General features: G+C 44.1%; 2 protein-coding genes and 1 pseudogene across 2 annotated transcripts; 1 reads left to right on the top strand and 2 right to left on the bottom strand.

Annotated features, from left to right (window-relative positions):
* Positions 1-10,510: 10,510 nt before the first annotated feature.
* Positions 10,511-13,417, top strand: LOC106701398 (TBC1 domain family member 12 pseudogene; annotated as a pseudogene).
* A 26,351-nt stretch (positions 13,418-39,768) lies between these two features.
* Positions 39,769-50,497, bottom strand: CCKBR (cholecystokinin B receptor). Its single transcript, XM_005907124.2, has 5 exons — positions 50,299-50,497; positions 42,116-42,367; positions 41,715-41,964; positions 41,260-41,432; positions 39,769-41,135 (listed from the first exon to the last, which is right to left on the bottom strand). The coding sequence occupies exons 1-5, from the start codon at positions 50,447-50,449 to the stop codon at positions 40,597-40,599; spliced, it is 1,365 nt and encodes a 454-aa protein (XP_005907186.2). The 5' UTR covers positions 50,450-50,497; the 3' UTR covers positions 39,769-40,596.
* A 15,409-nt stretch (positions 50,498-65,906) lies between these two features.
* CNGA4 (cyclic nucleotide gated channel subunit alpha 4) lies at positions 65,907-71,310 on the bottom strand. Its single transcript, XM_005907126.2, has 6 exons — positions 71,056-71,310; positions 70,823-70,924; positions 70,514-70,620; positions 69,566-70,211; positions 68,447-68,796; positions 65,907-66,727 (listed from the first exon to the last, which is right to left on the bottom strand). The coding sequence occupies exons 1-6, from the start codon at positions 71,115-71,117 to the stop codon at positions 66,267-66,269; spliced, it is 1,728 nt and encodes a 575-aa protein (XP_005907188.2). The 5' UTR covers positions 71,118-71,310; the 3' UTR covers positions 65,907-66,266.
* Positions 71,311-71,536: the final 226 nt, after the last annotated feature.

The following is a 71,536-nucleotide window of genomic DNA, read 5'->3' as shown; positions in this document are numbered from 1 at the left end:
GGGGATTAAAAAGTATAGACTTAAATTTCTCGTAGAGTCACAACTTTTTTCACACACACACAGAAATTTTCAAATATTTAAATATTTACCTTAGTTGAATTCCAGTTTCTAGGCAGACCTTTGGAGACTTCTCTGTCGATGTCTTTGTTGTTGTTGCTTAGTTGCTGAGTTGTGTACGACCAAGTTGTGACCCCTAGACTGTAGCCTGCCAGGCTCCTCTGTTTATGGGATTTCCCAGGCAAGAATACTGGAGTGGGTTGCCATTTCCTTCTCCAGGGGCTCTTCCCCACCCAGGGATCGAACACTTATCTCCTGAGTCTCCTGCATTGCAGGTGGATTCTTTACAGCTGAGCCATCAGGGAAGCTCATTGATATCTATACTCACATACTTGTGAACACACACGCACACACACTTGCATATTACATATATATACACAAATACATATGCAAACGTACACATATATTTCTACTTCAGTGTTACATTTTGTAAGTTTCCAAAAACCAGTTAGTAATGTCAAGTTAGAACTAAATTAATTTAACATTAAATCACAATCAAATCATACTAAAAATAAAATTACATTTCTGGAAGCATAAATGAGAAAGTTTGTATAGAATAATATCTGGATTTCCAGCTAATTTTCACAAAATCAGTTTACAAAGATATTAATATTTCTGCTTTTATCCAATATTATCATTTATATTTAGTTCTCCAAATATCAGGGCATGAGACATTATGACTTTTTTATTTAAAAGCAAATAGAGAACATTTAGAAAACTTTTGTCATTAGCAACTTCAGTCATTTCAGCTTTAGTGAAATAACCGACTCTTTGCATAGATTAAAATATACCATTTCCACATCCCTCAAATACATTTAACTATAGTAATTTTCTTGATTTTGACAGAGGTAAAACATATGATCATCTTTAAGATGATTTGTGTGCATGCTCAGTCATGTCCAACTCTGCGAACCCAAGGACTGTAGCCAGCCAGGCTCTTCTGTTCATAGAATTCATAAATGACTTATTCCTATTTTAATTAACAACATCAAATAAGGAAACGCCCAAATCAAGAGGTAATACATCTTACAGTTCTATTATTAATATACTATATACTTTTACTACTATATTTTTAGATTTAAAACAAATCACTGAGAATACTGAAAACTTAGAAATCATACAAATTAATTCAAGAAAACTCATATCGGAATTTTACTGAAATAGGAGTTGCAATAGATTCCCTCTCATTCCTGATTCTGAAGCAGCAGTTTCTAGGTAGAATTTTTGTTTGTTTTTTATTTATGGCTGTATGCCTCAAATGGGATATGAGTCCCGTAACCAGGGGTCAAATCCGTGTCCCCTGCAATGGAAGTGCAAAGAAGTTTTAACTAGCTGAAAAGACCTCATTCATCCTTGTCTCTCTCTGTGGAATTTATGTGTGGGAGAAACTTCTCAATAATTATTTGGGTATATGTTTTAAGTATCTTTATTTTTCTCCCTGATTTGTTGCTTGTTTCAGTCTATCAATATCATACTTATCCTGAAAGAGAAAATTCATGAAGAAACTATTCTGGACAAAAAAGTCATGGTTTTAGACATGATTTAACTGCTGATGGCATTTTTACTTTCCCTGAATAGAGTCCATCTTACTTCAGTATACTTGAGAACCATGGAATCATTTTGGAATCCACAAAGCTTATAGTATAAAAATGTTTCACAGGCAAATCACACATTTAAGAAGGACTGATAAAATTTACAATTTCTCAACTTCTCATACATATAACTCACACATTCATTCTGGTCAAAATATACTCTTCAAGAAATGTTTCAAAAAGGAGTTTCTCCTATTTATGAATGGAAATTTCATGTTCCCAATTAACTATTTCAAACATTTAGAGCAAACACATTTTGGAAATGTTCTCTCACAATTTCAAGGTCAGAATACCCTCTCCTGCCCCCAACTCCTGGATGACATTCCTTTCCTCAGACTCAACAGAGGTCACAGTGAAAACTGTGGCAGGCACAAAATACATTTGTGAAGAGTGAAAAATTGTTCTCTACAACCAAAGCATCCTCGTTTCTGCCCAGTAAACAGGTGATACATACTGAGCATATTAATGTAAAGGGCCTTTCATGTGTCTAGACAATGAAGTCCAGTATGATTGTTATTATTCAGTATTATTCTGAGAGTTCTACTTAATGTAATAAAAGAAGAAAAAATATCTAAATATGGAATATGCAACTATGTGGAAAGGTGTCATTAATGTTAAGTTGTAGAGCAAATGTAGAATAATACAAATTGTGTAATTCCATTAAAAAATTTAAGTACATAAAATGTATAACATATATGCAATAGAAAACTATTTTACTTTTTGATAGTGGAATGGAAAAACATAAACTTATATTTTTATATTCTATACTTTTCCAACTATTTGGATTTATAAATATGTATTAATTTTGTTGATAAGAAAGGAAAACTCTACCAAACTCAGAAGCCCTTAGCCTATAAATATAATAGCTTTCTTTTCTTTTAAACATATACATTAATACTTTTATACATATATACTTTTATATTTATATAAATGTCAAAATAACATTTTGTATTTCTTAATCAAACTGTATATATATATTTCACAGCAGAAGTATAAGCAAAAATCTTGAATTCAGAATCATGTAATTTTTTAGAAAATCCTAAAGATGCAATGGCACCCCACTCCAGTACTCTTGCCTGGCAAATCCCATGGATGGAGGAGCCTGGTGGGCTGCAGTTCACGGGGTCACTAACAGTAGGACACTACTGAGCGACTTCACTTTCACTTTTCACTTTCATGCATTGGAGAAGGAAATGGCAACCCACTCCAGTGTTCTTGCCTGGAGAATCCCAGGGACAGGGGAGCCTGGTGGGCTGCTGTCTATGGGGTCGCACAGAGTTGGATACAACTGAAGCGACTTAGCAGCAGCAAAGATGCCATCAGAAGACTGCTAGAGATAATCAATGTATTTGGTAAACTTGCAGATAAAAAATTAATCACAGAAATCACTTTCATTTCTATACAGTAATAACAACTGATCAGAAAGAGAATTTAAGGTAACAGTCCCATTTACCATTGCAACAAAAAGTATAAAATACATTGACTTTTGAACATTGAAAAATGAACAAAAAATTGGCGTTTTTTCTTGTGACTATAGGCATATATATAGCCCAGGAAATTTTTGTTATAAGGAGTTAAGCTCTCAGCATAGGAGATTTATACAAAGAAAAATATAACATCTACAATTATGAAAATTCAAGCAGGTATCAAAAATGATAAGATAATTTTAATTACGTAAGAAAATTCTCAAATTATAATAGTTAAAATATCAGAAAATGATACTATTTTAGCACAGTAGGATTCCAGCTATGTTTTATTTTTTAAATTTATTTTAAAAATATTTATTTATTTGGCTGCATCTTATCTTAGTTGCACCACCCAGTTATGTTTTAAAATTAAAATATGCATAAGAAGAAAAAGCCTAGGCTAAAATGTTAATAGTGATTGAGAGGATAGTTCCATATTTTCTTCTTTAACCTTTTTTCTTAGTTACCTAATCAAGTAATTTTTGCAATAAGCACATATTACTTCAGCAAATAGAAAAAAGTAAAAATTTAAAATGTTAAACAACAGTACAATGAAGTTGCAAGTAAATAAAACCTGTCAGAAATGAGAAAGAAATTTATGAGTGTAGAGTTGAGGTAGGAAGACTGAAACAGTTCCATGCTGACATGTGGAGAATTCAGAGAAGAGTTAAAGAGACTCAGTTAAGTGAGTGCCTCATTTGATTTATAGGGAATGGTGTCTTGAGACTGTAAACTTATTTTTCCAGCATCCAAATAAGGTATTTTCAGATTGTGCTGAGAAGCCAAGGGGAAAAAAATAAGATAGACAATCTCTGGTTAGAGCTCAAGTGTCTGCAGGCAGTCCTTGCTCCCTTGACAGAGCTTTAATAATGGAGCACTCCTACATTCCAGCTGGGCAGGCTCCTCTCCATCTCATCAGCACAGAGAGGAGAATTAAACTGCAAGCGTCGAATTACTCATAGGGAGCTAAAGCTAAATAAAGAGGTGACATTGGGGAGGTGGGTGGCGATGGCATGGATCCTAAGAACTGGCTTTCAAGGCATAAATACTTATGTTGCACAGAGTATCTACAAACCAAGGATATGGCTGAACAGACAGAATGAAAAGACAGAAGTCTCCTCTGGGGAAAAATCAGACAAGATGGCCACACTGTATATAATCACTAACCTTTGTATATGGTGTTTAAACAGCATCTCAGAAAGTACGCTTGCCATCTTCCACCTCATTTCCTTTGCCCCCCCTTACTTCTGTCAACTGTATTTCCATTCCCAATTCCCAATGCTCAGTTTGTCTCCTCCCTTTCAATAATCTCCCATATGTATATTAGTTAAATCTTGAAGAAGCTAGTTATGCAACATTTCATAATTCTAGTCCCTCATTTCCGTTTCATTGCTATTATCCTCATTTATAGTCCCATTGCCTCTGATTTGAGCCCCTGAAATCATCTCTTAAATGTTCCTACTTCAATCTATTTGATATACTTGGTAGGTCAAAACACTATCTTGATTTTCCCCAAAACTCATGACCTCCTCTTCCTCTTAGCCAAGGTAGCATTCTTGTATATTTGCTATCGTCTATTTGTGTAATTATTCCCTTCCCCACTGCACTGTAAGTTCCTTGAGGGCAGGGGTGTACTGAATTTATCTTTTGGTCCTTCACAATACTACTCGTCCACTTAGAAGTCATAAAAACACTTGCTATGTACTTAGTTGCTTAGTCATTTCTGACTCTGCGAACCCATGAACTGTAGCCTGCTAGTCTCTGTCCATGGGGATTCTCCAGGCAAGAATACTGGAGTGGGTTGCCATGCCCTCATCCAGGGATAAATGCTTGGGGCCTTGGTATATAATTATTTGCTTAGTTTCCCTCTCTTCTTACCCTGTGCCAAGAAACTTCCCAAGAGCATGCTTTAGGTCAGAGAAATGAGACTGATGCTTCCTTGCTGAACCATAAAGACTTATTTCCTGAGCACTTGCTTCCTCCTATATCACCAATCAGTGATGGAAATAGATTACCACAAGCCCATTCAAAACAGACAGGGGTTGTCATCCCCTTTTCATAACTGCCTGTTTGTTGGTAGATATCTATGCTTCCATCTTAGTTGGAGTCTGATTCCTATGATGTATTTGTTACTAAGCACCAGTAGATATAGCTTTTGCACTTTGACAGACACAAGTTCTTTTTATTTTTTTAAATAGCAATTTCCTTTCCCTTTTAGGTTATTTTAAAAGATATTTGTTTATTTGGCTGCACCAGGTCATATGGGATCTAGTCCCCTGACTAGGGATCGAATTCAGGTTCCCCTGCATTGGGAGCACAGAGTCCTGCCATCAGACCACCAGGGAAGTCCCCCAACACAAGTTCTTAATTGCACACAACTCTGGGATGACTGCTGTTATACTGTTACTACCATATAGCTTCATCGGCTTACTTTCCTGGAACCTCTGCTCCTCAAGCCCTCTCCTATCCTGCCATCCATTGCCAATGCTCCATTATAAAGTTAAACCTTCTTGCTCTTGCTCCAACCAAGGTAAGGTTTCCTAAGAGTGAATCTTACTGCTCTCACATACCCATGGAAGCTCAGATCTTTCAACTATTCTTGTTTAGGAAGAAAGGTACTGTGTTACAGTGTTTCTCTTTGGTCCCACCAATAGTAAGTACAACTTTTCTCTCAAGGGAAGGAATGGGATCTTGATCTCCTCTCCAGGTCAGTGGTTTGGGGGACTTAACAGAATGTTTAAAATAGACACATGGTTGGTGATTTTTGACAAACTGTTAAATACACTAAACCTAGTGATGAGGGAGGGGGTTGCTCCTCTAAATCTGTGCTATTTAGCCACATATGTGGCCCTAGACTTCCAGGATATATAAGCAAGTAAGCTGAGGGTATTTGGTAATGATCATTGTGTCTCACTCTCTTTTTTTCCCCCAAGAGGACAGACACATTAAGACCCATGTGTTTGCCTGGAAGTTGACAGGTTGTACTAATAAGAGGAAATTGAATAGAAAAAATGGAATTCTGATCTAGATTAAAAAGCAGAGACATTACTTTGCCAACAAAGGTCCGTCTAGTCAAAGCTATGGTTTTTCCAGTAGTCATGTATGGATGTGAGAGTTGGACTCTAAAGAAAGCTGAGCGTGGAAGAATTGATGCTTTTGAACTGTGGTGTTGGAGAAGATTCTTGAGAGTGCCTTGGACTGCAAGGAGATCCAACCAGTCCATCCTAAAGGAGATCAGTCCTGAATATTCATTGGAAGGACTGATGGTGAAACTGAAACTCCAATACTTCAGCTACCTGATGCGAAGAGCTGACTCATTTGAAAAGACCCTGATGCTGGGAAAGATTAAAGGTGGAAGGAGAAGGGTATGACAGAGGGTGAGATGCTTGGATGGCATCACTGACCCAATGGACATGAGTTTGAGTAAACTCCGGGAGTTGGTGGTGCACAGGGAGGCCTGGTGTCCATGGGGTAGTGAAGAGTTGGACATGACTGAGCAACTGAACTGAACTGAATTGATCTAGATTAAACAAAAAGCAACTTAAGGCTTATTGAAAGATGGCAGAATACTAAAACTGCAAGGCTAACAGAAACACCTGAAAACAGAAGAATGCTTCCAAAACAAGAAATCTCATACCAACAGACAAAAGTGAAAAAAAAAAAGTTTAACTTCGTCAACAAAAAGCAAAGCCACAGAAGCCAAACTCTAGATGGAATCTCTGCAATGTGTTGGATGCTTAGTGGATGGATTTCCCAGCACCCCTTAAAGGAGCAGCCATAGAGATCCAGCTAGTTATGTGCTAATTTCCTGATCCCTGGCCCCTGGCCTCGGGCCAAAGCATTCTATCCAAATTAGGTAAATCACAGTCTTTTCTCTAGACCAGTGGTTCTCAACTGGAGGTGATTTTGCCCCCAGGGGACATTTGGCAATGGCTGGAAACATCTTTAAGTATCGCGACTGGCATCTAGTACACAGAGCTCAGTGATGCTGCCAAACATCTAACAAAGCACAGGACAGCTTCCCCAACCAAAGAATTATTAATAACTTGTTCAAAATATCAGTAGTGCTGAGGTTGCTAAACCTCACAGTTGATTGATCCCTACTGTTAATCTTACGTAGGCTGTTCTTTACTCAGTTAGCTACAATGAAGAAGTGGATGAAAAATATTCTCCTGGAACATGATGAAGTACGTAGAGGTGGACTTTAAGTTTATTACTGACTCCGAGAGAAGGCATTGCCTAGAATTCATAAAAACACTATAATGAGATAAATTTTAATTCAGATAAATTGTTTGGTAGAGGAAGACTTTTTTCCTTAGCTAGTAATTAACTTGCCTTATGGCCCTTTCTCCATAGCACTCAATATGAGACTGTGTTGAAGCATTAATTGAACAGTTTTTACTATCAGGTCAAAATGAACCTGTTACTCAACCTGACATCCAGTAATACAGAACCACCTCTGGCAGCAATGAAGACTCTATAATCTATATGTCTATGCCTATGGTGCATGATGGAAAAAGTTGCAAAGTAAATTTAGGGTAACCCCTTTTCCCCACCAAAGACATTACATTAAAAAAAAAAACAACAAAGGAACAACACAGGTGTGTGTGGAAGCATTTTCATAGGGACTTGGGGGAAATTTTGTTCTTTTACAGAAATACTAGCACCCATTATCAGGACATCTAGTTGTGCCTTTGTTACAATGTGACAGTCTTCTTGGATGTGTTAACATAAAGGCACCAAGATCAAACAGTATCAGAGCCACCAGCAGAGTGAAAGAAAAGTGAGCAAAACTATTTAAGATTTGTCAGATGTGATATTTAGTTCAAGAAAGAAAAGGACAAGAGTATGTTTATGTATGAGTATTTTTCATAGGCATTTAACAATTATTTTTAGATACTATTTTCTGATTGTGCTTTAGGTGTGTTGATACAGAAAGTGGAAAGAGAATCTGTGACTCTAGTGAAGCTACATGTCATCATCACAGCAGGAAGCTAAAACGGGACTTAATGATGTAGAAAAGGGTATTCAGGTCAATGGATGCTGACCAGGCTTGTCAGCAGTTTGCCTTAAAATAACAAGCAGAATTTTAAGACAGAGCTGCATTCCCACTTGAGAGTTATGCTTCCCACAACCATAGTCACTGTATCAAGGCTTCCTGCACAGCCTGTCAAGGCAGCCAAGTCACTGTCCATTGTGCTGGATTGTCCAGCTCAGTCAGGACCCAGTGGAGGGAACACAGAGAGCTTCTGAGAAAGGAAAATAGGGAAATGCATCTGGGACCCCAATGAAGGTTGTCTGGAGGCAGATCAATTTCTGGAAAGCAATATGTGCTGGAAAAATCTTATGGATCATATTGGGGCTACTGAATATTTCCTTGAATTTTGTTTTTAACATTCCCCAAAATGATCAGAAGGGTACCCAGAAACTCTAAAATAAAATTTGAAGTACATTTGGCTCTGGTGGGTTGGAGAGGGGTCAAACAAATAATTGTTCTCATGGTGGGGAGATGGCACCTGAACTTACCCAGCACATCAAGATATGAAAGTCAGTCAAAGCTTGTTGCAGATGTGTTGTCAACGTTATAGGGTCTGTTAGAAAGAATGGTGGTGAATGGAGGATAAATAAAATGTTTTTCCGGTCAGGTAACGAACCCAAACATATCCTGTGGACTTCAGTTGTCCAGGGCAGGGGTTGGGGGATGGCTAACATATGACCTAGCGTGGGAAGTTGTTAAGCATATAGGGCAAAACCTTAATCAGCCACTTTCTGGATTCTTTAACCTTCTTCGAAGCTGCCAGAAGCCAATGCCTTTCTAGTGAATAATGGGATACTGCTCATATTTTTTAACGTGGCTCTGAGTCAGCATATGTGGGTCCTTGGCCAGCTCTCCAGACAGACCTGAGCAGATGAGGAGAATAAAATAAGACACTCCTTTCAGTGGTTTTTCTGCTGTCCATCCTTATGGCTCTGTATAAGCTTTACTTCTCACCAGAAAAAGAGCTGCTTCTACCACCCGCTTCATTGCTGCTGCTCTTTATACAAAGATTGTGCTATTTAGCTCACAATTGAGGGGTTATCTAACAAGCCATGCCTGCCTGGAGGGCAAGGGTCTTGTCAGGCACTTCCTGGATGGTTTTGCCATGATCCAAAAAACTAGAGTGGTCTCTGAGTTCAGTGGTTGTTCTTTCCCACCCTGCTATGGCTGTACGAGGCCGCAACCCTGTGAAATGTCACCCTTGCGAAACATCACAGTGGAGCTTCGGTCAGATCTCACCATGTGGACAGCCTCTGATTTCCTGTATGTGGCTCATTTGGGTAGCCCAGTTACGAAAAAGAAGAACAAAAATTGCCAAGAAGGAATATCTCCTGCTTTGGGTATTTTTTGGGTACATCATTTATCCATTGCCTCTGGAGGCTTGGGTTGCTATTATGTTGGAGGGTAGTTATAAATATGCAGCTAACCCACACTTAATTTCATGGTCTGGGGAGAGGGTACGTTACCATCACGTCTTCACAAGTCAGTATCCTTTTGTGAGGGCTTCCCCTGTGGCTCAGCTGGTAAAGAATCTGCCTGCAATGCTGGAGACCTGGGTTTGATCCCTGGATTGGGAAGACCCCCTGGAGAAGGGAAAGGCTACCCTACCCATTTCCAGTATCCTGGCCTGGAGAATTCCATGGACTGTATAGTCCATGGGGTCGCAAAGAGTCGGACACGACTTTTTCAAGTGATTGACTTTCACTTCACATCCTCTTGTGAACAAGACCAAGCACTACTGTGTAGAGTACTGAAAATTGATCAACAAATCTATTTTCTAGAATCCATAGAAAGCTGATGTTCATGTGCTACTGCTCACTTATAGCTTATTGTAGAGAAAAAGTAACAGTCTTTAGCAGGTACCCACTGGAACTAGGGTGACCAACCTATCCTTATCTGCTCAGGACTGTCTCTGTTTTAATACCCAGTCTCCCATCTCAGGAAACCCTTCAGTTTCAGGTAATTTGGGACAGTTGGTCACCCTAAGGAGAACTGAAATTGGCTCTGATCAAAGGGTATGGGACTGATGAGATTTATGAGGTCCCGTGTTTTAAGGAAAGTTCCATACAGCTCTTAAGTGAATATGTTCATCTACATCGGTGTTATAAGGTTTCCAATATCTAAGCCAGAAAGGCCAATACAGAGGAGGAATGATTGTTAAACATAGGATATTGAATTAAACCACTGTAAAATTCATTAAATATTTAGTGTTTACTATGTTCCAAGCACATTTCTAGGTATCAGAAATTGAGAATTGAGCAAAATAAAGGCCTTAATTTCAGAGGACAAATTCTCAGGAATATAATCAGGAAAGTTGGCATGCTTCTTCTGGATGAACTGTGGGATAAAGGAGCACAATGGTCAAACCTTCCCAAAACCAAATTGGTGAGGACACGATGTAGCAAGATGTTTTCATGATGTATCCTACTATTTTCTAATCTTGATTGCACATCCTGGGAGGAAAAAGTTGGACATACAACCTCAGTATGTATTTGCAAATTATATGCATGTACTTCCCCGGTGGTGCTAGTGGTAAAGAACCCGCCTGCCAGTGTAGGAGATGTAAGAGATGTGGACTTGATCCCTGAGTTGGGAAGATCCCCTGGAGGAGGGGCATGACAGCCCACTCCAGTATTTTTGCCTGAAGAATTCAATGGACAGCGGAGGCTGGTGGGCTACAGTCCACGGGATCACAAAAAGTCGGACATGCCTGAAATGACTGAGCATGCGTGCACTTCTACTATGTGAAACACATACACAAAAATGGAAATTCAGAAAAGTTGCTCTCTAAGGCCCTCTGGGGCCGAAGCAAAAGCTCAGGGCACACATGGTCAACCATTGAAGGGTGGTTTAATTCCAAGTAGGCATTAAAGGATCATTTTTAAATGCAGGTAAAATCATGGCTCTCATACAGATATAAGAATAAAAATGAGTTTAAGATTTTATTTAACTAATTCATAAGAAAATAAAAGTGATACAATCAGGTCAAAGGAGATTACCAAGAACAGACACAGTTAAAAGTCAGGAATATGGAAATGTACAAATAGAGCAAAAACTGATTTTTTGACTGTTTCTCTCTAGAAACAGAATTTGTTTGCATGTCAATAGACAAAAATTATCTGGCATTGCTATCAGTTATCTACAGTTTACAGAATCAGAATCAGACAACTCAGGTGTGCTTTAGAATAAAAACTTATTTTTCCATTTATGTATATTTTTTCCTTACAGTCTCCCCACTTTTGATCAAAAAGAATCTCAAAGAATCCTGATCACAAAATGAATGTGGCCTTATTAGATATGGCCTGATTATCTACATAGGTACAGCAAGAATGTTACCACAGAGGTTAAGTTTACTCTGCTGGAGGTTTCTATAAGGAATCTCAGGTTGGAATTCTAAAAGCCTCTATTACTCGCTGTCCTGAGGCTAGGAAGCCATGCCCAAGAAACTATCCACCAAGTTTCATCTGCAGGACTTATGATACATTGTGGTGACTTCTCTCAAAGTCTTCAAAACATCTCTAGGCTCCTGTCATGGAAGTGACCTTCCTTACCAGCCAGACCCTGTAAGTGAGGTACCAGGAAAGCATTGTTGGCAATAAAGTCACCCATGAAGTCAACCTTAGTTCCCTGAGATCTTCTTCCTTTGTCCCTGGGGTTGTGCCCACTTGGAGTGGCCTGGTGACAAGGTCACTGCTAGCATGAGCAGCTAGTCTTCTGCAAAGGAGCTGCTTGGTGGCTGCAGACATCAAAAACCAAGGACCTGAAGCAGCTGGGAGTTAGAAGGTGTGATTCTCTTACTCTTCTTCCAAACAGTCCCTCTATCTGCCCCTGATTCTCTGAAACCTTTTCCAAATAGGATTAACAGGCGCTCAGATCAGCTGTCCACGATGCTCCTGGTTGGAAATTATTCGATAAAGTCCCTCCCAGAGAGACTCTTCAGAAAATCCAAAAGCCCTTCAGCAGGGACAAAGCACGAATGAACAGGGAGGACCTGTAAATCACTGGTTCAGTTTTTAAGACTAAGAAACCTGAATTCGAGTCACCTCCTACCTCCATCCTGATTCTCGAGTATGGGCCATCATATGACTGATACTGCTTTTGTGTCCCATTGAAATCTTTGGCTACTACAAGAAAATCTTCTTGCTAAATCTGTGGAAGAAACTTTAACCTCAGTGAAAAGAACATGGGACCTCTGAGCTGAGCCTTAAATTGAGAAAGTAAAGCAGCATGTTAAGAAAAAAGATTTAAGAAAAAGTATTTCAAATGCAATGGTAATTTGGACCAGTGAAATACTGCCAGGCTGGGAAGTAATTCATAGTTAAGAGAAAGGTTGGAGAATTAAGGTGCAGGGATTGCCCCCTAGTGTTCATGGTAAAGCTTGGAGTCTCCTTGTATTAAGTGAACTGAATATCACTCCTGAATTTATGCAATATTCCTCCCTAGAGGAAAGAGATGGTGGGAAAGCTTCAATGAAACAAGTTCTATCTAAATATATACTTTTCTAGGATAGAGAATGTATCTGTTGATGGTCCAGTTGCTGGTCTGGAATTAAGCTCAATTATTGTATGACTTCTCCAGTGTTCTTGCCTGGAGAATCCCAGGGACGGAGAGCCTGGTGGGCTGCCGTCTATGGGGTCGCACAGAGTCGGACACGACTGAAGCGACTTAGCGGCAGCATTGTATGCCTTTCCATCTTTCTACATCTTTCAGGTGGATGGTCCATATCACGATGTTTTATATAGTATCTTAGGAGGATATTCATACTGCAGACCTGATGTTGGTTATGTCCACGGGATGTCCTTCATGTTGGTAGTGTTCATTCTCAGTTTGGAAGCAGTAGATGCTTTCATTGGAAATCTCATGCATAAGTCATTCCAGTTGGCCTTTTTCTGTGTGGATTGCAGCCAGATGTTGATATATTTTGGAACATTTGAAGTATTCTTTGAGGGCAGTCTCTTTACTCTTTTTCTTCATATTAAGTAGTCTTATGGTCTCACTCTAGACATATACTTGACAGATTAGATCTTCACACAGTATCACAAATAACTGTTCTGCTTGATCTGGCCAGTCCAGTCCAGGATGTATTTTGCAGAGATGGGGAGGAATATTTATTTAGAAGTGGGATAAGAATCCTCCAGTAATATGAAGACATTTTCCTTCAGATAGACTTTATTCACATAACACAGTTTCTAAATAAACTGGCAGAGAATCTCACACTGGAAATCTCACACAGTGGCTGCTATATTGCAGCCACTCAGATGTAGAAAAGCATCAACTAATGGACTTAGGTTTTTGGGTCAGTGATAAAGGATATTGAAGAAGGAGACAAAATAACAGTACTGCTTTGAACAGCTAATCTTCACAATTAACAGACCAACTGAAACAAAAAGAAGCATTTTTTTATAACAGTATTTTGTTTCCCAAGTAAGCAGCATGGAGAAAGTTGGAGCAGTTCAAAAGAAGCGAGAGATGGAAAACTGCTGATTTTGAATTTTGTGTCTGAAGCAACAGAAGCTTGGGGCTAGTGCACTGGGACGACCCAGAGGGATGGTATGGGGAGGGAGGAGGGAGGAGGGTTCAGGATGGGGAACACATGTATACCTGTGGCGGATTCATTTTGATATTTGGCAAAACTAATACAATTATGTAAAGTTTAAAAATAAAATAAAATTAGAAAAAAATAAAAACAAAAAAAAAAAAGAAAACCTATTGACAATATTATTTTAAAAAGTTATTTTGTAGGGAGAGCCATTTTACAAAAGAGAAAGTGTAAATGGTTAGTTCATATTCCATAATTTGGGGTAACATTTGAATGCAATAATATTTTAAAATAGTTTTGGGGAAAAAAGACAATGGCTTGTCATACCCAACTAAATAAGCATCATTTTCAAATAGAACATTCCAGACAAAGCTTCTGTTATATAACCATTTTTCCAATTATATTTAGTAAAAAGGAGGGTAGATTCTTACTGAACCTTTGCAAATAACTATGTTATCATTTAAAAGTAAGAATATTTAATAAAAGTTTCTGAATTTGGAAGGGGAGTCAAGTAGGGAGAATAAAACATCATCTAAAGATGTTTCATTCAGTTTACAAAATCAAATTTTACTAAATTGTTATGGATTATAAATAAGTTAATAAGAAATGTATCTTATGTATTCAGAAAATTAGAACATTAAAACAATATCAACAATATTCCAAACAAATAGCTACAATCATCTCTCATTAGTTCATCCATTCTATGTAATCATTTCTTGTCCTGCTGGGTCTTGGGTTAGCAGTATCATGAACCCATCTACTTCTTACTAAAAAGAGTTCTGTAGATCCTAATTTAGACCATTAGCATGGTCTTTCCTCTTCAGGACAGTCTTAAAGTTGTTTAAATGATGACATCAGAAGCCTGTACCCAAGATCTATTATTCATTGAAGTGTCAGTAGTTTGAAGTAACTGGCACAGTCCTTTTCCTTGGACTCTGGGGACCATGCATCTTTGTCAAAGATGTGATCTGGCCCCTGCAGCTGATTGCAGAGCCTTCAGGGGAGCTTACAAGTAATACAAAAACTATCTGTAGATGTCAGACTTAAAATGACTGTGGTAATTGATGGAGAGAGTTCATATCAAGCAAGATGTAACTGACAAGGAAATTTGGTTGTTTCTGTGTCATGCAAAACAATGCTAATCCAAATAAACAAACATATAAAGCTATGACAAAATGTCTATGTACATAATGATTAAGGCTATTTTCAAAGAAGATATTGAACTTTACAACCAATTTATAAAAATGAATGAACATACTTGTTACAGAGGAAAAATTCTTGAGATATGCAAAATTCCCTACTCATTATATACATAATGCACTAAAATATACCAATAATATATCAAGAATATCGAGTTAAGAGATTCAGAGTAGGTTCTAAACATTTATATGTTAAAAAAACTCTACAGATAAGTCTCCATTGCCTGGAGAAGGAAATGGAAATCCACTCCAGTATTCTTGCCTGGGAAATTCCATGGACAGAAGAACATGGCGGGCTACAATCCACAGGGTCACAAAGAGTCAGACACAACTTAGCGACTAAACAAACAGCAACATAGATAAGTCTGATATTTATCCCCAAATGAAAACCACTGGCTTAGAAGACTCAGGTTTTGCATTAAAGGAGAAAGACTTAAACCAAGTAAACATTTTAAATAAGTAAAATTATTATTAGTAACACTATTTTGCTGTTGCCTAACATCAAGCAAAGCATCCTTGGGATGAAGATAAACAAACATCAACAAGTCTCAACATCATTCAAGTCCCAAGATAGTTACAGCAATAAAATTTTACTTATACAAATTTAACCTGGGGAAGGCTAAGCATTTTTTCTGATTTGACAAATCTTTCCATGAAACTCATAAATAGCAACATAAATAAAACCTAATTATTTAGAAACAACATCCCTCTTTCATAAGTTAAGGAAAAAATCTTTTGGAGTTCGAGAGGCCCACTTAGAAATATCAAAGATAGGTTTAGGGAGGCAAAAATCAAAAGTTGTCAGGAGATTTAAACTCTTAAGATAGGATTATGGGTGCCTCAGAAATTACTGTTGTTTTTCTTCAAATATTATGATTTGAAGGTGACAATAAAACATCTAAAGATAAGCACAAATGTAACACAATTGTAAAGAATCTTAGTTTTTTTCTAAGTAAGGAAATTTTGCTTTTTAAAAATAATCAAGAACATAATACAATTAATGTATTGTAAGACAGAATCTTTTGCTATCTAGGCAAAGTATATAGATAAAAAGAACTTTCCATATTGGAGGTGAAGGCAATGAGAAGTAACATGGAAACAAGACCATTAAAAATGAGCAAACTTTGGTGACATTTTAACACATTTCGTAACTTTTCAGACTCAGGTATTATAAACCAAGGCAAATAAAATTTAGTGATTGCCAAGGGTTGGGAGACGGTGAGGATGGGAAGTTAATTATTTAACAGGTATGAAGTTTCAGCTTGGGAATTTGAAAAATTTCTGGAGATGGATGGTGGTGACAGTTGCATGACAGTGTGAATATACCTTAATGTACACTTAAAACCGGTTAAAATGGTAGATTATTTACAAGCTTTGCCTTTTATTGTGTTCTTTTATATTTTGGAACAAACTGACACTTTACATTAGGACCCATATCTCAGGGCATCTATAATGTGAGAATGAATTTGAAATATGAAGATGTTATTAATATGTAAACAAGTCATTGCTGCTATTTTCAAATGACTCAATAAATAATAATTATAAACATTTCTAGTTCAGTTTCCAATATAGTAAACAATTACACAACCCCTAACCACCACCCCCACCGCCCCCAAACATCCTCAGTATGTTTCAACAGTGCCAAGGGGTTTTGGAGACAAAACAAATCATACATATAAACCCTTAAGACCCATTGTTTTAGGGTCTTTTTTTTTTTTTTCTTGATAAACAGGAGCACATACACAGTTGTATTTCTATTACTTCTCAATATAGTATCAACCACTAACATAAATTTTAAGTTTTAATCAAAGTAAACTTCCATTTCAAAGAAAACTGAGGTTGAGGGGGAGGGATGAGGTGGATAATTGGGAACTATGTCAAATACCAGCTTTTTATTTTATTTTTTGACTATATCACATGTGATATCTTAGGTCTTCAACCAGGAATTGAACCTGTGCCCCCTCCAGTGTAAGCATGGAGTCTTAACCACTGGACCACCAGGAAAGTCCCACCTACCAACATTTTGCCTTTAAATAGAGCAGCAGGGTTCATGGATACACATAATACAACTTTCCATAGCCACATATATCCCTTACAGTACAACTTATCCAAGTGGCAAAAATGAATATATTAATTTACAGTGGTCCTCAACCTTCTTGGCACCAGGGACCAGTTTCACAGAAGACAAATGTTTCCACGGCTGGGGGGTGGGGGATGGCTTTGGAATGATTCAAGCGCATTACACTGATTGTGCACTTTATTTCTATTATTATTATATCAGGTCCACCTCAGATAATCAGGCATTAGATCCCAGAGGCTGCATTAACAGACTCAAAGATACAGCCTGTTTACAGCATATAAATATAAGACACAAAAGTATTTAAACTTAAAATTATGCTTAGTAATCAATGTCCAGTATTCTATCTTACTTAAGAATGACCTTGGTATGCAGTAACTACCCATTACTTAACTTAATTTTAGTATCAGTCCAAGGTTTTAAGCTACCTAAAACTCTTGGAAATTATCTTCAAGCTGACATACCGCAAAACAGAATTACTGTTGAAATAAAAGTTATTTTCAGAATAATTACTGTGAAATAAAAGATTTTCAGAATAATGATTTGATTAGTGAAATACAACTTTTCATTTTTCATAATCTTAAACATTATGAGTTATGCTAACTAATCTGACTTAATAAACTTGTATAAGTTTAGAAAAAACATATCCAAGTAGAATACTGTTAGGAATTATACTTAACATTAATGAATTAGAGAAAATATAGCTGTTTTTCTTAAACCCCAAATGCTAAACTATGGATTTTCCAAAGATTTCCTTATATTCATAAACTGGAATTTTAAAGATATTATTGAGTGGGTTTTGTTAGTGCAACACATTTAAATATTTAGAAGTTCATTTTCACCACTTTCTGAAAATTAAAGGAATATTTGCCTAATTTAAGGTCTTATTTATCTCTATCCGTCTTCCCTGGTGGCTCATCTGGTAAAGAATCTGCCTGCAATGTGGGAGACCTGGGTTCAATCCCTGGGTTGGGAAGATCCCCTGGAGAAGGGAAAGGCAACCCACTTCAGTATTCTGGCCTGGAGAATTCTTGGACCGTATCGTCCATGGGGTCTCAAAGAGGTTGGACACGATTGAGTGACTTTTACTTTCACTTATCTCTATCAGCCAATCTGAAAAGAACTCAATTAACATGAGACTTTATAATCAAATTTATTAATACCCTCAGCAAGTGTGAAAATATTACACTTTCAGAATGAGGGATAAAGGTTTTTCTAAAAACTACAGACACACAGATAAAGAAGGCTTATAGCTTGCTTTCTAAAATTTCTGTCACAGGTCATGAGTAAAATCTCACCAAGCCTGGTATGAAGGAGTCGTTCTCCTTCTCAAAGGGCAAAGGGCTCAATAGAGTTGGGCTCAAAATAGGCAAACAAAAATGACTAGCAGTCCAAATTCTCTATCATCTTTCACCCAGCAGAGCATGGATCTCTATAACTCATTAGTCCATTTACAGAGATCACCAAATGGTCAAAGACCAAATTTTCAGTCACCGCTGCCACTAATGAGTATTGGCTATAAATGAACCAAAACCAAAACACAAAATTTGTAGAAAGGAAAATTAAATCAGAAAAATAGCAAAGATGCCTTGTCACTTTGGATTCCCCTCTGAGAGTCAAGGAGAGATGTGCCTGAGCATAACCACATCTTTGGTGATGAGGTTTACCTGACTCTGTCAGATGAATGCATTATGCATTTTAAAGGAGGACCCCCAAAACTGTTAAAAGGCCATTTCCAAAGTTGAAAAAGTATGATTCTAATACACACATAAATATGTATTAACAGGAGTTTTTTTAGCTTATTAATGAGAACCCAAAGAACAGGCAGCTTCATGGATTAGGAACATTAAAATGCATGTGCATATGGAACCCAAGCTGAGTTTTTTGTGGGCTGGGGTTTGGGGTAAGGGAGGTGTTTTGCATTGCTATTGTCTACAACTTCAAGGAGCAAGACAGCTTCAAGAGTGTCAGAATCAGATAATGGGAAGAGTGGACATAGACAATACATAGGTCTACTGAAGTTCATTTTTTTCCCTACATAAGGTTATCATTAAGGTTGAGATGCAGATGCCACTCCTTACAAAGCTATGAAGATATGGTCCTACTGGACTTGTCTGTAATCCAGTTACTCCCAAGGTTCCATCTTATTGCTCTGAGATTATGTTTACAACCCTTCTCCAAACCCAAATATCCCACAGCATTCAATCAGTTGAGACACTCCATATACCACTTGCAATATCACCACCCAGGCCACATACAGTGGAAAAAAAAAAAAATCAACCTTCTTTTCATGTTTCTAAAACCCTGATGTGAAAAACTAAAGGTTAAAATTGTTTTAAAAAAACCACACTTTAACTTGTTTAAAACTTCCCTAACTTCAGTTTCCAATATAAAAAGAAAACATCCAGAAATCTAAAAGCAGTTGCCTTAAACTGCTTTCAACAAGAAAAAAACAGCAGGCCTCCCCTCTGTAAAAATTCTTTTTGACTCAGTCATGGTGAATCACTTAATCTCATTTCTAAATTGTTAAAAAAAAAAGAGAGAAAAAAGAGAGAGAGAGTGAAAAAAGTACACTCCAAAAATATACTGTAAAAAACTGAAAAAAAAAACACCCCAAAAGAAAGAAGGGGGTAGTCTGTCACTCATACATCTAAAATAGTGCTCAAAAAAATGGTAGGAGATGCTTTCTCCTCTGAGGGCTCTAAAATGCAACTTCCCTGGGTGTAGTGGAGTTGGAAAACAGGACATCATGCTAAAATGGGTTCTCCTCTGCTCTGATGCAGCTGAGGCCCAAAAGCGAAAAAAAAAAAGGAGTAGGTGGCAAGTCCCCTTACTTCAAAGTGGGTTTTGAGATCACCTTCATGGACAGGCAAAGGAGGAGGTAGTTGGAGAGGACGGAGGATGCGATGGTTGGATGGCATCACTGACACAATGGACATGGGGTTGAGCAAGTTCCAGAAGATGGTGAATGACAGGGAAGTCTGGCATGCTGCAGTCCATCGGGTTGCAAAGAGTCAGATGTAACTGAAGCGACTGAACAATAGCTTTCAGTTTTGTGACCTTTAGAGAAACACTCACCCCTCAAGTCCTCAAGATTTGAGGTCAAAGAAAAGACATTTTGGAAAAAACAGTTGATGCCCTGTAGCATTCTCCCTCTTACCTCCTTCACTTATCCAAGGCTGTACACCTTTTTGTCTCAAATCTCGTGAGAAAGGGCTTTGAAAAATCAGTTCCCTTAAAACTGAGTGGACCGAAACAATTGGTGTCTGACCCATACCCGGGAGGACTAAAGGTGGATGGCTGTGGCTGGAGTCAGGTGCTAGGATGAGGAGGAGTGCATAAACCATTAAACTCAGAGCAGAAGTGCCTGCTTCGAGTGGACCAAATGAGGGAAGGGAGAGAATGAGCCTGAGGGTTGTTTCCAAGGAGACCCCACCTAAGTGGGCTTGCTACTAGGCAACAGAGATTTCAAATCAGATGCACAAGTCAGTGGAACAGGTGGCCAGCACACGAGGTCCAGTGTTTCAGCAGACCCATTTCCAAGGGCCGCATGAAACTGCCTAGTAAGAGGAGTCCATAGTGAATATCCATCAAAATCCTGGGCCGGCACCAGCACCACCAAGTGTTACAGTTTCCCTAAAGTAACGCCTTTCCTCCTTTCACTCCTCCCGCCTCCATCCCCAAGCCCTGTTGGACCCTAGTCCTAGAGGGAGTGGGTTTGGAGGAGCAGAAGCCTTAGGTGGGAAAACAAAGAAGACAGTTGTGCCTCCCCTGCCCCCATGGGCCCCTACCTCCCTCTCCTCACTTCATGCTTCCAGCCTGAATAAGCCTGGGCCGGGGAAGCAGAGAAATGGGAAATATTTGTCTTAAATCAAGTTCAGAGTTATATGGAACTGGACATTTCAATGACTGAAATGAAGCTATTTTATGTCTAAAATTGACTGGAGGGACTTAAATATTTTTCTATGAGTGTCTGGAAGAGCTACAGGGACCCACTTAAGATTTCATCCACAGACAAGGAAGAAATTAGCCAATGAGCAGAGGGGGCAGGAAAAAAATTAAAGTTGCTTTCAGAGCACATCCTATCAGATGCTACCCTTTCCACATAATGGTTGTACAAGTTTGCTCCAAAGAAGACAGCTTCTAATAAGCTGTCTTCTATAAGCTGTCTTCTGCGCTTTTTCCCAGCTTCTAATAAGCCAGCCACTATCCCCCTAAATTGCACTCATCTCACACGCTAGTAAAGTAATGCTCAAAATTCTCCAAGCCAGGCTTCAGCAATATGTGAACCATGAACTTCCTGATGTTCAAGCTGGTTTTAGAAAAGGCAGAGGAACCAGAGATCAAATTGCCAACATCCGCTGGATCATAGAAAAAGCAAGAGAGTTCCAGAAAAACATCTATTTCTGCTTGATTGACTATGCCAAAGCCTTTGACTGTGTGGATCACAATAAACTGTGGAAAATTCTGAAAGAGATGGAAATACCAGACTACCTGATCTGCCTCTTGAGAAATTTGTATGCAGGTCAGGAAGCAACAGTTAGAACTGGACATGGAACAACAGACTGGTTCCGAATAGGAAAAGGAGTTCGTCAAGGCTATATATTGTCACCCTGCTTATTTAACTTCTATGCAGAGTACATCATGAGAAACGCTGGACTGGAAAAAACACAAACTGGAATCACGATTGCCAGGAGAAATATCAATAACCTCAGATATGCAGATGACACCACCCTTATGGCAGAAAGTGAAGAGGAACTCAAAAGCCTCTTGATGAAAGTGAAAGTGGAGAGTGAAAAAGTTGGCTTAAAGTTCAACATTCAGAAAACGAAGGTCATGGCATCCGGTCCCATCACTTCATGGGAAAAAGATGGGGAAACAGTGGAAACAGTGTCAGACTTTTATTTTTCTGGGCTCCAAAATCACTACAGATGGTGACTGCAGCCATGAAATTAAAAGACGCTTACTCCTTGGAAGGAAAGTTATGACCAACTTAGATAGCATATTCAAAAGCAGAGACATTACTTTTCCAACAAAGGTTCGTCTAGTCAAGGCTATGGTTTTTCCTGTGGTCATGTATGGATGTGAGAGTTGGACTGTGAAGAAGGCTGAGCGCCAAAGAATTGATGCTTTTGAACCGTGGTGTTGGAGAAGACTCTTGAGAGTCCCTTGGACTGCAAGGAGATCCAACCAGTCCATTCTGAAGGAGATCAGCCCTGGGATTTCTTTGGAAGGAATGATGCTAAAGCTGAAACACCAGTACTTTGGCCACCTCATGCGAAGAGCTGACTCATTGGAAAAGACTCTGATGCTGGGAGGGATTGGGGGCAGGAGGAGAAGGGGACGACAGAGGATGAGATGGCTGGATGGCATCACTGACTCGATGGACGTGAGTCTCAGTGAACTCCAGGAGTTGGTGATGGACAGGGAGGCCTGGTGTGCTGCGATTCATGGGGTCGCAAAGAGTCAGACACGACTGAGTGACTGATCTGATCTGATCTGATCCCCCTAAAATGGTTCTACAGGACTTTCCCCTGTAGAACCATCCCCAGGATAAAAGACCTTGCAGACTCTGAGAAACCTGTCAACCACAAAGAATACAGCAGCTAAGCAGGAAAATAATAACAGGATAGGATGATTTTTTTAAGGGTCTTCCAGCATTGGCTTCTTACATTGAATATTCCATGGGATTCATCAAACAGAAAGTTCTAGAGCTAAAGGCTGTTTAAAGAAAAATCAGAGCAGGAAAAAAGAATCAGTGGAAAAAAGCATCAAAACCACAGAGAAATCAAACCACGAGGAAGTCGCAATGAATTCTAAAATCTCACTCACAAGGCAGTTCTTTGTATTTCGTGTGACTTCCGTCTGAAGGAGTGTGCCAAAGAAACTTTGGGTGAATTTTAGAGACCTTCCACCTTGGCGTGGCAGGTAGACACCAGCTAGGGCCATTTTCAACCTCTGCTGAGAGCAATAATGTCCTCAAACTGATCTTCAATACAAACCATGGGATGAGGAAAGAATTACCTTCAAGGATCATCTATATGCTAATAAAGTTAGTGGAGGTGATGAAATTCCAGCAGAGCTATTTAAAAATCCTAAAAGATGATGCTATTAAAGTGCTGCACTCAATGTCAGCAAATTTGGAAAACCCACCCATGGCCACAGGACTGGAAAAGATCACTCTTCATCCCAATTCCCAAGAAGGGCAATACTAAAGAATGTTCAGACTACTAGACAATTGCACTCATCTCCCATGCTAGAATGGTTATGCTCAAAATCCTTCAAGCTAGGCTTCAGCATTATGGGAACCAAGAAATTCCAGATGTTCAAGCTGGGTTTAGAAAAGGCAGAGGAACCAGAGTTGCCAACATTCACTGGATCATAGGGAAAACAAGGGAATTCCAGAAAAACATCTACCTCTGTTTCATTGACTACACTAAAGCCTTTGACTGTGTGGATCATAACAAACTATAGAAAACTCTTAAAGAGATGGGGATACCAGACCATTTTACCTTTTGCCTGAGAAACCTGTACGTGGGTCAAGAAGCAACAGTTAGAAACTTGTATGAAACAACTGACTGGTTCCAGTTTGAGAAAAGAGTGCGACAAGGCAGTTTATTGTCACCTTGTTTAACCCAGAGCATATCATGTGAAATGCCAGGCTAGATGAGTTACAAGCTGGAATCAAGGCTGCCAGAAGAAATATCAGCAACCTCAGATATGTGAATGATACCACTTTAATGGCAGAAACTGAAGAGGAACTAAAGAGCCTCTTGTTGAGGGTGAAGAGAATGAAAAAGTGGGCTTAAAGCTCAATATTAAAAAAAAACTAAGATCATGACATCTGGTCCTATCACTTCATAGCAAATAGAAGGGGAAAAGGGAGCAGTGACAGATTTCTTTTTCTTGGGCTCTAAAATCACTGTGGATGGTGACTGCAGCCATGAAATTAGATGGTGATTGCTTCTTGGCAGGAAAGTCATGACAAAACTAGACAGTGTGTTAAAAAGCAAAGACATCACTTTGCCAACAAAGGTCTGTATAGTCAATGCTACAGTCTTTCCAGTAGTCACGTATGGATGTGAGAGCTGGACCAGAAAGAGGGCAGAGGGCCAAAGAACTGATGCTCTCGAACTGTGGTGCTGGAGAAGAATCTTGAGAGTCCCTTGGACAGCAAGGAGATAAAACCAGTCACTCTTAGAGGAAATCAACCCTGAATACTCATTTCAAGTGATGATGCTGAAGTTCCAATACTTTGGCCACCTGATGCGAAGAGCTGACTCATTGGAAAAGACCCTGATGCTGGGAAAGATTGAGGGCAGGAGGAGAAGAGGTTGACAGAGCATGAGACAGTTGTATGGCATCACCAAATCAAGGGATAAGAACCTGGGCAAACCCTGGGAGATGGTGAGGGACAGGGAAACCTGGCATGCTGCAGTTCATTGGGTTGCAAAGAGTCAGACACCACTTGGTGACTGAACAACAACATTAGCATCTACATGTACAATTTCAATATAATCTTTGCTGTTTATTTCTACATAGTGAATGTGTACATTTGCTAACAAAGCTGGTCCATCATAATCATTCCCCTGCCTCAGTAATGTATTGAGATATCTTTTAAAACAGAAGGTATTACAGAGTTATAGGGGCAGATGACTTCAATATTCCTTCAAAATCTACCCTTTATCTCTCTGTGATAGATAACCTATCATACTGGGTTGGGTTATTTTTCTTTAATTATTCGGGTGTCTACAATGAACGGATGTGAGTCTGCTTTCATGGAATCCCTACAGAACTACTTGGTAGACACCACATGCTGACTACCTAAACACCTCTAGCTAGTAACAGGGCACGTAAAAAGGAAGAGACAGACCTATGGGGGCTAAAAATGAACTTGGATCTAAGTAAGTGGAGTGAGAGAATTCAAAAGTTCTGTCCCATTCATCAGAATTTCCTAAACTTTCATGTGTATAGTCATTACCTGGGAGTCTTGCTATAAAATGCAGGATCTGATTCAGAAGGGCCTGAGATTCTTCGTTTCTAACAACCTCCTGGGGGATGTTCACCTTGCTGAATCATACCTTAAGAAGGGAATAAATTGAAGAACAGTAAAGAGGATATCATGGAATGAAGGTAGAATGGAGGATTAAGTCCAATAATGTCCCCAGGTCATGCTCTGGCACCACTTCCAGGGGAGGCCTTTTAGATTCTTTAGCAACTGAACATCTTCAGAGGAGTCCACTGCAGAATCCCCTTATGAGAATGGTATCATCCTACTCATCTTAACTGTGTGACAGAGTCGGGAGTTGGGCATCCTCCTCACAGTTCGAGGAAAACATCACGTGTCCTGGGAAGTGAAACCCTGGCAGCAGCTGACAGCAGGCTGCTTGGACAGTGGGAATGCTCTGGGGTGGGGGGGGACGATGATGGCAGGAGCCACTTGGGGGAGTTCACGGGGGCAATGCATGAGTTGTCCCTGGCAATCCCCAGAGATACATTTCTGGTGAGGGAGTTTTTAAGGGGAATGCCAAGAGGCAGAGAACGAGGCACCCTGTAAAGAACCAGAGGTGTGGCCAGTGCTCACGGGGGCATCATGCCAGGCTGTGTTAACCGGAGAAGCAGAAGGTGACATGGCGTCACCACCCCTTCAAGGGAGGAGACACTTGCTTTTCCTTCTTTCCCAACGCTAGGGGGAAAAACTGTAAGAGGGGAGGTGTGAGCGGTATCTGCGAGCCAGACTATGTCCCTTTCTCTGCTTCTGTCTCTACTGTGATAACATATATTAAAGTTTTTGGAATTTTTTGTGAATTTGCACGTTTATAACCTTCATCCATTTTTGTTTTCTTGTTAATTTATAAGATCTTATATATATATAATTTTATTTATAAGATCTCTTTATAGATATTAATAAAAGGAGAACTTTCTTATGGGAAAAACCCCATGGTTTGAATCTTGGAGGTGATTAGCTGTTAGCAGCAACAATAATGGCAGCTGCTGCTGCTGCTACTGCTAAGTCGCTTCAGTCGTGTCCGACTCTGTGCGACCCCATAGACGGCAGCCCACTAGGCTCCTCTGTCCCTGGGATTCTCCAGGCAAGAACACTGGAATGGGTTGCCATTTCCTTCTCCAAGCATGAAAGTGAAAAGTGAAAGTGAAGTCGCTTAGCCGTGTCCGACTCTTCGAGACCCCATGGAGTGCAGCCTACCAGGCTCCTCTGCCCATGGGATTTTCCAGGCAAGAGTACTAAAGTGGGTTGCCATTGCCTTCTCCAAATAATGGCAGCTAACCATTATCAATCACTATTTTTCAGGTACATTTGTTAGATGTTTTACACGGATTCTTCCATAATCCTCCTTGTGACTCTACATAGTAGGAATTATCTCAGTTTTATAGGAAAAGGAAACTGAGATTTAAACAGCATAGACAATGTAAACAGTGGACCACAACTAGTGAATATTGACATCAGAGTATGAATCCAGGCACAAGCTCTGGAGGAAGAGACAGGAAAGGCATTAGGATCTTGAGAATGCATAGGATCTTATAGTAGGGGACGTGCCAAGGCCTCAGGCTAATAGTTATTAAGGTCACAACCCCCTCTTTTGTAAACAAATATTAATGGTGAAAGATTGCCCTGAGTTAGGTACCAAGTCAAGAGTGGTGAGGGAAACAGACGGGGTTCATGGACTTTATTGGGTGAAGGGAGAGAGTCACAAACACAAATAAGTATGTAATCTGAAATACTGACAAGTGCTATGAAAAAAAATTCTAAGCATGTGTTAGAGATAAAGGGTGGAGGATAATTTAGGCTAAGTAGGAAAAGGCTTGTCTGAATGAGAACTATATAAACAGAGATCTGACAAATAAAATAAGTGAAGAGGAGGAGAAAAATATTCTGGGGCAGAGGAAATTGCTGATGAAAAAAAGAAAATGGTCCTGATGCAAGAACAAGCAGAACTTTTGAACAAATGATGCTAGATATGCAGGCAGGGTTCAGGGCAAGCAGGGAAGAATCTGAAGTCTCAGGAGGGAATCTCAAGATCTCGACACATTATTGGGGTAGATTAGTGGGAGTTCCGGCATTTGGGGACCAAAGTTTCCAGATCTTCCAGTCAGTTATGGAATCAGAAACTGACCCCTGAAGGTGTGGGGAATAGGGGTCCTGAGGCAGGAAATGAACTTGGACTTTCTCTGTCTCAGGGGCTCCTAACCTCTTCTCACCCAGTCTGTTTCCTAATCCATCCTGCTTTTTTGCTTCTTTAAACTGTCTACTCAGTTCCACCTAGTCCTTTATACCTTCGACCCTTTGAGCACAGGCATTCCCTTGAAGATATGGAAGGAATAGCTCAGTTTTCTTGCTCTTTCTAGAACCAATTTTGCTTAAAACTGTTTCTCTTCCCCGGAATTCCTTTTTATAGTCATTTGGAAAAACTCTAGAGAGTAGTCTAACTCAGATTGCACTTCCTTCACAAAGCTTTCCTAGGTCCCCACAATCAAAGGCCCTACTTTGCCCATTCAACTGGAGTAGGGTCTGTCTGCCATAAGATATTTCATGTACCCTATGTCTTCTGGAAAATTGGTGAACCTGTCCAGACACAGGCCCTGTTGCATCCACCTTCATAGAGCCAGCCTCCTGTTTGTAGTTTCTTCTCTCTCTCCTATAGCAGGAAGTATTTGTTCACTCATGTTAATCAGTGGCTTGGTCAATATTGTAATCTTCACTCCCTAGGCATTATTCCCACTGTTTTATGAAGGTGAGAGTCACTTGGGTGCTTGTTAAAAAGTCAAATTCTGCGGTTTTACCTTTAGACCTAAAAAAATCGTATTGTCCAGGCAAAGAGAACCAAAAATTATATTACTAAAAACTGCCCCCAGGTAATCATTATCATGACAGAAATTCAGAAAATACCACAGAGTATAATTTAGGTCAGAGAATTAGCAGGTGCACCCTAAGTTAGATGTTTGCTCATTTACCTTTTTTTATCCTGTGGCCAAACAGGTGTTACTGCAATAGGACTTGTTTTTCTCCAGCCCTTTAAAAGGGAAGGAAGGAAATATGTTTTAGATATAGAAGTATTTCGAGATGGGTATTTGGAACTGAAGAAAGCCTGAACTGGAGATCTGAATTAGTAAATTTGCATAGAACAAACCCCAAACTCAAATTTGGGAGAAAATCAGTCCAGAACAGGAACATCTAATATATACTACGGATTATTAGGTGTTCTACGTATAATGAATTATTAAGTTAATCCTGATGATTTCCCCTATAAAGTAGGTTTTATTATCTACATTTTGCAGGTGAGGAGACTGAGTTTCAAAGAGATCAAGTGACACAGGTCGTCGAGCTAATACGCAGAAAATCTCCCCAATAGATTGTTTATTCATTTAGCAAATATTTATTGTCTCCCATGTACCATGTACCTTTCTTAAACATAATTTACTCTTTTCTCGAACCAGTTTTAAGCTTTGGCCCTTTTCTTTGGTTTTTAAATAATTTCACTATGACGACTTTAGGTGTTGGTTCTTTTTTATTGCAATTCATAGGATTTCTTAAATCTGTGGCTTTAATTTCTTGCTCAAAGCTGCCCTAAGCTCCTTGCCATTTGTCTACTCATGAGACAGACTTTTATAACATAAGTACCATGAGAGTGACATTCTCTCACTTTGCCATATGCTCTTGGTTAAAGTCAGATAGGTCCCCTCTCCTACACTTAGGGAGATCCCTTAGAACCTGTTTACCTGAGTCTCCATTAGACTCCCCACTTTGCCAGCCCCTGGCTTTGATTTCTGTATACTGGGACCCATGACACTAACACACTAATTTGGCGGAATATGCATAGCTTCAGGGTGAAAGAAGCTCCCATACCTTCTTACCCCTCTTAAATCTTCACATTTTAGCTTGATTCTTACTGTTTTATCATCTCTTCATTGATCTTAAGAAAATGTTTCTTATATTTTGTTCAGTTTTCCTCTTTCAAGTTATTTTCAGCCAGAGGGTTGATCCAAATAACCTAGCCTGCCATTACTAGGAAGAAGAAGTCCTAGTTTAGTGTGCAGGAGATTCACTCAGATTACTGTTTGAGAGGCAGCCTGCAAGGATTCAAACATGGAAGTGAAAAAGACAAATTAGTCTGATATTACAACTATCCAGGTGAGAGACAATAGTGGCTTGGTGAAAGGTGGCAACACGCAGAAACTCAATAATTGGATAACTCCAAAGTAACTCCAGATATCTAAATAATTGAAAAATAAGCCCTTTAAAAATAATCATTTAAAAGTTTTATATTCTCATTTTCTCCCAAGTAAAGTAGGGTTGAATAGAAGCTCATTAAGACTTCGTGGTGGTGTTACACTGCAGTGTTTTTTACACTTTAGTGGAATCTTAAGGTTCCATTACCACCCTACCCACCATCAGATAATCAGTTAAAACCCTATATATAGAGAGAGGGTTTGACAAGCCCTGAACTAGTAAGAAATAAACTTCTATGTACTACCAGTGACAATTTAAAAGATATCCATTTTTCTGCAGAGAGGACAATGGGAAGCTGTATCCCCATCCTTAGTGGTGGATGCCCCACAGAGTCCTCAGATGGAAGTCACTTAAGAGACTTTGCAGTTTTGAATTGGGTTTGTGGTCTTAATATCCTCTCAAATACGTATTTTCTGGGTTGGGAGGTTGGTGTGGCTCTTATGGAGGGTCCTTAGGTCACTGGTGTTCTGTGTTACATTCTGTTGGTCTGTGTTTCCTCTCGTTCATCCTATGTCATCTTCATGTAGGAAGCTCAGTCAGGCTGGACTACATTGCCTTGTTTTAACTCCTCTGCTATTCTGTAGGAGTAAACTGAGGTCTCTAAGGAAACATTTCTATCTCTTCGGATAGCCCAGCCCTGCTAGATTTTTATTCCCAACCTTCAAGTCCTGCCAACCACCCCTGCAATTGTGGTTGGACCTCTGCCTTTTCACTCTAACTTCATTTCATGCCACTTTCCTCAGCCTTGTGGGACCTCTATTTCCTGAACTCATTAAGGTCATTACTTTCCTGGAGTCTGTCCCTCCTGTATGCCTGGAAAGTTCTTCCTCTAGACCTTCTGGTAGCTGGCTCCTACTCACCATTCCAAAGTCTGTGAGTCTTCCCTTGCGTTCAGCATCAATAGATTAGATGAACACCTAAGTTATATGGATCCTGCACACCAATAAGAAGAAAATGTAAACATCTTCTGAAACAATAAGGGAGGGCAGGTAAGCCAGTCTACAAGACCAGAGAGTAGGCTGTAGCACTGCCCCGCTCCTGAAGAACAAAGGAGCAATAGTTTCACCTGAGCATATCCAACACCTCCTAACCATGGAATCCTTTTTGGCTCTGCTGTGGTCTACATGTATTACCCCAAAATTCATATGCTGAAACCCAACCCCCGAGGTGACGACATTACATATTGAGGACTTTTGGGGTGATTATATCATCTGAGCAGAACCCTCATAAATGGGATTAGTGCCCCTATAAAAGAAGCCCAAGGAAGCGCCACTGCTCCTTCCACCTTGTGAAGTTACAGCATAAAGATGGACATCTAGGAGTCAGGTTCTCACCAGATGCCAAACCTGATAGCACCTTGGTCTTAGACTTCTCAGCCTCCAGAACTGTAAAAAATAAATTTCTGTTGTGTATGGGCCACCCAGTTTTTGACATTCTGTGACAGCAGCCTAAAAAGACTGAGACAGGCCCCTAGATGCTGCAGAGGAACCAGGAGGCTTGAGGCCCAGGATGCGGAGCATTGGTCTTTCTGGAGAAGATGGGTTTTGAATCTGGAGACATCTTTTTGTGGCTTCAGATCACTAGTTCTGTGTTACTTCTTATTACTAAGTCACATCCTACTCTAGTTATTTTATTCCACACTGGCAGATATTGGCTTCAATAATATCACAACTAATCTCTTTCTACTTAATAATTAAGCTGATTTGTGATTTTGAGCAAGTCATTTCTGTTTTAACATCTTTGCCTGTAAAATGGGGATAATGCAGCCATCTCAAGATATTACCATATTAGAACAAGAGAAAGTACTCTGAAAGGGTTAATTAAACATTATGTGACTATGAAGCAGGATTATTAAATACTTGCATTTTGTCAGATCACAACAGTTAAAACCCAGCCCAACAGTTACAGCAGTGTCTTCCAAGTTCTGCTGGGTGGGAGGCCAGCCAGTCATCAAAACATGTTAGAATTAAGGTTTACCCAGGCAGCTACTTCTGGGCTTCGCAGCAGCAGGCGTTCCTCCTGTCCGTGGTGAGGGTCCCCTCTTGCTGGACTAAGTGAGCACACTGGCTCTCCTCTTAAGTCCCTCCTGTCCCCAAGGTAAGTTCCTACCATCTATTTCCCTTTCTTCTTCTTGCCCATCTATTTCCCCTCCCCACTGATCACTCTCTCAAGCAGCCCCTCCCTCTCATCCTAGCCCCTTCCTTTCATTACCTCCTCCTCTCATTAGTCTCACCAGCCGCTCCCCCTCCTTCTGACCAAGCCAGTTTTCTTTGTAGATCTTTTCTGTGGCCTCCCTGTTCCGAAAGCCCATTGCAGCCAGCGGCACCTCTGCGCACCAGCCTCTCTCCCTCCTCTCATCCCAGCCGTTCCTGGCCTTAGCCGTTTCCTGTGCGTGGTTCAGGTTGCAAGTTAAAAACGTGTAGCTCACCGGCTCCACGTGCGCCGGCGGGAAGGGGGCCTAAGGGGCGGGGCTGAGGGAGGACGGTGCCTCTGCCCCTAAGAAGCAAGCAGATCCGATTTTCCCTGGGGCTCACCGTAGCGAGGTGACTTACAGGTTGGTATCAACCCGAACCTCAAGTTTTGCATGTCGTGTGTAGCAGGGCCTGGCGCATGAACCACCCCTCCCTTGGGCACTCCTCACGTGTCTGCATCTCCTCCAGAACTAGCTTGGTCTCTCCTTCAGAACCTGCCCTTGAGAGGACTTGCCGGGAGGCAACAAGACCTGGCAAAGACCACACAAGCCCAACCTAATACCCATTTATGGGAAGGAGTGTCCTTCTTGTTTGTGCACTCTCTATAAAATAACTTATTTTATAATAATTGTTTTTGTAATTGTTAAATTATAACTGCTGTAATTAAAATGATTATTCAAGGAATTCACTGAATTGAAATTGTATTTCTACAAGCACTAGCAGTATTTGTCCTTTAAAGGCTGAAATTGACCTCCTAAAGCAGCCCACAGGACTGGATAACTCAATGGAAAACTCAGCAGAGGTCTAGGCTACTACCTGGGCTTCCTACGTGGCTCAGTGGTAAATGCAGGAGGAGCAGGAGACTCAGGTTCGATCCCTGGGTTTTGAACATCTCCTGGAGGAGGAAGTGGCAGCCCACTGCAGTATTCTTGCCTGGAGAATCTCATGGACCGAGAAGCCTGGTGGGCTATAGTCCATGGGGTTGCAAAGAGTTGGACAGGACTGAACGGCTGAGCATGCAGGCATGCAGGGCACTTTCGAGGAAAGATTATATTTTGAACAAAGGCATAAAAGGTTGCTCTCTTTGCAAACCCCTCTAAAAGAAGGGATTTCCTGAAAGTGAGATAAAGTTAGGGAATTGGATTTCTTCATCTATGTATAATGTGTCCCCATCTCCTATGCTCTGTTCCTCCTCTGACAGCATACTGAGGTTTGTCTGATCCCTTAACTGGGTTTAAAGGGATTTTTGTGTGTGTGTGTGAGGTATAAATCTTCAGAAAAGGTGAGAAAAAAGAGATTATGAGAAAATTTTGGAAACTGAAAAATAGATAGATAGGTGTCTAATGACTTAGTTGGCCTAAGTAAGCAGATATAACAGGGGAAACCAAAGAACTGCCACACCTAAATGGCAGAACCCTCCAAAGGCCTAGGAATTGGTGGTTCAAGATATTTCTGGAAGTTTAGGGGGTGGGGAATAAAAGAAGATTGGTTGAAAGCTGTTGAAAAAAAAAAAGATTTCTAGATCCCTTAGCTAACTCTCTGTTGTTCTTCTCTTTGGCAGAAGACAGGAGATCTGTCTGGAGAAGATAAAATTGAAGGTCCTTCAGGCACATTTGAAGACAGGGATACCATAAAACAATCTTAAGTATCCATATGCACAGTAAATGCCCCATCAAGCCTACCCCCATGCCAAAGTCTTTTCCCACTGGCTCTCCAAATGCTGGAAACCAGGTCTTTATTCTCTCCAGGAAATTGGAGAAGTTCTCTAGGACATCTCACCAGCCAATGAAGAAAGAACTGAAGGTCTTAACATCTGGAGATTCCAACAAATAGCTTAACTATATCACCCTATAAAGAAGCCCCCAGAAGACAAGCTCCATCCACTGCTCAGACTTCCAATCAGCTATCAGTCCTCCACTGTTAAACTAAGTCCTGCCCTACTGTGAGCAGGATGGACCTGTACAATTCCAAATTCCAAAATTAATAGCCACTATTGTAGAGCAAAGGATCAGAAGTCAAATGACTTTGGTCTTCAAAGGCATATCTTCAAAATACAGGTTAAAAAATTCCCAACCTGGAATTCTATATCTGGCCAAACTAGGAATCCAGTGTGAGGGTGAATTACATATATAGATATAAAGACTTCCCTGGTGGCTCAGATGGTAAAGAATCTGCCTGCAATGCAAGAGACCAGGTTTCAATTGCTGGGCCAGGAAGATCCCCTGGAGAAGGCAATGGTTACCCACTCCAGATTCTTGCCTGAAGAATTCCACACACAGAAGAGCCTGGTAGGCTACAGTCCATGGGGGTCGCAAAGAGTTGAACATGACTGAGCAACTAACACTTTCAGACATAAAGATTACTTTCCTAAAGTTTACTTTCCATGAATTCTTTCTCAAGAAGCTATTAGGATATGTAAGGGCCAAGACTAAGAAGCTTTCTTGTTTTGGGTGAAAGACTTAAAAGAGCATCAAAAAATTTAATGATCAACATTAAAAATACTTTGTGCAATATTAAAAATGTTAAAATTTATGCAAAAAAATCCACGATGAACAAAAACATCAAAATGTTAAAGACAAAATCCAACAGGGTTGGATTAAGGTAAAGTGAGTTAGGCCAAGTTGTACAAGTGCAGAGTGGGATCCCATTTTTATTAAACACTCTGATATTTTGTTGGTTACGTACACAGCCTTGTGAAGTGAAACAGGACGACAAAGGGCTGGAATACAGGGAGGTGAATATCACTGAGGATCATCTTTGTGCCTGGATGTCACAATAACAAAAATTATGCTATTATTTTGGAGAAAGAAATGGCAACCCACTCCAGTGTTCTTGCCTGGAAAATTGCAGAGGAGCCTGGTAGGCTATAGTCCTTAGGCTCACACAGAGGTGGACACAACTTAGTGACTAAACAACAGCAGTGATATCTTATTATTTTATTGGGTGAGAAGGTGATAGAGGAGTGTGTGCGTCTGGTTGGTGGAAATGAGAGTTAAACCCTCATCTTCCTTGGAGAGTGGCCAATAGATAATACTGCCAAACAGAAGAACCAGAAGTAATATTAGCATGTTATTAAAAGACATGGTAATAAATACTAGGAAAAAATGGATAAGAGATTTGAAAGTAATTCCCTCTGTAGGAGGGGAAACGAGCAGGTTAGAGGTCTGGGGACTGCTGTTTGTGTTGATATCGTAGAATACATGATTCTTTAAACTGTATGTGTGCTCAGTCGTGTCTGACTCTTTGTGACACCATAGACTAAGGTCCACCAGGCTCCTCTGTCCATGGGGTTTTTCTGGCAAGAATACTGGACTGGGTTGCCATTTCCTTCTCCAGGGGCTCTTCTTGACCCAGGGATCGACGCCACATCTCCTGAATCTCCTGCATTGGCAGGTGGGTTCTTTACCACTGACCAACCTAGGAATTTCCTTTAAACTATGTGTATATATGACTAATAAAAATATTAAATAAGTAAATCAGTGTTTGAGATTTAAAAAAAAAACTCTAAAGTACTCCTCATGGGAAAGGCAGAAGTTTACTGGACTTTATTACATGATGTTATTATTCAGTATTATTTTAAATTTGGATTACTTATGGCAGTGGCTGCCAGCATGATCTCAATGCTAGGGTGTCTAATAATCTTCCTGAGCTTGTGCATTTCCTTGGGAGACAGCTGCTCCAGCTCACGTAGCCTTCACAACTATATAGCAAGTCATGAAATATCTCCAAGTGAGGGATACCAACAGATGAGGGAAAGTGAGGCTCAGAAATACAAAGTAACCAGTCAGAGCTAGTCACTCCATAGTTAATGGCATTGGGGCGTACTGGGTACCAGATCCTTCCAGTGAGATCGGTTTTCAGACCAAGTAACTGTTGTTAGCTCTTTACCCTGGAGCTGCGTATTGGTCTCCTTTGGCCAGATCCCCACTTTTTCTGCTAATTCTGGTTTGACCTGCATCACCTTTCAAGTTGGTGGGTGCAGCTGTTCCCTGACAATGTGAGGGCCCTCTACCTCTCTGGGTGCACTTATAGCCAGGCTTCCTACCTCAGCCACCCTATACGCTTCTCTTTTCTGGGATGAACTACAGATCCCCACATATAGGCAGCCCAGGGGCTGGCCTTTAAATTTCCTGAATTGCTGCTTGTTACTTCCTGGAGGGTTGTACGTGTGTGCTTGAGCTCAGTCACTCAGTCATGTCTGACTCTTTGTGACTCCATGGACTGTAGCCCGCCAGGCTCCTCTGTCCATGGGATTTCCCAGTCAAGAATATTGGAGTGGTTTGACATTTCTTATTCCAGGGGATCTTCTTGACCCAGGGATCAAACCCACGTTTCCAGCATTGGCAGGTGGATTCTTTATCACGGAGCCATCTGGGAAATCCATATGCCTAAATTTAGAAGGATCAAGGGATTATCTCTGGTTTAAGGCAAAAAAATAGATCCCTCCGCACTCCCCCGCCTCCGGGGATCCCCCCCTCCTACAGATTGAGTCCCACCTGGAACGCTCTGTCCCTGTCCAGGTGGAATCTTTGCACCTGCCTTTCCTTGCCCACGTGCAGTGTTAGCCCTGTTCCCTGACACTTAGATGGAATCTTGTATCCTGTCAGGTAATGTCTTGTGTTCTGCCTTTCCCTCATTACTTGAAGCCCATTTGTTTCACCCTGAGAAATTTACTCAAACCAGCCTTACCATTTAAATAAATGTAACTTCCTCAAGAGCCCTTTCATGTCTTATCTCTTACTACTGACCCGTCAGGTGAGTATTCTGGAGCCCCAAACTGTTTTACTAAGACAAAGCGCCTAATTTGATTAAGACAATGTGCCTGTTTGGTTAAGACAAAGTACCTAAGACAAAGGGCCTATTTGGTTAACTATTTCCTTTCTCAAGATGTGGATACACGGCTGGGCTAGAATTGTTTCCAAAAGACTGAGCCCTACCTAAAGGGAGGTGTTAATCTTCATGACTGGTGCTAGCAACAGACCAAGCATCTGACTGAACAAGTGCCCCATAAGGTTGGGGGACAGTGAATGAGATTCAGAGAACAGGAAGCAGACAGAGAACCACGGTTAGAATCTGCAATAGGGACTGCCGCTTCCAGCATGGCCCCACTTATAGGCATTACATCCCAGCCCAAAGCTTTGACCTCAGATGGGGCCTGCTTGCTTCTCCACCCTTTCCATTTTCTTTTCTTCCTTCCCACCTCTCCTCTCACAGAGATAACTTGAAGGAACAGTCTTTCCTTAAAGAATCCCTTGCTTTCCACTAATCAGACCTGAGTAACCAGATTGTATGGTTGTCCAAGGCTCTGGCTTGAGTTGTCTGTGAGAGTTGTCTGGCACAAGACCCCCTGTGCCTGTTCACTGTGAGACTGTCTCTTTTCTGGTTTGTCTCCATATCTGAGACTTAGCTGGAAACCTGCCTTCTTGGAAGGTTTGAGGGGGATGAGATTTCCAGCACAACCGCCATCCTCAAGTTTTGTGGAACTGGCCTCCCTTTGGTGGCTTCCTTCCAGGCATGGAGATGCTAGAACTGGGGCTTCTGAAGGATCAAAAAAATTAAAAAAAAAGCCTCTTGATGAAAGTGAAAGAGGAGAGTGAAAAAGTTGGCTTAAAGCTCAACATTCAGAAAATGAAGATCTTGGCATCCGGTCCCATCACTTCATGGGAAATAGATGGTGAAACAGTGGAAACAGTGTCAGACTTTATTTTTTTGGGCTCCAAAATCACTGCAGATGGTGATTGCAGCCATGAAATTAAAAGACACTTACTCCTTGGAAGGAAAGTTATGACCAACCTAAACAGCATATTCAAAAGCAGAGACGTTACTTTGCCAACAAAGGTCTGTCTAGTCAAGGCTATGGTTTTTCTAGCGGTCATGTATGTATGTTAGAGTTGGACTGTGAAGAAAGCTAACCGCTGAAGAATTGATGCTTTTGAACTGTGGTGTTGGAGAAGACTCTTGAGAGTCCCTTGGACTGCAACGAGATCCAACCAGTCCATCCTAAAGGAGATCAGTCCTGGGAGTTCATTGGAAGGAATGATGCTGAGGATGAAACTCCAATACTTTGGCCACCTCATGCAAAGAGTTGACTCATTGGAAAAGACCCTGATGCTGGGAGGGATTGGGTGCAGGAGGAGAAGGGGACCACAGAGGATGAGATGGCTGGATGGCATCACCGACTCGATGGACATGAGTTTGGGTGAACTCTGGGAGTTGGTGATGGACAGGGAGGCCTGGCATGCAGCAATTCATGGGGTCACAAAGAGTCAGACACGACTGAGCGACTGAACTGAACTGAACTGAATACATTAATATATATTTCTTATAAATCACAATATTGCAGAAGACAATGTAATTCTTCCTATTTTACAGATGAGACTGAGACTCATTGAGATAAGTTGCACAAAATCACACAACTTTTAAAAGGCAGGACCACTGGTACCCAGATCTTCAAGGTTTGAAGGAAGGCAAAACAGCTTAATGGAAGGAAACAAAGCTTTAGAGGCAGAAACCTGAGCTCAGTTCCTGTCTCCCTTCTAGCTGCAGGGCCTCACGCAACTCCCTTAAGCTTTCTCAGCTTCACTTTCCTCTTCTGTCAAATGAAGAGAAATGTTCTGGAGAAGAGTTTTGAGAATGAGATGAATTAGTATATATAAACTCCTGTCACACAGAATCAAGAAGCATTGGATTTCACCCCTACCCACTCCATCACTCCACCTTCTAGGCCCAGGCTCAGTCATCTTCCCATGACATCATGCTGTTCCCTGCCCAGGATGGGAAATCAGGCAGGAACATAAATAACTATGCTAGAAGAGAGAAAGCAGTAAGTACTCTATGAGCAGACAAGCTTTGTGAGGATGACCAAGCAGGACTTCACGGAGACAGTGATATTAAAATCTAGACCTGAAATGTTCTGTCAGATCTCCAGAGATGGAAAATAGATGGAAGGACCCCAAATTCCACATCAGGTAACTAGATCGGGCACAGGGTGACGGATGTGTTAAGTATTCTGTAGAAGAAAAGACTGTGCAGTGTGGGAAATGGCATTATTCAGGCTGTGCCTATGTGCTAGGTTCTAGGGTAGCCCTGGACCACCATACTTGAGCTCATATTCCAGGCTGAGAGGCTTGGAGTATGAGCTCTCCGTGACCTCATGAGCTATGAGTACCAGCCCTCCCTTGCTGAGCTCCCCACCACCATCTGACGGACATTAGGAACCCGGGCCCAAGCCGGAAGGACTGACAGTGGGGGAGCCTCTTCAAGGCTGTATCTCCTTCAGAAAGGATGGTGGGAATGAAGATCAGAGAGTGCCGTGAAGGCTGTGGGCAAACCTACTCCCACCCCCTGGAAAAGCTGGCATGAGTGAGCAAAGCTCAATATCTTGCTTTCCACAACTCCGACCAGCTGGGATTCTATTTTTAACCAGTACTGTCTTAGTTGACAGCTTGGAACGCCTTCTCCCTCCTTTTCTTCCTTCCTCCTGCCTCTTGCAGCCGAGAGCCCTGCAGAAAGGATGGATAGGAGCAGCTCAGAACTGGTAAACAGACCACTCTCCTTTCTCACTGCCCTTTACTCCATCCAGTGTTTGTTCAATGTTGTTAGTGGGTGGATTTTAGAGGCATTATTGGCTGTGAAGCTAATGGAGCTTACATCTCAGGGATCCTCACTTGCAGGGATCTCTTCCAAGGCCCTGGACAGTGTCCTAGCAATTTTGTAGCTGTAATTTTGCATTTTTTTTCTTAAAAAAGGGACGCCCAATTTTATAAGCTCAAGGCCCACAAAGTTTGGGTCTGACACCAGAGGGTATGGCTTCTCTTCCACCTCCAGCTCAGTGTCTACTTCAATAAGATTATTCCTGTCTTGCTTTAATTTCTTGTATGACCTTGAGCTGCTTTCTTTCTTGTACTGGGCCTCAGTTTCTCCACCTGTTACAAGATGAAGTGTCAAGGAGCCCTCTCCTAGCATACCACACCTCTGTCTATTTCTGTGCGTTCCCTCGGTGAGATCATCTGTTCTTCCTGGTTTGTCACTGTATGTGTGCAGGGGTGATTTGCTATCTCTGCCTCTCTCTGGGGCTGGATCAGTCTTATGGTCAACAGGGAGACTGATTTCCAGGACTTTCATTTAGGTTCAGCACCCCCCTACCTCCTTTCCCACTGCACCTCTCCTTGTTGCTGGCCAGTAAAAGGTGCTTCCACAGGTAACAGTGCATTAAAAGGCCCGACTCTAATTCTGTATATCTGTTATGTTCTGGCCCCATATTATTACAAATACACAGTGAATAAACTGAGTCTTAACATACAGTGCTTCCTTTTTTCATTAAAATTTTAATAAGCATCTATTAATATAGTACCCTAACAAGGGGACCACTTTAGGACAGTGTGCTTAGGAATGATGATGTGCCATGCGTATTCCACCCCTAACCTTATTCTCAGCTTTGTGACTCTGGTGTGAGGTGGGTCCAGGTTGACCACTCAGAGAGAATTCACACAGCCTCATCTAGACTCAGACCATGGGGTTTTTGGCAGGTGGTCATGCACAGGAGTGAGCAGCAGGGGGAGGGACCTGACAGAGAGGACTCCCAAATCCCATGCCCCCTCACATGCCCCAGAAAAGTCCAAAAAGGAAATTGAGGGGGAAACCAAGTCATTTATCATTTCTTGAAAAAGTCCGGTGAAGGGATTATTTAACTGGAAAGGAATGAAGGGACTTCTTAGTGCAAAACAGCTCGTTGGTCCGGGGAGTGTGAGATTAGGCAGGTTGGTGTTTGCAGCACTGATGGGGAAGGGCACTGTGAGGTCAAACTATGGGCACAGCGGAGCATCTCAGGAGTCATTCCTGTGCCAGGCTCCAGAGCCCTGAAAGATTCAATGCCCCTGCTATACGTGTGAGAGGCAGGTCAGCCCCTGTCGGTTTCCACAGTGTGGAGACAGTCCACGGCTAGGGACGCTGGGTCTGTCCAAGGTCAGTGCCATGGCTCTGTGTGCCAGGCTCAGTCCCTCATTGAGTGCCTCCTTTTCTGTGTGAGGGTCTGGTTTGTTTCCTTAGTGTCAGGTAAGCCACCCTTTCCTGGCCATTGGGGTTAGTCAGTCTCTCGTGTCAGCTGGTCTGCGTCTCTTGTGTGTTTGGACGGGGCTGAGCTGGTAGGAATCCGTCTGTCCTGCCTCAGCCCCGCTCCCGCTCCACCCCTCAGCCAGGCCCCAGCGTGCTGATGGTGGTATAGCTCAGCCTGGACAGTGAGGCGATGGAGGGGGTGGGAGGGTCCTCGTCCGGCAGAGGTCTGGGGCGAGCCCTTGGAGGCCGAGGACAGCAGCGGGTGCAGGTGTCAAGGCAGGCCTGGCGAAAGCGACGGTGCATGAAGCAGTAGACCAGGGGGTTGACACAGGCAGAGGCGTAGCTTAGCAAGTGGATGAAGGAGATGGGCGCACCCGAAAGTGCACGATGTGCGCCTGGGCCGTCGAAGGCGCGCCACGTGTTGGCGCTATACACCGGCAACCAACACAGGAAAAAAAGCACAACGATCACCAGTAACATCCGCACCACGCGCTTCTTAGCCAGCAGCTTGGCCTGGGCAGGCCGGGTGCCGGATCCTGGGCCAGGCGTGGGCGCGGTCAGCGCAGACATCTCCAATGCAGGCCGGGAGCGCGGAAGCTGTACATAACAGCCGTCGCCGTCCTCACCCGCCAGCCGGGTCTCAGACCGGCAACGTCCGTTCGCCTGGGCAGGACCTGAGCACAGACAGTGGGCGGTCAGATTTGGAGGCTGAATCCTTCAAAGCCCGCACATTTCCGCCCCACCCACTTTATGTCCCGCCCCTTCCCAAAGTCCCGCCCTCTCCTGGATTTCACACACCTTGTCCTGTGCCACCGGGCAGCCCTCCCTGACTTCCGACCCGGCTCTGGCTCTCGCTGTCACTGTCACCGTCAAAGCGAAGCCCTAAGTAGAGCTCACGGGAGATAAGCCCGTAGGCCACCGCCATAACCACCCCAGGCACGAAAAACAAGAGCAGGAGCAGCAGTACCGACCTGGAGACAGAGCGCAGACCAGTCAGTGCGGATCCCTGTCCAGCTATAATCACTGATGGAGGAAGACTGAACTGGTGTATCTAGGGCTGGTGACCACGTCCTAGAGGTAGAGGTAGGATTCGGGGTACAGCTGGTAAGGGCTAGAGAACTGGGGAGGAGCCCCGAATGGGGATCCCAGGGTGGTGGGTCGTGATAATTGTTGGAGCAAGATTCTGGGTAATGCTTCTGACTGATGGAAATAAGAGAAGGGAATTCTCAGGAATGGGTAATAGGCACCCTCACCAGGTTTGGCGAACCCGCGCACTGGGCCACCGGTGCATGCATTGCAAGACACGAGGCCCCGCTGGCTGCACGGCAGTGTACACTGGGTAGGGCACCATGAGCAGTCCCGACAGCATCCACGTGGCTACGATCACACGAGCCGCGTGGGAGCGCGTCTGCCACACGCGTGCCTGCAGTGGTCGGCAGATGGCGCTGTACCGCTCGAGGGCGATGGCCACGAGGCTTAGCGTGGACACGCTCACAGACACCCCTAGGAAGGAAGAGGAAAGGGTTACCTAGGAAACTTGCGCTACACATTCCCCAGTGTGACTTCCACACTCCAGACGAAGACAAACCCCTACATTCGGCAAGGACTTTAGGGGAGGAGAGGGCTAAGGGAGGCAGGGCGATTGTTCACCTACCCATGAAGTAGGAAACCGCCTTGCAGACGACTGTGCCGAAGATAAACGTGCCCATGAGATTGGGTAGGAGGGTGAAGGGCATGCAAGCCACAGCCAGCAGAAGGTCGCTGACTGCCAGTGAGAGCAGGAAGGCATTGGTGACAGTCCTCAGACGGCGGCTCAGCCCCAGGACCACGATGATGAGCACGTTTCCTCCAACACTCATCAGAAAGATCACAGCATACAGGGTGACCCTAATGGCCAGCTCCAATTCTGGGTAGGAAAGAGGTGAGGTGGCAGCAGGGGGTCTGGCCCCCACTCAGCTGGGCTGTCCAGTCTCACTTATTCCCAACTCTTCAAGCCCTACTACCCAGCCAGATCCCCTGATTCCCAAATCCTCCCCCTTCCCCACTGGCCCAGGACCCACTCAGTAAATGGTGAACTTGAATTTGTTACCCTTTTAACCTCTAGAAGCCTAGTTGAAGTGGCCTAACTCTACCCTTCCTTAAGAAACCCTATCTGTTCTCAAGCTTTGCTCCAAATCCTTCTTTCTCTTTGCAGCCAAACTTCTTGAAGAGATTATTTGCATCTTTTCATCCACTCCTCAATCTATTACAGTCCAGTGACCTCTTCCCCATTACTGTTCATAAGTGTTCATTACACTTCTTTTCATGGTTACTAAGCTTTAACTACCAAATCCAAAGGTCCCTTCTCAGCCTATTCTACTTAATGACCTCCTGGTATCATTCAACCCTGCTGACTGCTATCTTTTGAGACACAGGTCTGATCGTGTCTTTAATGTCTTAAAAAACAACAATAATCACTAAACAGACAAGCCAAAAGACCCTTTACCTACTCTCAACTGTCTTCAGCTTGTCATCAAGATTCTCCCAGAACTGGCCTTTTCTTCCTCTCACCTCATTCCTGCAATGCACTCATTTAAGCCACCAGATGACTCAGTTTCTGGGAGGCATCAGGTGCACTCATGACTCTCCTTTGCTCACGTTGGTTTCTCAGCCTAAACTGCTCTTTCACTGCTCCCCCACCACTGTTCATACCCTCCTCCCCCCATTGAAAGTGAAAGTGAAGTAGCTCAGTCGTGTCTGACTCTTTAGGACCCCACAGACTGTAGCCTACCAGGCTCCTCCGTCCATGGGATTTTCCAGGCAAGAATACTGGAGTGGGTTGCCATTTTCCTTCTCCAGGGGATCTTCCCCACCCAGGGATTGAAACCAGGTCTCCCGCATTGTAGGCAGATGCTTTACTGTCTGAGCCACCAGGGAAGGACTCTCAATATTAAATTTGTTTTCTGTTATCTGGTGAACTACTTAACCATTGTCATTCAAGACTAGGACTGACTGCTCCCTCCTCTATAAGGCCTCTCTGGAAACCTTATTTGGAGCTAATCTCCCCTTCCTCTGACCCATGCATGTTCCCTACACACCTGTTAGAACGGCCTTTACTTTCTGCCTTGTATTTTAATTATCTAGAAACATTCTCTCTCACTCCACAAGCATTTGCAGAGGATTATCTTTATACTAGGCACTGGGGACAAAGATGAACATGACAAATGCCCCGAGAGCTGTCATCTGAGAGCTCACATTCTAGAAGTCTAGAGGGAAACTCAGACATATAAATAGATATCTGTCACACAGTGTGGTAAGAAGTGAGGTTGAAGAATAACAGAATGCTCTGGGAGCTCACAGGAAGGACACGTAGCACTGCTGGGCTAGACAAAGGGCTGACCCCGTTCACTTGTGTCATTGCCTGTTGGGGGGAAGGATTCATCACTGGGCTGCCATATCACAACCAAGACAAAACTGATTTGAATTAAACTGGACCCAGTCACCCCTGCCCATGGCCTCAGTGTGAGGGAAACTGGAGGTTGGAAGGAAAGAGGGCAGGGACAGAGCCTACCAGGTTGGGGAGATGGAAGGGCCCAGAGCTGCATCATTCTCCATAGCCCCATACATTGGCTGACTTTTGCCTTAACTCCCAAATTAAACTGTTTTTCCCCCCATATCAATAGTTACATACTTACCCAGAAGTTGTTGTAGACTTCAAGGAAGTACTATTTACAAGAAATCTCCTAACTGAAATGCCTGCAATGCAGGAGACACAGGAGATGTGGGTTCGATTCCTGGGTTGGGAAGATCCCCTGGAGAAGGAAATGGCAACCCACTCCAGTATTCCTGACAGAAAAATCCCATTGTCAGAGGAACCTGGCAGGCTACAGTCCATTGGGGTCGCAAAAAGTCAGACATGACTGAGCAACTAAGCAGTACAGTACCCTCCTGAATCCGGGAATGACATTACTTTCTCAGAGCACACAGCAAGTGAGGAGCCGAATCAGAACAGAATCTTGTCTCTACATTTCCAAAATGCTTTGTCTCCTGCTGCTCCCTCACTTCTCTGTCATTCATCACGCTGCCACTACCAGACTCTACCCTGGCATTTCTTACCGTATTATGATGTTCATGTTCTGTCTCTGCCACTAGACTATGAGCTCTTGAGGGCAGGGGCAATGCCCACCTTGTTCTTCAGCATGTCCCTAGCATTTGGCATAATGCTTCCTGCACAGGAGGTGTTAACACCTGCTTGCTAATGAATCTTAACTGGATCTCTGTCACTGTCCACATACACGCATCTGCTCTGCTTCTCCTCATCCCTCCTTCATCTCTGTGCTTCTAAAGCTCCAGCATGCACTCTCCTTGCTGCCTCACTGCCTCTGTTTCTTTGGAGACCCATGTTGGAGAATCTTTTGGGTGGTACAGGGGAAGGGGTCAATAACAGGCTGTGATTTGGGATGTGTTACTTTTACTATTATACACAAACTATCTATGTCTCATTTAGAAGCTGGGATCCCTCTCTGCAGGGGAGGCTTATGGAAGGTGTGCGTGTGTATGTGTGTGTATAGGGGGAAATAAAGAACATTTGGGAGGGGGGATCTCTGTCAGAGAGGTCCTTGGACCCAAGAAAATAGAACAGGTGGTCTATCTTGCATTTTTGTGTGTGTCTCCTTTCAGTTCACTGCCCCTCTATGCCCTTCTCCTCTCCTCCCATCCCTTATCTCTCTAGTTCTGTCATCTCTCTCACATCCTCCTCTGTTCTCTGGATGTTTCTCTTCAACTAGATTTTTCTTTTTTTTGGCTGCACTATGGCGCCCTGGCAGTGACAGCACTGAGTCCTAACCATTGGACCACCAGGAGTTCCCTTTCTACTAGTTCTTGATTCAGTAACCACACCTAAAGTTTGGATGACACTATAAATTGTGAAAAGCTCATTTCTCATTCATTCATCTGGGGTACAGCCATCAGTGCCTTGACAGTCTACCTGTGGGTGTCATTCTGCTGGGGATGAGTATGTGCTAAATCACTCAGTCATGTCGGACTCTTTGTGACCCTATGGACTGTAGCCTGCCAGGCTCCTCTGTCCATGGGATTCTCCAGGCAAGAATACTGGAGTGGGCTGCCACACCCTCATCCAGAGGATCTTCCTGACCCAGGGATTGAACCTGTCTCCTACGTCTTCTACATTGGCAGGTGGGTTCTTTACCACTGTGCCACGCCAGCAGATCAGAAATCAGACCAGGGGACTCAGAAGACTGAAACAGTTCAGTTCTGCTTCTGGTGTCTAGAGCATCTGCATTTGTTCTGTCCAGATGAGGGCATACAAGTGTGGGTACAAAAATCCAGATGAGTCACATAAAACAAGAACAGGCTTTTCTAAGAAATGATTCCACAGAACAGTGAAGCTGCTGATGCCTCAGATCCTGCCGTTCACTGGTGTCTTGGATTTGGTTACCCATCACACAGACATCAAAGTAGTACCCATGCTTCTGTGGTGAGCATGGGTATTATCCAGCTGATTGTGAATGAGAGCAGAGTAAGCCTTGGGAATACTTGAGTATTAGAGATGATATCTGGGTGGGTGAGATTGACACATATTTCTGTGGGCAATATCTGGAGAAGGGTAACAGCTATGTGTCTATAGGTAATATCTGATTGAGTGTGGGTTACCTTTAAGTTTAGATAATATCTAAATAAGTGTTGTAACATTTGAATGAGCCAGGGTCTACAGATAACATCTCATTTTGTAGGTAACATCTACAGGAAGCATGGGTTACATTCAGAGGTCTGTATGTGAATGAGGGAAATATCCAGCTGATGGTGGTCCTAGATGACTGAGCAGAAGTAATATGAAATTGTATGTGGGCAATATTTAAGTGAGTGTAAATATGAGATGTTAACAGATTAGGATGTTAACCTGATTGAGTAAAATAACAGCGTCTGAGTGACCACAGGTAGTATTTGAGTCTTTGCAGGTATTATCTGAATATGTAAGAGTTATATCTATGACTTTATAGGTAATACCTGGAGATGGGTTCCTTAAGTAAGCATGAGTAATATTTGATTATATGTGGATAATAAAAAGTGAAAGCGTGTGTGTTTGATGGATGAGTAACATCGAAATGACAGTGGGTAATATTAAAGTAAGTGTGGGTGGCGTCTGTTTTTCTGTGGGTAGCTTCTTTTTTTCCCCATTTTATTTATTTTGTAAATTGCAGTATAATTGCTTTACAATGTTGTGTTAGTTTCTGCTGTACAACAACATGAATTAGCTGTGTGTATATGCACGTCCTCTCCCCCTGGAGCCTCCCTCCCACCCTCCTCCTTCCACCTCTCTAGGTCATCACAGAGCTGAACTCCCCATGCTATACCGTAGCTTCCCACTAGCTATCTGTTTTACAAGTGGTAATGCATATCTATCAATGCTATTCTCGCAATTTGTCCCACCCTCTCCCTCACGTTCTGTGTCCACAAGTCCTTTCTGTGTGTAGTTTCTGAGTGAACATCGGAAACATTTAAGTGTATGTGGATTATATCAGAATAATGTGGGTAACAGCCACGTTTCTACTGGTAGCACTGGGTGAGCCTGGGTGAGATGTGTCTGTAGGGGTTATAGCTGAGTGAGTGTGGCTGACAGTCTCTGCCGGGTGTGTGTAGGCAGCAGCATCTAGATGACTTGGGCTCTGAATCACTGCACATTCTGCTTGCTCAAGGTCCCTTACTCTATCAACTAGCCCCTCTTCTGCACTTCAACCTTCCTCTCTCTTGGCCCATTCCCCATCAACATTTAAAAAATGGTTTTTTCTCTGCAATACATACACATTCAAAAGACAAACTATATGTGCAGGTGCATGTACACACACACACACACTTCCCCAACCTCATGTTATTTCTAGAACTATCCTGTTTTTTCTTTGTCTCTCTATCTTCAAAACATATGGAAGTTTTTATCTGCGTGCCTTGGTTCACTTCTCATAACCCCTTCTCCATGGCCCAAACTTCAACTGACCGTAGTCAGTAATAATACCCTAACCCTAACCCCACAGCTCCTCCTAGGATGTCCTTTCCATTGAATCCGAAGGATGTTATTCTGACCTTATCTGACTTATACTGGCAGCATGTGATACCTTGTTTGAAATTTTCCTTTTTTTTTTTTTCTTCCTTGCCTTCTTGTCTCTCTAATGGTTTCATCTAGATCTCCTTCATGGACTCCTCTTCTTCTGCTTGGCTTTTAAAAATTGGTCTTCCTCAAGGTCCTATCCCAGGACCTCTTTTTTTTTTTTTAATCTGACACAATCTTTGTATGATTTAATCTAGTTTCATGGCTTTCATTACCTCCTCTAGACAAACAAAAACCTTTCAAGTCTGCATTTCCAGCTTGTATCTCCCAGATCCTTGGATTTAATAGCTTACTGGGCAACTCCACCTGGATATTTCACTGGCATTTAAACTCAGTGGGTTCCAAATTGAATGGATAATGTCCTCCTTCAAATCTATTTCTGCTTCCTTATTATCCTCCATATACAGCACAACAACCATCTAGTTGTCTAAGTCAGAAACCTAGATGTCATCCCTTGACCTCTTCTTCCCTCTCCATTTCTAATAAATCATCAAGTTCTGTGGATTACACTTCCTGAAGTGTTTCTCCAATCCATCCAGTTCTCTCCATCTCCACTGCCAGTAGCTTAGCCTAAGCCAGTACCATCTTTCACCAGGGCCAATGTAACATAATAGCCTTCAAAGGGATGCCCCTCTGCCCATCTCTTGTCCTCCAATCCACCCTCTTTACTACAGAACTAATCCTGGCAGCACTACTTCACCTTTCAGCAGTTTCCATTGACCTCGGGATAAAATCTATACTCCTTAGACAGTTCCATACATTTTTCTGGAATCTCTCTAGGCTGGTCTTCATCCTGAGTGTTCATCATTCCTCTCTTATGGTACAAGTTCCAGGCGCTCAGAAACTGTGATACACTGAACGAAAGTGCCATGGATTTAAACTCCGGGCTGTTTATACATACTGTTCCTCTGCTTAAGATGCTTTTTGCCTTTTCTGCCCCTTCATTTGGCTGACTTTCCCTCAGCTTTTTTCTTTTTAAAATTTTCATTGGAGGATAATTGCTTCACAGTATTGTGCTGTTTTCTGCTATACATCACCACAAATCAGCCACATGTATACAATATGTCCCCTCCTTCTTGAACTTCCCTCCCATCTCCCACTGCCTCCCACTCTAGGTTGTCACAGAGTACTTCTCTCAGCATTTTAACTTTTATTTCAGTTTACCCTTTACCTCCTCAGCAGGCCAAATTTGATTCCCAAGGCTAAGCTAGGCTAGAGGTGCTCCTCTTCTGAGTTCCCACATCCCTCTCAAGTCACGGCCCTCTTTGTCTGGCAATTCCCTGCTTACTTGTCTGTCTCTGCGGCTGAACTGTGGGCTCCTTGAAATAAGAACGGTGTCAGTTTTGTTTTACTCCTGTCCCTAGTGCCTAGCACAATCTCTGATTCAATAAGTATTTGTTGAGTGAAAGTATCCAAGTGCAAGAATGAGAGAGTATATAACAATGAGCTGAGAAAGTATTTGATATTTTATGGAGGTAAATAAATCCTTCAATTACAATTTATTCCCACTTTCCCTTCTAGAGCATGGAATAATTTCCTTCTGTTTAATGCTGTTCCCTCTCCTGGAATCCCACTTATTACTTTTCTGCCTCCTGAACTCCAACTTCAAGATTCCCTCTGTGAAGTTTTCAGATCCCATCTCCTTTGGGTGCCCACAATTTTGTCCCTCTTATGGGAATTCTAAATGCTGACTGTGGTTTCTCAAATTGGTTTTTGTCTCTTTCCTGCATTGAAGATGAGAGTCCAGACTGGCTCTAGTTTAGTCCTGTGTGCCTGGCACCTAGCCTAGGGACTATAGTAGCAGCTGTCTAGTAACCACTTAAGGAAAGAAAAGGTATGGGAAGGGGAAAATATGACTGGAGGTGGGTCATCAAGAAAATGTAGATGTTGAGTGACGGGAGGAGTGAAAGTCATTTCCAGGACTGGGTGAGTGAGAGCGGCCTGAGGATGGGAGGGAAAGGTGGCACAAGGGGATGGGATGATGAATGGGGCAGCCAGGCTCTAGAAGGGTGAAACCTAAGGAAAGGCAGGTTGGAGAGGGGGCTTGGAAGGGACCTAGAGACATTACTTGGAGACACCAAAAGAGAGAGGGTATAGAGCCTTGAGAAGAACTCCAGCTTGGGAGGCAAGGAGATTTGAGGAAGAGGGCAATGGAGAGCAGATCCCAATCCAATGTCCAGCCTAATTCAGGTTAGGAGATCTCTTGGGGAAGGCAAAGGGTTGGGGTGGGCAACACAGGAGACTGTAATTGTTTGTAATTGACTGTAACTTCCCATTCCCATTGTAACTGCCTCTGCCCGCAGCCAGTCCCCTTCATCCCCCCAATCTTGCCTTTCTTCCTTCCTTTCCTTTCCCAGTGAGGCTCCCTGAACTGACTGCAAAAGGAAAGGAGAGACTTGGAAGGGATTGGCCAGAGGAGGTCCTTGCTTTCCCACTGTCTCTGTCTAGCAGTGGGCTGTGTCTTGGTGAAGGTGATGCGTTTTGGGGGTGACCAAGAGCTCTGGGGGTGGCGAGGGGGCTAGGGTGTGAAGGGACTCTGACCAGGTAGTGTGAAGCTGGGATGGAGTTTTATGAGCTGTGGAGGACAGATGTGTCAGGGGAGCTGTCTGGGGACGGAGGGAGTACTATGAAGGGATAGTGCGGGCTATCCCTTTGAGGAGGCTATGGGGGCCTCTGTGAGTGTTGTGGGGTGCAGTGAGAAGGAGCTCGCGGAGGGGGCTTAGGGAGGCACCCACCTCGTGTCCCGGCTCCGCGGATGCGTGGGGGCTCACAGCTGAGGTTGCCGGTGCCGCTGCCGTTGAGGAGGGGGCCCCCCGAGCGGCACAGGGAAGCCCCCGGCCCGGGTCCGGATCCCAGCACGCTCCGGTTTGGCTTTAGCAGCTCCATTGCCACGGCTCAGCCGCCGCCTCCCAGTGCTCGCCCGGGCGAGCTCCCGCTGCGGCTCCACCTGCTCCCGCCGCGATTCCGGCTGAGGCTCGCGCCCCGCCTGGTTCCCGCCCCCAGCCTTGGCCCCTGTCCCTCCGCTCCTCCTCTGCGCGCCCCGCCTCTGCTCGCCTCCCTCCCAAGCTCGGGACCGCCTCTGTCCAGCCAGGTGACTCTCCGCCCCCCTCTCCAGCTCCTGACTTACCCGCGCCCCTCCGCCCCTCGCCCGGGGGCTGTCTTGCTTCCCGCCCGGGGGGCTGTCCGCACTCCACCCCCTAGATTTCTCCCTTCTTCTCTTAGAGATTTCCTTCCCGTCCACTCCCCTTCACCAGCGTCCCGGTTCCGGGGAATTCTCGGGAGCGTGTGTATCTGTGTGTGTTGGCGAGGTTTGGGGAGAGGTTAGTAGTGGATGGAGAGGTAGCGGGGAGAAGGGAGGCTGGGTAAGAAGGCAGCGTTAAGAGGGACAGGGTAAGGCGCGGCTGCCGCAGGGTTTAGCATCTTTTCCTGGTGGGTCGGGGAACCAGGAGGTGGCCACCGAGACGCTGGGATCACCGGCTGCAGCGCAGACACCTTAGCCGGCGGGAAGCGCCACGGTACCCAACTATGCCGCAGTGGCCGCAGTGACCGTGACACCATCGCTGGTGGTTCCCTGCAGCTCTTTGCCTCGGGGCAGGGGTAGCCCCTGCATCTGTTCCCCGCACCCTCACCTCCTACATCAGGCCCAACACCCAGGCTTCCACGCAAAGCGCCCAAGGAACCCTCCCCAGCGGGCAAAGATGTGGAATGGGGCAGCATTCCCGCCCCGCTGGGGAAAAGGGCTGCCTGGAGGAAGAATGATTTGGGGATCGAGGGGCGGCCGGGGTAGCGGCGAGAACTCCCCGGGATAAACAGGAGTGAGGTGGGGTGAAGGTGGGGTATGGTTCGCCTCCCAGCCCAGCGCAGGCTTAACCCGGGAGGAGGCGGCTGACTTTCTCTGTGGTCTCCAGGCAGCGCCCACCCTCACCCGACGCACTGAAGCTCCCTGTTTGTTCTCAGCGCAGGTGTAGCAGCCGGTGTAGGGAGTCAGGTTCCCACGGTGGGGCGGGGGGTTGAGGGGGTTGGGGACTGGAAGGGGAGCACTGGGGTGCACCAGGAACACAGCTGAATGGGGCATGCGCAGGACTGCGGTCGGTTCAGCTACTTGGGTAGGACTTGCCTCCACTAATGTTTTCCCCCTGCTCGATGTCATTCTTCTTCATTCCAAAGAAACTTCAACTAACGGGGAATTTCATTCTCTGGCCTGACAGCAGTAGCTGTCAGAGGTGGGAGTTATCAAAGAGAACATTAGACTGGGGCGAGGTCTGAGTTTATGGGGAATTCAGAGACTTATCCAGTCAGTCTTTGGAAGAGGACCTGATCCAGCTAGTACTGAGTTTATAGAGGCTAAAGATATTGAAAGAGGATTTAAGCCTGAGGTCAGTGGGAATGTCGTCAACCCAACCCCCCTTCTCCTGGCACTGCCTGCCTTCCCCACCATAGCAGCCCGATTTGCTGTTTGTTCAGCTCCAGCACAGGTGAGGGCTCAGATAACCTGCTGAACTTTTCCCATATTGGATGAAGGTAGGGTGTGGGGGCAGGGAAGCAAAGGTAATGTAGGTGGGAGGGGAGTGGAAATAGAAATAGACTGGCATTCACTTACTCAGCAATGTGCCAGGTATAGGGCTGTACACTAGCTGTCCAATACAGTCTGTGCCAATTTCCCAAGCTAGTAGGGGAAAATGATAGGTAAACCTATGATGACAACATATGGTCATAAGTGCACCCATCAAGATGCACAGATCAGAAATTTACAGATCATCTTGAATGCCGTACTCCCTTATGCTCCTGCACCCCTATGGTGAAGGTTGTGATGAAAAAAAAAAGAAGGATTTAGTCTCCTTTTTCACTGGAAGATAACCCTCAACTGTCAGTCCCTTCAAGAGTTGCCTGAGCTGAAGAAAGCTAGCTCATTCAAGATCAGGTTCCCTTTCTGAGGCATCCTACAGTCAATGACTGATCAGCAGAAAGATATAAAGATTCACTTCCCTTACTCTGACAGAGGACAACTTTGAAAGATGTTCCCAGCTCCTCTCTGGGGTTGACTGAGGTCTTTGTTGGGCTGCTCAGCTTCTCCCTTTCCCCGATCCCACGTTCATCCTCTTTCTTACACAGGTGTTGACTCCGAGAGCCCTCCTTAGTAAACATCCTCCACAGTAATCTCTGTCTTAGAGCCTGCTTCCTGGGGAACATAATAGCTTCTCTCCCATGTTCAATCAATCACGAAGTGCTGTTGATTTTAGCTACTGAGTGTTCCTTGAACCATTATGCTTGTATCTCTACTGACATTGCCCATTATTTCTTGTACTACTCTCCCAGCTTCCTAAGTTGTCCACATTTTAATGGATGCCTCTTTATATCCACCCTCCACCTTGTAACCAGAGTGCTATGTTTGGAATACAAATCTGATTATGCCATTCTTTGGACTTCTGCTGTGGGAATAAACCAAGAATTTTAATAGAGTCTATGAAGTCTTGGACTGCAAGGAGATCCAACCAGCCAGTTCTAAAGGAAATCAATCCTCAATATTCATTGGAATGTCTGATGCTGAAGCTGAAACTCCAATACTTTGGCCACCTGATGAGAAAAACACCTTGATGCTGGGAAAGATTGAAGGCGGGAGGAAAAGGGGATGATAGAGGATGAGATGGTTGGATGGCATCACCGACTCGATGGACATGAGATTGAGTAAATTCCCTTACATGAGACTGAGTAAGGGAGTTGGCGATGGACAGGGAAGCCTGGCGTGCTGCAGTCCATGGGATCGAAAAGAACTGGACACTACTGAGTGTCTGAACTGAACTGAACTGATGAAGTCTGCATGGCCTGACTACTACTGACCTCTCTAACTACCTTGTTTCAAATCACTATGGTTCTTGTTCTCTCCACTGAAGACACCGGCCTTCTTTTTGTTTAGTTTTCAGATATATGTCTTTTAGTTACATGTCCTCTGCATGTTCCCTCTGGAAGATTTCCTTCCTTACCCAATTAACTTCTACTCATCCTTCTGATCTCAGCTCAAGATCTCAGTATTTCTCAGGGGTGTTTCTCCCTGCTTTCCCTCTTGGGTGGGCAGAATTGCAAGATGATTCCTAATGACTGTCACTCTTGTATGATCTCCTTCCCTTGGGTGTGGGTGGAACTTGTGAATGTGATAAGACATTACTCCTAAGATTATGGTACGTGGGCAAAAGGGATTTTTGTGAATATAATTAACAATGCTAATTAGTTGACCTTATGATAGATTATCCAGTTTGTCCTTATCATATGAATCCCTTCAAAAGACACAAGTTTTCTCTGGTTGGCAGCAGAAGAGGAAGTCAAAGAGATGTGAAGAACAAGATTTGATAGAGGGTAGCTGGCTTGAAAATGGAGGGGGCAATGAGGCAACAAATAGGGGTGGCTGTAGTTAGCTTGAGGATGGAGGAGGGCATACAACAGTGCCTGAGAATGGCCTCTAGTTGAGAGCCATCTCTGGCTGACAGCCAGCAAGAAAATAGGGGCCACAGTCCTACAACCACAGAAATTGGATCCTGCTAATGACAAGAATGAACCTGAAAGCAGATTTCCCCCGAGAGCCTCCAGAAGAGAATTGAGTCTGACTGACACTCTGAGTTCTGCCTGGTGATAACCACTCTGAGCAAAGAACCCAGCTTTACTGTCTGTGAGCTAATAAATGGATGTTTTTAAGCTACCAATTTCATGATAATTTGTTACTGTAGCCCTAGAAAATAACACACCTCTCATCTCAGGAGATAGCAAATGCAGACTCTTGCAAGCCATGCAAGGAAGAAGTGAGGGCACTGGAAATTTGTTAAGATTTAGAAAACCTTGGAAAGATTGCAGTAGCAACTGGTGTGGAGAGCAACTTTAGGAGTGGGATCAATTGGGAATCCATGACAGTAATTCAGGGAAGAATTGACAGTGGTTTGAACTAAAGTCATGGAAGTAGTGGAGAAGATGGCTCTAAGAGATACTTAGAAGGAAGAGGGACAGAATTTATTTATTTATTAAATGTTTATTTATTTATTTGGCTGCATCCTTGCGTCTTTGTGGCATCAGGCGGGATCTTTTGCTGTGGCACGGGGCTCTCCAGCAGTGGCGCGCAGGCTCAGTGCAGCTGTGGCGCGTAGGCTCAGTGGTCGCTGTGTGCCTGCTTAGTGGTCTCTGGGCATGTAGAATTTCAGTTCCCTGATCAGGGATCGAACCCGTGTCTCCTGCCTTGCAAGGCTGATTGAGAGACAATTTAGAGGCCATTTGTTTGTGGAAAGTGACAGAGAACAATGAAATTTAAAATGAATAATAGTTCTGGTGAAAGTTTGATAATCACCTACTGTTCCAAGCATATTGTCTTTAATCCTCACAAAAAAACTACAAATTTGAGCACAATATTATCGATTATCATTTTAAATGAAAAAACTGGCTGTGAAAGAGTTTTAGTAACTTATCCAAAGCCACAAAGCTTTGGATATAAAGGTATAAAAAAGCCACAATTCAAAGCCAGGGAGTTGGGAAATCAGAATTCAGGTGGTCCTAGTATGCTGCTTCCCAGAACGAGTAGAATTTTTATTGTTTCTCTGGTCACCGTCTTCTCATTTTGCAAATTTTTTTTCAAATTTTCTTGATTCATAAATTCTCTTACTGCATCTCTAACTCTGGTGAGTGCCTGTACACACACACACTCACACACACACACACCAACTTTTACCCACAACAAATAACACAGCCCCTGACTTCATAGAGAAAGTAATAGCTATCAGACAGAAGTTCCCACCAGAGAATCTGGTCCACTTTGGACAAGTATAGTTTCAGATGCCTGTTAGACACATAGGTAGTAATTCCAGTAGAAAGCTGAATACATAGATCGTAGGAATTAATGCAAACCATAGAATTAACAAGAGTATGTTGAATAAAGAGAAATGAGGACCAGATGAGAAGTCTGGGAAAGACCATTGTTTGAAGGCTGGATAGAGAAAGATCAACCTGCAAAAGAGCCCAAGAAAGAGCATTTAGAGGGGTGAGGGGAGAACAAGGGGAGAAAGGCATCATAAAAGCAAAAAGAGACATGCTGAATATATTCAAATGCTGCTTCTGGACCAAGATAATGAGGATGAGAAATGTACTCAGAATTCAGGGACCTAGAGAGCCTTGGCCACAGAAAGAGCCATTTTGGTGAGGTCCTAGAGCTTCCCTGATAGCTCAGTTTGTATAGAATCTGCCTGCACAGCAGGAGACCCCAGTTCGATTCCTGGGCTTGGAAGATCCCCTGGAGAAGGGATAGGCTAACCACTCCAATGTTCCTGGGCTTCCCTTGAGGCTCAGTTGGTAAAGAATCTGCCTGCAATGTGGGAGACCTGGGTTTGATCCCTGGGTTGGGAAGGTCCCCTGGAAAAGGGAAAGGCTATCCTCTCCAGTATTCTGGCCATGCGGTCACAAAGAGTTGGACATGACTGAATGATTTTCACTTTTCACTAGAGACAAAAGATGGATCCGATGTACTGAACACTGAATGTGATGGGAGAAAGTACAGCAGGTGACTTTAGACAAGTCTTCTTGAATAGTAGTTATTAAGCAAAAGAAAAAGGGTAGTAACTGGAGGGGGATGTGGAATTAAAGATTTTAAAGATGGAAGAACTAGAACTTTTTTAGTGGCAGATCAAAATACTGCAATGTGTAGAAAAGACTGAAGGAGAGAGAAAGACAGAGACAGAAACTGAGAGGCAGAGAGAAATAGAGACACTAATGCAAGTTTCTTGAGAAAAGGCAGCGAAGTATGGAACCCAGTGTACATGTGGAGGGTTCTACTTTTTGATGTAAGTAGAGACTCAATTCAGAGAAGGCAATGGCACCCCACTCCAGTACTCTTGCCTGGAAAACCCCATGGACGGAGGAGCCTGGAAAGCAGCGGTCCATGGGGTTGCTGAGGGTTGGACACAACTGAGCGACTTCACTTTCACTTTTCACTTTCATGCATTGGAGAAGGAAATGGCAACCCACTCCAGTGTTCTTGCCTGGAGAATCCCAGGGATGGGGGAGCCTGGTGGGCTGCCATCTATGGGGTCGCACAGAGTCGGACACGACTGAAGTGACTTAGCAGTAGCAGCAGAGACTCAATTGTAAAAAGCTAGTAGAAAAGAATAATTTTAGAAGAAAATGTCATGGCAACCAGATTACAAGTATATAGATGAAAATGTCATGGCAACCACATTACGAGTATGTTTCCTAGATTTTTGTGGTTAAGTGTGGCTTTATGACTACATTCTGGACAGAGGTTGTGGATGGAAGCCTTAAGTACAGCTTCCAGATTAAGTTCTTAAAGGAAAGGAGTGGATTCTCTCTTCTTTGTTGCCCTTTCTTGCAGGTGACTGTGGGTGTGGATAAGCCACCTTCAGTCATGCAGTGACTAGCTTTATTTAACAGGGCAATTGAGAGAGTGTTCAAAGAAATTGAGGATATGAGAGTTTGCTAATCTTGGAAAAGGAGTTACGGAAGCTGAAACTCCTCTGAGAAGCTTTCCTTAACCCCACACATCTGGATTAGGTGCCTCTTAACCCATAGACTTCTGTAACACCTGTATCTCTCATTCATTATGGTAATTCTCACAATTACATGTCTTTAAAAAATTTATTTATTTTATTTTTGGTTGTTTTCCGTCTTTGTTGCTGCACGCAGGCTTACTCTAGTTGGGGTAAATGGGGTCTACTCTCTATGGCTTCTCTTGTGGCAGAGTACAGGTTCTAGGGCGAGTGGGCTTCAGTAGTTGGGGCACATAGGCTCCAGAGCGCCACCTCAGTAGTCCTGGCACATGGGCTTAATTGCCCCGCTGCATGTGGGAATCTTAGTTCTTGGACCAGGGATCCAACTCGTGTCCCCTGCATTGGCAGGCGGGTTCTTAACCACTGGACCACCATGGTAGTCCCACAATTAACATGTCTTGTAATCACCCCTTTGCTTGTCTATATTCCAAGTGTCTAGCATCTATCCTTTTCTCCAACAGTTTCTCAAACCACTCCCCACACTACTCTCATTTCTATTTTTTTATGCTTAAGGAACCTTGAGTTGCTTATAATTTTGTGGTGCCTTCCATATTGTTCATCACCTATGTACCTTGCTCAATTTCTCCCCTCTAACCAAGTGCAGATGGGTAATGGGAGGTGAAGATCAGGAGTTTGTGGGTGTAAATTGTTTCAAGAAGATGGTTTGTAAAGAGGAAAAAGTCATAGATACTAGTGGGGTTATCTGGTGGTTCAGTGGTAAAGAATCTGCCTGCATTGCAGGAGACTTGGGTTCGGTCCCTGGGTTGGAAAGATACTCTGGAGAAGGAAATGGTTACCCACTCCAATATTTTTGCCTGGAGAATTTCATGTGGGCTACAGTCTATGGGGTCTCAAAGAGTTGGACATGACTGAGTGACTGATGCTTTCACTTTTTTTCACGGGGGAGGAGGGACATACCATGAGAGGAGGAAGAAGGAAGAGAGATTAAAATGCAACACGAAGGGGAGTCAAACCTCATTGCTCAAAATCAGGAGATTCCATCTGTGCCAGGGATTAAGCCAGCATTTGGAGAGAATGTGAGATTGCTGAGGGCCAGGAAACAGGGGAACGTTAGATGACAGCAGAAGGAGAACTTCAAAGTCAATATGAGTAGACAGAGGACAGAGACCTGGACCCTTATTTCAGAACAAGTCAGAAAGCTAGATCAAGGAGGCAAGTGCAGGAGGCCCTTAAATAGGGCCAGGTTCAGTCCTCAGGGAAGCTGCCTTTCTGACTCAGGCCTTGTCCTGTCAAGGTTGTCAGTTTTCTGTTTTTTGGTGCCTGCCTGCCTGTGTGTGTGTGTGTGTGTGTATGTGTGCGCGCGCGCGTGCATGCATGCATGCATGCACATGTGTGTCTTGCAGGGGGTGCTGGTCCACCTTGCTTGACTCTTGTGGCTTAGAACAATCTACCTTTGCCTTGGAGAAGTTTGAGCCACCCATGCTACTGCTCAAGGTGGGCACATGATCCTTCTTTCAATATTCTATATCACAGTTGAGATAAGAGGGGAATGTTTAAATAAACAATACATCAGTAAATATGCAAGGGAGAGAATGCAAGAGAAAAGCACATAGTGTCGAATGCACAGCCAAATAACCTGCTTGATAAGGTAGGGCTTATTCCAGGTAGCCTGAAGGTCCACAAAACATCAACACTTTCCCTGGGGAGGCCAGTGTTCATGCACGTGGTCAGGAACACACTCTGCCTCCACAGCCCTGACCCTGACACACATGCAGCTGGGATCGAGAGCTAGGAGGGAAACCAGTCATTTACTCCTTGGGGAGCCTGCTGGCCCAGTGGCTTAATCTCTCCCCTGTGACTGTGTGGGTTGCCTCCTCCCCTCACCTTTCAAGGCCTTCTTTTCTCTGCATTTCTGTGATGTGCAGATATGCCTCTCTGCTGAGCTCCTGCCCACACACTCCCTGCCCACATCGAAAGTCCTTCCCTTGGCATGATTAAACAAAGAGGCAATGAGCTGAGAAGACAGACAGGCAAGAACCAGAGCATGTAGGGATGTTGGGCAGAGGAAAGAAACCAAGGGAAGGACCAGCCTTCCAGAGCCTGGGGCTTATGCTGTGGGGAGCAGAGCGTACACTGGGGACTGGCTCCCACTGGAAGGTTACATGTGGCTTCAGATGTGGGCTTTCACAGGTAGGCTACAGGGTCCTGGAGACCCCAGGTCAGGGCCTTACTTGAGGGCTAAAAGGGCCATAGGAAGGCTCACCCGGGAGGTTAAACAGAGAAGGCGTCTAGGAATACATTCGTGCCTCTGGGGCCCTGTGAGACCTGCTGGTGGAGGGCACGGCTGAGGACAACAAGCCAAGGTACTGAAAATGGAAAAGCAGTGGCAGACACAGAGAGGGTCCATGCATCCTGGGTGAAAAGCACAAGAGTTTTCAAACTGGGAGACGGCAGTTCTGAATGATCCCAGCCATTCCATGTGTTGCCCTCAACAGGTATTCATACCTTGGGCTCTGATTTAGCATAACTTCCTCAGTAATGTCTTTCAGCCGCACCACTGCTGTCTTCGCTAGAAAATTTGAATAAGGTTTTTCTTAAATCAGTCAAGACTCGGATTTTAAGATTCCATTTCTCCCTGGGTAATTCTCCCAGCTGTGCAAGGAAAGCACTCCTGAGGCCTGGGAGGGAGCTGGGAGGAGAGAGAAAGAAAGCGCTTCGCCCTCTGCTGGCCAGATTTAGCATTGCCAGCACAGCCCCTAGGCCCAAGGCCAAGGAGGGCTGCGAGGACCCTCAAAGGCATATTCTTACCTGCTGCGGCGGCTGCTGCTGCTAAATCGCTTCAGTCGTGGCCCACTCTGTGCGACCCCATAGATGGCAGCCCACCAGACTCCCCCGACCCTGGGATTCTCCAGGCAAGAACATTGGAGTGGATTGCCATTTCCTTCTCCAATGCATCAAAGTGAAAAGTCAAAGTGAAGTCGCTCAGTCGCGTCTGACTCTTTGCGACCCCATGGACTGCAGCCAGTATACTAGGCTCCTCCGTCCATGGGATTTTCCAGGCAAGAGTACTGGAGTGGGTTGCCATTGCCTGCTCCCATTCTTACCTGCTAGAGCGGTAAGAATAATGGTCTTAACTATTATTCATTGTTAAGCAGTTGCTTTCTGTCAGGCACTGATAGACAGTTTACATTCATAATCTCATTTACATTTTAATTCTCCAAGCATTTCTTTCAATTTTCTTTCAATTTTGTAGGAGGCTGAATCCCCCAGCTACTAAGTGATGTTTCAGAACTACCATCTGACTCTGATTGACTATCAGCACATTTTGGCCCCAAACTCTTATTTTTTGTGCTTTTAGGCCAGGCTAATACCTGCACTGACTTGGGCTATGCCCTGACCCAAGTTTCAACCCAGCTTGATCATCTACCTCTGATCCAAGCCTCAAGCCAAACCCTAGCTTCACCTGCAAGCTGGGATCCACCCACCTGTCCTCCTGCTCCTGGCTCCTAGTAAAAGAAAATTCAGATCTTCCCTGGATTGGATGGCCAGACTCCCTGTGAATCTGATTTCCTCCCAAGCTGGCTACTTTATTTCCATCTGTCTTTGCCATTAGCAGTCAAACCCTCAGTAAGAAAAAGGTGAAGCAGGGTGGGCTGAAGAAACTCCTGTGGGGAAATGGCTAATTGGGAACACTGAGGAGGAATGTACATCCCAAATCTTAGCCAGGCCAAGGTGTTCTGAGGTTAGTGACCCAGCAAGGGAAATGGGTCCTACAGAGGTGGGGATGGAGGTGGGGTGGGAAGAGCTAAGCCAGAAGCAGCTGAGCTATCAGCAGAAGGGCCCAGTTTTGAAACCCCTTAAGGAATCTGGTCGTGACTCCGGAACTCCTCCCACAGCTGCATGCATGAGGGCAGACAGCTGGAACTAACAGCTCTTCTCCAGAACAGTGGGTGGTCCCTTGTCTAGGTATGTAGCCTTGAGATCACACTTCAGCACACTGGCTTGCTGGTGATTCACAGGCGCCGCTCTGCACCATGACTAGCTCCCTCTCCCCTGGTTACTACCTGGTTACCACCGTTATAGCCTGCAACAGTCATTCTCAAGAAAAGGAGGAGCTTGCCTGGCCTTGGCCTCAAGCTGAGGCAGTTCCATTTCTTAACTCCCTAGAAGAAACAGACAAACCTAGGTTTCATTCCATGTGATTTAGGAGCCCTGTGTTACTGGACAAATTACCTAATCTCCCAGAGCCTTTGTTTCCTCATTTCAAAATGGGGAAATAATACCATGTTTCTCATAGTTATAAAGATTAGCTGAGACAATGCACTTAGCCCAGGACCTGGCATAAACAGCTTTACAATTTTGTTGCTGTTGCTTAGTCACTAAGTTGTGTCTGACTTTTTGTGACCCATGGACTGTAGCCTGCCATGCTCCTCCATCCATAGGATTTCCCAGGCAAGAATACTAGAGTGGGTTGCCATTTCCTTCTCTAGGGAATCTTCTTGATCCCGGGATTGAACTTGATCCCAGGAATCTTCTTGATCCCGGGAATCTCCTGCAATTCTCCTGCATTACAGGCAGATTCTTTACTGCTGAGTCACTGGGTAAGTCCAACTTTACAAAATCCTATGTAATTTTTTTAGCTGCTCTGTGGGCTTCAGTTTCCTATTTAGAAAAATTAACATAAAGCAATGTAAGTTTCCTAATATTGCTATAAGAACCAAATGAGATAATTTACATATAGCAGTTAAAAATGACTGCATTTGTGCTCAGGCAGTCATGTTTGACTCTTTATGACCCTATGGACTGTAACCTGCCAGGCTCCTCTGTCCATGAGATTCTTCTGGCAAGAATACTGGAGTGCATTGCCATTTCCTCCTCCAAGGGATCTTCCCCACCCAGGGATCAAACTCGTGTCTCCCAAGTCTCCTGCATTGGCAGTCGATTCTTTACCACTAGTGTCATAACTGTGTGTAAAAAATTGGATTTTTCCTTAATTCTCTAAATTAGACAATTGTCATCTAAACATTTAACCACCTATCTTACTGAAAGATTTAATCTCCCTGTGTTTTGTGACTTTCTTTCCATTCTCTCGTCCTCCAAATTTAGGGTCTTATAAAAATATCTGTGGATTTTATGTTGGACAGAGTATCTGGAGACCAGGAGGCTCTGTGGCAGTCGGACCATGTTGGTAATGCAGGTCTGCACCTCATTCACTCAAGCCTGAGCTCCCTCTAGTGGATGCTGCTTTGAGACTCCAGTATGCCCTGGGGCAAAGTGATCTTCCTGCAGTTTCCAAAGATTTGATCCTTAGAGTTCCTTCTAAGCCTGGGCTGAAAGTGTGGTCCAGGCTGCTTTCCTTCCCAGTAGCCCTGTGATAGGTAGAATTTTGGCTCCCATTATCTTTGCCCTCTGGTGTTATTTCTGTGATTATGGCGAAAAGGGACTTTACAGATATAATTAAGGTTAATAACCTGCTGACCTTAATTAAAATATTGAGATTATTTTGGATTATCTGGGTGAGCCTAATCTAATCATATGAACCTAAAAAGCAGAGGTCTCTCTCAGTCTTAGAAGCAGGAGTAAGAGATTTGGAGAATGAGAAAGACTTAACATGCCTTTAGTGGCCTGAAGATAAAGGGGCCATGTGTCAAGGAAATAAAGATCTCAGTTCCACGAACAAAAGACACTGAATTCTTCGAATAACCTGAATGATCTTGGAAGCAGACTCTTCCCAGAGACTTCAGATAACAGCCCAGCCCAACTGACACCTTGATTTTGGTTTTGGGAGGCCCAGTTGAGCCAGAGGACCCAGTTAAGCCACACTATGCTCAGATTTCTGACTCAGAATTGTGAGATAATTAATGACTACTGTTTTAAGCTATTTGTGGCAATATGTTACTTCAATAAAAGAAAACTAATATAATGTTCAAGAATCCCATTTCTTTCCTTAGTCTTAGAGAATCTCCTTCCTCAGAAGTACAGACACTTCTGCTTTTTCAACTCTAAGCCATCACAGACAGCTGGGCACAATTCACCCTTAGGTGAATTTTTTGTGAAAACCTTGGAGCCTTGTTTTTTTTCTTTTTTTATTATAGAATATTGTTATAATTGTTCTGTTGTGTTATTTTTAAATTTATTTTTTTTAATTGAAGAATGATTGCTTTACAGAATTTTGTTGGTTTCTGCCAAACATCAACATGAATCAGTCATAAGTATACATATGTCTCCTCCCTCCTGGGAGCCCTGTTTTTATAAACAAAAGCTAGGGCAGAGAGTTTCTGAACATTTCTGTTTTGACACTGCAATTTGAAAAGCTTTAAGTCTAGGGGATACAAAACTTTAGGTACTTTTTTACGATGAGAGGAGGGATAAAATGAACAAAACCCAAATGAATACCTCTGTGAAGTTTCCTGCCACATATATAAATGCTTAGCCTAGCAATTGACATACAGTAAATTACACTCTTTGGACTAAAAGATTGTTTTTGTTGATGTTTTGTTGTTGTGATTCCAGGAACTTAAAATTGTGTTCCCTGCTGCCCATCCTGGCTCAATTCTATCCAACTTGTTCCCTAATTGTCAAAATGCTGTTTCCCACACAGGAGGGGTGTCAGTCTGCAACTAGAGGGCCTCAACAAGGGCCTATTCAAGATGTCTTGTGGTATAGTTGCTCCACCATCTTCCCATCCTGGAAAAGCGGAGACACCAAAATGCACAGCTGACTCCAGAATTTTGCTCCTGCTTCTAGGATAGGCAAGATGGCCAGTTATCACCCTCCTTGTGCTCAGAATTCTGCCAGGTGGCAGAAGCCACCTGTTCTAGGAGAGCCTTCTCTTGGGACAAGTATGTACATTATAAATGAAAAGCTTATTTTTAGCACCCTGAATCCATCAGAGACCACCAAAGTGGCCTTCATTACCCATTCTAGCTCAGCATGACTGGAGGGCAGAGATGGTAGGAAAACCTCTTGAGAAACTGACACATCTTCCTCCAAAATTGGATCTTTGCCTGCTTCAACTCTCATCTCTGTTTGCCAAATAAATATTTAGGTACCTAAAACCTGGCAGAGTTTTAGCTCTGAGGACCCAGCAATAATCAAGAGACCCCATGCCAGCCCTATGGTTCTCATAATCGGTGAGGAGGATATCACAAAATAACCACAGATTTTGAAATGATCGAAAGTGCAGTGACCCTCATAATCTCTCCTGACACCTCGGCTCCAGCCTCAGTCTCAGTTTCTGTGCCCATTTGAAGAAGTTTTGTTTCAAGTCCTTCGTGTCTGAGTCCCTCTGTGTCACCTGTATCGTGACCAAAAAGTTGGTCGACGTAGAGGACACCAACACCTCTGGGACTGTCTCCATGACAACACATCAGCATATCCTGCCCTCAGAGCCCTGGAGACCCTACCCTACGTTCGTGTACCACTTATAATAATCATTCTTGATATTCTGTAACTGATTATTCAGCATCTTGAAATCATGAGAAAATTAAAGACCAATGTTGTTTACATTTCCCCTGTGGTCTGACTTTTGTGGGTGCTTAAAAGTCATATTATGAACCTTTCAACCACAAAACCTAAAATCGGGTTTTGCTTCCCACCTAATAGGAGACGTTCTCACCTAAAAACTTGCTACCACTATGAAATAAAAACTTTGTACCCATATTTTCTTCTTGCTCCTTTCTGCCTCCTGAGCAACCCTGGTGCTTCCCCATGTGCTCCTGTATGGCACAGTGTGCTCACTTCCTGTTGGGGACTGTAAGTAATAAATCTTCTTTCAGTGGCATTGATCTCTGAGTATGTCATCACTCAGTCAATGTAATATAAATTTATCAGTTTAATGTTGGTAAATTAAATTCCAAGCACATTTTAAAATACTGCCTGGCACAGCTCACACCCAAAGACTGGCCAGGCCCTGGAGGAGCTAAAATTATGGCAAGGGTGAATATGATTCAGAGATGACATTTGACTCTGCTCCACAGACCCCATAACACCTCTTCTGCCCCAAACCTGCAGACCTTCTTCTAAGTATGTCACAGTTTCTCCAGAACTCCCCAAACACTCATCTCCAGTTGTCCCCAATCATGATACTTTGCTCCACTGAGCCTCCATTCTCCATCCTATGTCTTGGAATGCTGTACAGAGAAGGAGGACTGGATTTCTGCCAGGACCAAGGCCAGCTCTGAGAACCATCATGGTAGGATAGGGCCAGGTTTACAGTCCTGGAAACTATTCTTCCCTTGGAAGAGATCAGTTCTGGGGGTCAGTTCTGAGGGTAAGGTATACCTGGTCCTAGGTTCCAGGGCTGAACTGAAGGAAGGAAAAGGGAGCAGGTATTTACTCTGGCTTACTAAGTAAGATTGAACCCCTCAGAGCTCATGAGGTTGAGGATACAAAACCTGCTGTGAGATGCAATGGTCAGGGTGTATATGTGAATGTGTCTATGAAAACATGTGCATACTTACAGCAGTAAGATACATAAGCTTGCTATACTGTGGCACAATGATTCTTCATTCATCAGTCCTCTCATCTCTTTGAAGCCAGCTACTACACAGCCTGTGCCCCTTGCCCCTGTAACCCAGAATTCAGACAGAATTTATCCTGGCTGGCTCACATTGGCTTTGGTTTTTTTCATCAACCCCATAAATGCTTAGTGAGGAAGCAACACTTTATTGAAGTGCTGTTTGCAGGGTACACTTGTGAACCCCCCATGTGGAGGAGCATTTAAAAGATACCTTGGAACAAGAGGGCTATAGATATGCTTTTGTGTGTTCACAAGTGTGTGCAGATCCATGGACGACATCTGTGTGTATTGATGTGTGACTCTCAGTATACGTGTGTTTATGAGGTGTGTGACTGAATGTACTTATATGGTGTTGGTATAAGACTTATGTAGGTGAGAAAGATGTGTGCTCTGAGAAGGGGAACTCCAGAGCATTTAATATGGATTTCACAGTCTCCTGGTCAGTGTGCATATGTGCAAATAGGTATGTGTGCATGTGTGCTTGTGTGCATGCATGTGTGTGTGTATAGTTCTGGTGAGCAGAGGTTGAATGTATGCTACACTCCTGCATCTCTAGGTGGTACATCTACAGACCCAGTTCACGCCCATCTCTGTAACCCAGCAGACAGGATGGCAGAGTTTCTGCAGGCAGATTTCCCTACAAGTCTGGATTCACTTGGTGGTGGGAGTCCTGGGGATAGACATGGGGTCACTCTAGGCCTGGAGGTCCCTCCTGGCCAGCTCTGCCCTCTCCATCTTTGGACGTTCCCTCCCCAGGTTCGCCCTCGTCATCAGCCTCCATGAGTTCCTCAGGCATTGGCCACTCCCGGGTCTGCCACTCCAGCCGCTCGATGCGATAGGCAATCTTGAGTGCACCGGACTCCAGCTCAGCCAGGAGTCGAGCGAACTTGGTTTGCAGATCATCGAGTTGCTGGTCTAGGCCTCGCAGCCGGGCCTCCGTGGCCTCCTGTAGGGCGATCTCGGCTGCCTCCGCGTTTACATCCAACTTGTTCATTTTGAGCAGGATCTCACGGCCCTTTTCCTCCATAACAGCCTGGGCCTGCGGGTACTCGCTCAGCACTTCCCGCAGGTCCTCCTTGCTCAGGCAGAACAGGTCCGAATAACCTAGACTCTTGATGTTGGCTGTGCGGCGATTCCCAGACATGTTCCCTGTGGCCGAGGAGCAGACAGGTGGGAGGACAGTTAGTCAGGGTGGGTGTGAGGGGGTATTTTCCGTCTGAACCCGGACCCCCACCTCCACATTTGTGCTTCTGAGCCTCTCTTTCTGTCTCATTAATTCTTTCATTCTGTAATGTACTGGGTGGGGACTAGGCTGTGTGCTGAGTGGGTATCAGTGACTTGCCTCCAAGAGTTCAGTCTAGAGGAGATAGACATTTGATGGAATAGTTACCTAACAGCACAGTCAATGCAGTGTAGATGAGCATCTGGTACTGTGGGAAGACAGGCAAAGAGCCCCAGACAAGCTTTAAGGCAGAGAATTCAGGGAAGCCTGGAGGAACTGATGCCTAGACTGAGTGGGAGGTAACCAGGGGAGGCGGGGAGGGCAACTAGGCAGAGGGAGGAGCATGAGCAGAGGGAAGGAGGTAGGAAAGAGTTGGGTGGTTACAGAGTACAGCAGGCATGGCAGAGAGGCCAGAGTGCAGCGTGTGAGGAGCTGGGGAGAGATGGAGAGAGCCAGGTCAAGGCCCACAGCCCTGGCAAGGAGTCTAGACCTTAGCTAAAGGACAGAAACTACTGAACTATTTTTAGCAGGGGAACTGTATGGTATCATTTGCATTTTAGAAAGCTAATGGTGGGTGGCTGGTGGGAAGATAGGTTCTGAATGCTGCGGAGTCTCAAAGCTAGAAGGACCTTAGAAAGGGCAAGGGAGCCACCATTTGTTGAACTCTTGCCACGTGCCAGGCCCCGCACTGGGAGCCTCACCCATACAGCTCATTTAATTCTTACAAATAACTCTATGGGTTTTGAATATCACCCCTCTTGGGTAGGTGAGGAAACTGAGGCCTAAAAGAGGTAAGTGATTTGTCCAAAGTCAGGTAGATAGGCCAACTGCATACCAGATACAGGGCTTGAGGGGGTCCTTGGCTGACAAGTGTGAGACCTTTAAGACAACTAGAGAGTGGGATCCCCAGGCTGAGAGCACATTCTAGTCTTCGTCAGTGACAGCGTGCTTACCCCTTTTAAGTTTTTCCCATCTCCTGTGGCCTTGGTGTCTTTACCTGTGCTGTCCTCCTTCACAGGCTGATAAGAAGAATAAATGAGCCGGTGTACAGTACCTAGCCTGGACTGGAGTTGATGGAGTAAACCGAAGTTTATTCCTTCTACCTCTCTTTCCATTTGGCTATGAGAAAGCTCTTTCTCATATTGACTTCAAGTGTGTATACTTATCACCCATGTCAGCTTGGACAAGTTCCCCAAATTCTCTGTGCTCCAATTTCCTTGCCTTTAAACTGTGAATAATAGTACCTACTTTATAGAACTGCTGTGAGAATTAAATGAATTGGTACACATGAAGAACTTTGAACAGGGCATGTAGTAAGCATGTAGAGACTATTAGCCATTATTATTACTAATTGCTATTATCTTGGCACTTTTCACTGATCTGTTGGTGCTTTGGGTGAATACTCACAGAGCAAGTCTGCTCTCTCTTCCAAGGACCCAACCTTCTCATGGACGTTGACTCAGCCTCTTCTCAGGGAAGAGACCCTCTGTGTCCTGCCTCTCTCTTGAGCCCTCTAGTGACTCAGGCAAGGGCCAGCTGTCCTTAATCTGTGGGCCCTGAAGTGCCATCTGGTCTCAGCACAGGGTTCTGCTGTCCCCCTTCCCCTCCTGTAGTCCAGTCTCCAGAACAAATGCTGAGGTGCCCACCTTTGATGTTGATGATGCTGATCTCCCCAAAGTAGAGCCCTGCACCAAGCACAGCATACTGGGTGACACCATCGTCCGCCACCACGGCCAGCTGACCCTCTCGGATGATGTACATCTCTCGGCCAATGTCCCCTTTGCGGCAGACATATTCACCCGGCGAGTAGGTCTGGGGCTGCAGCTTCAGCACCAGCTCCTCCAGCAGGCTGGCCTCACAGTTTTGGAAGATCTGTACCCGGCTCAGGGTAGGCAGGTGCACAGACACGGCCACTTCTGCCCGCAACCGCTCGGGCAAGTGCTGTAAGATGGCTACCTCATTGGTCATCTTCTTGTTGATCTGCAGGTGCTGGTACCTGGGGGGAATGGTAGTAGCAGTCCTCACCAGCCCCTTACGTGCCTCCCTCTCCATTTTCCATCAGGGTTCTCGGCTCAGCTTCAGCCAAGAACCCAACCACACTGAGCTCTCACAAGGGTCATACGAATACTTGACAGTTGGTTGATAAATATCTTAGTCCACTATCTCCTAGTCACAGACATATTTTGACCTCTTCTCTCCCATCCAGGGCCTGGAAGCCTTTACACAGTGGACAGAGCCTTAATTCCCGTCAGGCTTTACCCACCCACCATTCCATGATGTCTTGTACCGTTCCACTAAAAATATCTACTTCAGTCACCAAGCCCCATCTTCTTTAGAGGTCTTCTGTTCTATGTCCCTAACTTGGTGACACTTCCCCTTGTTCACCCTACAGTATGGACTCCATGACAGAGTCAACCATCTTGTTGTTGGTCATCCTCTGAGGAGTATTGCTCTTACCTCTTACACCTTCCAGGACCTTCTGAGTTCTACCAGGTGGTGGCAGTTCCCATTCCCTGGGTTCTGTGTTAGCTTTCCTTGTGTATGATTTCATCTCCCTGTCAATCTCTTACCCAACCCCTTTCCTTAAGTCCATACCCAGTTAATGGAGGACATCCTTTTCCAAGTTCCACCCAGTGAACCCCCCAATGAATACCACATCCTAAGTGCCCTGCCTGACCCACCAGGCAGTAAGAACCCAGCTACCTTCCTCAGAGTCTATCCTACACACCTCTTCCTGTCCTGGTCTGGAACCCCAGTATCCTCACCAGTCAATGACTCTCCGCTCCAGCCGGTGGTTGACATGATGCAGCTTCATGTACTTCTTCACCAGCGCGTGGTCTGGGTAGAAGGCTGCATCTGCTGTGTTCATGTTGTAGATGACAGAGCTCATGCTACCCATGATGGTGGCGAAACCCATGACTGCCAGCAGGAAGTCACCCACCATGAAGAGGTACTCCTCCTCCTGGGCTGGCAGCGGTGTGTCGCCCACAGTGGTCAGGATTAGCGTGGAGAAGTAAAAGCTGTAGAGGTACTGGCGCCGCAGCCGCTCAAAGCCCGGCTGTGCAGGGTCGGGGTACACCCAGACGTCACGCCCGAAGCCCAGGTACCGGGACAGGGCAAAGTAGAGGCAGCTGTTCCAATGGATCACCACAAAAATGTAAAGCATCAGCTTGGCGATGCGGAAGGCGTTCGGGTAAGCTGTGCGGGTCTCCATGCGGTCAAAGGCCTCAAAGAGGCGGGGCACTCGCAGAAAGCGGTTTAGCCTCAGCGTGGGTGTGTGTGGACCCAGACTCACGTAGGCAACATCCGTGGGCAACAGGGAAACCAGGTCCAAGAAGAAGCTCCAGGTGCGAACGTAGCGACTCGAGATCCTACCTTTGTCCACCACCAGGATGCCCTGTTCCAAGAATCCTGGTGGGGAAGGGGGCTCAGTCGTGGGTGGGGTCAGGTATGGGGCGGAGTCGGGGCACCTTCCTGCTTCCGGGTACAGTAATGAGGTTGAGGGTGGGTAGGCCAGGGCAGCACAGGGAGACAGTTACAGGGACAGGATGGGTTGGGCCTAACACTGCTCCAGGGTTTCTGGGGTGAGCACTGGGGTATTGTAAACACAGACATGTGACAGTGCTATGAGGGAGGGGGTCACTTTCTTGTTACTAAGAGGCTCTCCTTAGGAAGGGAACATGGAAGGAAGGTCAGTCCTGAGACTCACTGACCAGTGTGGAAGCGCACCACGATGTCCAGGAGGTAGAACAGGTCACTCGTGTAGTCCAGCACTAACCAGGCCACCAGATAACCATGCTGCAAGTCGGGGAAGCAGGCTCTGCGTGGTAGGGACAGAAGGGATTGGCTTAAGGGATCCTTCTGTGTGTGAGGTATTGTCCCCAAGCCGCTGAGCACTAAACCTGGGCCCTTGCATTGGCGCCGCCCTCACACACACCAGCCCCGAGCAAGGGCCCGCCCTCTTCCTGGGCCTCATTCTTTATCCCTGGTCTCTGCTTAGGGCCCTTCCCATAGCGGCAAACCTGCACACCACGATGATGAGGTTATACATTACTGGGAAGACCATTGTGTTCAGCCACCAGTAGTAGTAATCTCCAGATGGGTCCAGGACTGGCAGAGACTTCCTGTGGGCAAAAGAAGTCGGGTTTCAATTATCCATGGTTCGCTGTTGCCCTTGCCACCTGGTGCAGCAAGGAGGGATCAGGCTCCATCTGGTGAGGCAGACAGATAGACAGAGGGGACCAGGATTTCTCACCTGGCTTTGGTCAGGACAGAAGGGCTGGACTCTGTCGTCTTCACTTTGCTGTCCTGGCTCATGGTTCTGTGGCCTGCTGCCTGGGGATGAGATATCCAGGGCCTCTGCCTGCAGGTGGTTTCAGGAAGTGGGGGCTAGAGCCTGCCTTTCCAGAAGAAGCTGCCCTTGGTCTCCAGCTGCAATTCCTCCCTCTTTGGCTGCTGAAGCTCTTAGCAACGCCACCAGAGCCAGCCGCTACCAAAGTGGTGGAACCTGTGTGGCTCCAGCACTCCACCCTGTCTCCTAGGGCTCGGGTTTACACCTATCCAACTAAACATCTCTAATGAGGTCCTTGGAGACGGTGGGGGTGTATGCCTCAGAGGTAAGGCTAAACCTTGTCTCCCTCCACCTTCCTCAAAGCTGAACTACATAAGGGCTTTCTAGTGGGGAGACTTGGTTGCCTGTGTAGGTTTAGGAATTCATTGTTTTACCTTGTGCAAAT

Source organism: Bos mutus, chromosome 15, assembly GCF_027580195.1.
Source record: "Bos mutus isolate GX-2022 chromosome 15, NWIPB_WYAK_1.1, whole genome shotgun sequence".
NCBI classification, from domain to species: Eukaryota; Metazoa; Chordata; class Mammalia; order Artiodactyla; family Bovidae; genus Bos; species Bos mutus.
This window is presented reverse-complemented; position numbering and strand designations above follow the sequence as displayed.

Excerpts from the sequence above, each read along its gene's own strand:
- CCKBR (XM_005907124.2), bottom strand. The coding sequence starts at position 50,449 with ATGGAGCTGCTAAAGCCAAACCGGAGCGTGCTGGGATCCGGACCCGGG. Across the intron at positions 41,965-42,115 it reads GGCGGTTTCCTACTTCATGG|GGGTGTCTGTGAGCGTGTCC; the intron begins GTAGGTGAACAA and ends CTTCCTTCCTAG. Across the intron at positions 41,433-41,714 it reads GCGCGGGTTCGCCAAACCTG|GTCGGTACTGCTGCTCCTGC; the intron begins GTGAGGGTGCCT and ends CTCTGTCTCCAG.
- CNGA4 (XM_005907126.2), bottom strand. The coding sequence starts at position 71,117 with ATGAGCCAGGACAGCAAAGTGAAGACGACAGAGTCCAGCCCTTCTGTC. Across the intron at positions 70,621-70,822 it reads CTCATCATCGTGGTGTGCAG|AGCCTGCTTCCCCGACTTGC; the intron begins GTTTGCCGCTAT and ends CCTACCACGCAG. Across the intron at positions 68,797-69,565 it reads GAGCGGAGAGTCATTGACTG|GTACCAGCACCTGCAGATCA; the intron begins GTGAGGATACTG and ends CATTCCCCCCAG.